The 71,755-nt window shown below is 45.7% G+C and overlaps 3 protein-coding genes across 4 annotated transcripts in view; 1 reads left to right on the top strand and 2 right to left on the bottom strand.

Annotated features, from left to right (window-relative positions):
* Positions 1-3,937: 3,937 nt before the first annotated feature.
* On the top strand, positions 3,938-12,621 carry LOC142302294 (myelin protein zero-like protein 3). The gene is made up of 5 exons (XM_075343362.1): positions 3,938-3,944; positions 7,345-7,683; positions 9,535-9,855; positions 10,571-10,663; positions 12,088-12,621. The coding sequence occupies exons 1-5, from the start codon at positions 3,938-3,940 to the stop codon at positions 12,099-12,101; spliced, it is 774 nt and encodes a 257-aa protein (XP_075199477.1). The 3' UTR covers positions 12,102-12,621.
* A 2,325-nt stretch (positions 12,622-14,946) lies between these two features.
* On the bottom strand, positions 14,947-28,948 carry LOC142301148 (hepatitis A virus cellular receptor 1 homolog). 2 transcript variants are annotated; one of them, XM_075342173.1, is made up of 7 exons: positions 28,873-28,948; positions 25,882-26,214; positions 24,763-24,810; positions 24,035-24,114; positions 23,636-23,747; positions 23,216-23,252; positions 14,947-15,085 (listed from the first exon to the last, which is right to left on the bottom strand). In XM_075342173.1, exons 1-7 carry the CDS (start codon positions 28,919-28,921, stop codon positions 15,007-15,009), a joined length of 738 nt encoding a protein of 245 aa, XP_075198288.1. In that variant the 5' UTR covers positions 28,922-28,948; the 3' UTR covers positions 14,947-15,006. The 2 variants fall into 2 exon arrangements, with proteins under 2 accessions (XP_075198288.1, XP_075198287.1); XM_075342172.1 differs by having other exon boundaries at positions 24,763-24,813.
* Positions 28,949-52,246: 23,298 nt separating this feature from the next.
* Positions 52,247-71,755, bottom strand: part of LOC142302295 (uncharacterized) — a 72,150-nt gene continuing 52,641 nt past the window's right edge. Inside the window, exons 11-16 of the mRNA XM_075343363.1 lie at positions 70,753-70,813; positions 68,791-69,135; positions 67,086-67,159; positions 58,549-58,657; positions 55,343-55,373; positions 52,247-53,325 (exon numbers count right to left, since the gene is read on the bottom strand). Coding sequence (XP_075199478.1) covers positions 53,247-53,325; positions 55,343-55,373; positions 58,549-58,657; positions 67,086-67,159; positions 68,791-69,135; positions 70,753-70,813 — 699 coding nt within the window. The 3' untranslated portion in view covers positions 52,247-53,246. The remainder of the gene's footprint in view (positions 53,326-55,342; positions 55,374-58,548; positions 58,658-67,085; positions 67,160-68,790; positions 69,136-70,752; positions 70,814-71,755) is intronic.

Consider the following 71,755-nt stretch of genomic DNA (forward strand, 5'->3'; position numbering starts at 1 on the left):
TCCAGCCTATATTACTGGGAGAGACACACAGACCTCTCATCCAACCTATATTACTGATAGAGACACACAGAGCTCACATCCAGCCTATATTACTGGGAGAGACACACAGACCTCTCATCCAACCTATATTACTGATAGAGACACACAGAGCTCACATCCAACCTGTATTACTGGGAGAGACACACAGCCCTCACATCCAGCCTATATTACTGGGAGAGACACACAGCCCTCACATCCAGCCTATATTACTGGGAGAGACACACAGCCCTCACATCCAGCCTATATTACTGGGAGAGACACACAGAGCTCACATCCAGCCTATATTACTCGGTGAGACACACAGAACTCACATCCAGCCTATATTACTGGGAGAGACATATAGACCTCTCATCCAGCCTATATTACTGGGAGAGACATACAGACCTCACATCCAGCCTATATTACTGGGAGAGACCCACAGACCTCACATCCAGCCTATTTTACTGGGAGAGACACACAGAGCTCACATCCAGCCTATATTACTCGGAGAGACACACAGACCTCTCATCCAACCTATATTACTGAGAGAGACACACAGCCCTCACATCCAGCCTATATTACTGGGAGAGACACACAGACCTCTCATCCAACCTATATTACTGATAGAGACACACAGAGCTCACATCCAGCCTATATTACTGGGAGAGACACACAGACCTCACATCCAGCCTGTATTACTGGGAGAGACACACAGACCTCACATCCAGCCTATATTACTGGGAGAGACACACAGACCTCTCATCCAACCTATATTACTGATAGAGACACACAGAGCTCACATCCAGCCTATATTACTGGGAGAGACACACAGACCTCACATCCAGCCTGTATTACTGGGAGAGACACACAGACCTCTCATCCAGCCTATATTACTGATAGAGACACACAGAGCTCACATCCAGCCTATATTACTGGGAGAGACACACAGACCTCACATCCAGCCTGTATTACTGGGAGAGACACACAGACCTCACATCCAGCCTATATTACTGGGAGAGACACACAGACCTCTCATCCAACCTATATTACTGATAGAGACACACAGAGCTCACATCCAGCCTATATTACTGGGAGAGACACACAGACCTCACATCCAGCCTGTATTACTGGGAGAGACACACAGACCTCTCATCCAGCCTATATTACTGATAGAGACACACAGAGCTCACATCCAGCCTATATTACTCGGTGAGACACACAGAGCTCACATCCAGCCTATATTACTGGGAGAGACATACAGACCTCTCATCCAGCCTATATTACTGAGAGACACACAGACCTCTCATCCAACCTATATTACTGAGAGAGACACTACAAATGTGTGAAAAGTCTTTAAATTACAATTTAAAAAAAAGTTCAGTTTATTCAGTTTATTTCTTGCAGTTGGAGCTCAGGGCAGCCAGAGCATTAACTAATGATGAAACTTCCTGTCAGTAATATGCTGCGATGTTAGATGTCCACTTTATTAATAGATTTAGGGAGAAGTGGAAAAAAAATATGAGCAGATAAATAAAAAAATCACTTTCACATTTTTCATTCTGCTCCGAAGCCGTTTAGGGTTTAGAGTTGGGGTTCCTTTTCTTTTTAGCCCCTGATCTCCATTAGTTTTGACGTTTTTTTCATGTTTTAGTTAGAAACGGCATTTTTATTACTTTTCTTGTGACTTATTAATTGGCTTTTATGCATTTGCCTATTTTTGCACACAGATGATACTGTTCACCTTGACTACATCTTTGATCATTCTCTGCTCCTCAGGTAAGAACATTTTCGTTCTTTACATCTGGTTCTAAAGGTTCTCCTAGTTATTGGACCTTTTGCGGGTGGACAAATTAGGAGAATTGTTAACAGTGAATCCCGAAAAAGACAGTCTCAGCAATCAGACCAATCATCTGTTTTCAGCTCCATATGTTAATATTTCAAGAATCGAAAGCACAGCTCTGTCAACTGTTTAGTGGTTGATGCCAGGTATTGTTGTAGCAACTAAACAGTTGACAGTTGGACTTTTCAGCTCTGCAACTGTTTACATCCGGTTGCCATTAGAGCTGAGAACAGCTGATTGGTGGGGTGCCTTGGGTACGTCCCCACTGATCTGATAATAATGACACATGTTAGGAATAGATATATAAAAAAACTGACCCACATATCCAAAAACTGTGAACACGTGCTAGCCAAAAATACATTATAACTACAAAACATATACGGCTGCACACTAAAATGTTAACAATGAATAAGGGAACTCTGGAATTGCATTACTGCTATAAGAATATTTGAAAAAAGTAAACATTTAGCTTATGTATTAACCAATGCATGCGAGCCCGAACACCACAGCAAGGTAATCTCTGTAAACCGGGAACCTAACTTGAAATGCTACTATCTAAATTAAAAACCTCCATGTCTGGGCAGCTAGACTCTAACTATAAAGGGGAGTTGTGGCGCCCCTGAGTGTCCAGTCACCACAGAGGTGTGGGATCTCATTCCCTGGTAAGGAGAAGGCCGCACACATACTCTTAGTATTGCTACACCACTACTGGCAGGTTATGGCGAGTTGCTCCTCAGGAAGAGCACAGTCGCAGAGCCAGTCTGGAGGTGGGGTTAGTGTGCCGCCTCCGCGACAGCCGACGGGCTGCTCAGACCCAGATTCGCAGTGGCTCGAGGGGTCTCCGGATCCGAGGCGGCGTCGCGCGGCACCCTCGGAAATAAAAGGGGGGATAGTTTGTGGTTTTGGGGTAATGTTTGTGACACCACCCAAGGTGTGTGGTAATGTGAGGGACCACCGCTGCCGTTTTGGGGAGCCCGGGGACGCTGGTGTGTGGCAGCTAAAGTTGTCAACCCCTCTGTGGGCAGGGGAGTGGTATCCCGGGGTGCTGTGATGGATGGAGTGGGGAGCCCGTCGGGTGCAAGGGGGATAACGTGTACTCACACAGTCCAAAGTCAATGACACTGACACCAGGTAAACCAAACTCTTGAGCACTCTGTAGTCCTTGGGCGAGCACACTGGGTCCGTGCCCTTTTGGTGTTGCCGGTTGACCTGAAGCCTTGTCCCTTGGCAATGTGTGTCCTACGTGTGGATCCCTTACACTTGAAGCGTTTCGGGTACCGCTCACCTGCGTGGCTAGCAGGGTGAGCTTGCTCTCAGGATTCACGCTTGGGATTTTCTGGATGGTTGTGGGAAGTCCTATCCCCCTCATTGCGCTAGTACCCCGATTCTGGAGCGGGTGGGGAACGGTTCCTGAAGATTCCGTTCCCGTCGGGTGAAGTACTGGGCTGCGTGAAGCTACTTCCCAGCCTAGGGTCCGCGTACCCCGTCGTGCCCTGGTCCCTGCCCGGTTGTAGCACAAGGCAGCCGGCCCGCTCTCTGTAGCAGCACCGTGCTCCCTGTCACAACCCCCTGCGACCGGGGTTCCAGCTCCTTCTAACCAGGCCAACGTGTGGCACCTGGGACGGGTACAGGAGCCCAGCTCCATAGCGTGACCTGGTCTGTCACCCCTGCTTCCTCCTCCACTTCTACTACTGACTACTACTGACTGACACTTCCGCCCTCCTTCTACCAGCCCCCCATCTGGGTGGCCCTATTCCCCTCAGGCTGCCCAATGGGTGTTTGGTGGGTGGGGTGCAGAGTGTTCCTCAGGATTTGTGTATACCTGTTGGTAGCAACACCAAAGTGACAGGACCCGTAACCAAGAAGGAGCGGGTACCATGCAGAAGGGCAGATTGCACGGCACCCTTGTGACAACCTGATAGGCCAGGGCGTCACATTAGTTAGTGGGTGGACACTTTAGAACGGAGTAGAAAAAGAAGAGGACGCGGAGGAGAAGGGTCCTAAGGGCTGGAGCTGCAGAAGCTCGTCCAAGGGACTTAGAGGGAAATTAGGAAGAAAGGAAGAAGGAGTCTTAGAGCCATGAGAAGTGAGAAACCCACCCGTGGGCTCGTATCCACAGCCGTTGTACCATTGTGGAGGGACTTGGCTGCAAAGGGGACCGGCCCCTAGACTAGTGGAGAACAATCAGGCTCAGCTAGCAAGCCGAAGGCTACGGTAACTTCATGTGCCGAAGCCACAACCACACGCAAATCAACTGAAAAGGTGACCCCAGAGAGCCAAGGGATAGGACAGAATAACCAACCCCAAAACAGGGCCCGCGGACACCAGCTCAGGGCACTGTGTGTGAGGGTGCAGGGCAGGAGGGCAAAGCCAGTGCAGGAAGATGACGAGGAAAGGGAGACAGAAAGGTGTAACACCGGTGTAAAAACCTCCAGATCATAGCTGGAATCTAGCTGCCCAGACATGGAGGTTTTTATTCTAGATAGTGGTATTTCAAGTTAGGTTCCCGGTTTACAGAGATTACCTTGCCGTGGTAATCGGGCTCACATAGACTGGCCAATACATAAGCTGAATATCACTTTTTTTCAAATATTCCTATAGCAGTAATGCAATACCAGAGTTCCTTTATTCATTGTTGGCATTTTAGTGTGTAGCCGTATATGTTTTGTAGCTATAACATGTTAGGAATAGCTCATCAATATCATGGAACACCCCCTTTAAAGAGTTATTTCTGGTTCTAGCAAGTAATCAACTATCCACATGGTAGATAACTACTAGATTTTTATGAGCTACTGAATACTGGGATCCGTACCAATTGCCAGAGCAAAAGTCCAGTGTTTGGCTAAAATGGAGGAGCCGGTGTGCAATGCCTGTTGTGATGACCGGAGAGAGCAGGGGACAGGGGCTCCTAGACTAGCCCTCAGACTAGGGAACCTTAGCTATTTCTCATCTCAGAGATACATCTGAAGGTGAGGATGTCTGAACCGCCTTCCTAGCCCTGCTCCTAACCAGCCCTGATCTTATTCCATCTCATCTCCAACCCCTGGGGAGGGCCGGGGCAACAGTGAGAAAGCCAACAGATATAGACAAACAGGGAAACCCAAAACTCTATCTCTTGGCACACACACACACACACACACACACACACACACACACACACACACACACACGTAGAGGAATGAGACAGTAAGACCTTAGGAGGAAAATAAGAGCAGGCAGGTACACCTCAGACCATAGACTAACACAGCAATAAGCTATAGTCAGCGTGGGAAGACAGATTCCATCATTTTAAAAAGGCAGGGAGTATATGTGATAGGTTTCCAACAACATGTGATCCCAAAGGTAACCAACAGGCTAGCAGAGGTTAACTCTTGCTAGATTGACCATTAATGAGCAGATGTGGAGCCCCGCAAACGCTGTGTCGGTGCATTACCTTCAGGGACTCCACGCAGCTGCGACCTGTCACCGGTAGGAAATCTTCTATTTGTCGTGACGCCACTCTCAGAATTGCGGTCAGTGGGGACCGCCACTGCAGATTAAGGGATGCCTGGGGCTGATGGTGGGTGCAGTCGGTTGTAGTAGCCTCCTGAGAGTGAGGCAAGCCCCAGGGCCCTGTGTAGGTGTGTAGAACCACAAGGCGCAGAATAACTCCACACAAGCAGAATGTCTTTCAGGGGTTTTACTCACTTCAGATGGCAGGGTGAGTAACCCGGGCGTAGCTGGGATTAACCAGGCTGGAACCAGGTGTCCTTCAGGCTGACTGGTGAGGGTGACTACCGACTCGCCTTCCTTAGCCCTTGGTGGTTTGGAGTAACCCCGACTTTTAGTCCCTATGGGGGTCACCCAGGGAAGATGCTGAAGCCTCTCTCCCCTTCGTTGGTTTGCCGTTTGCTTGTCGCCTGGACCAGATCACTCCAGCTGCTTGCCTCCTGTGAACTATGGGCCCTAACTGTGGCTACGTGGCTGCGGCTTTTGGGTGTTGTGGTGTGGGCTTTGAGGGCCCCACACCGGCAGGTTTAGCAAGGAAAGTTGGATCTATCCCCGCTCCGGGATCTGCCGCCCGTTTGGGCCTGGTACTCCCTAGCAGTCTCCTTACTTCCCACTCCGTGCTCTCTCTAGCTGAGATGGGTTTCGGGTAGCACCCCTAGGTGACCGTTCTCCCCCGTCGGTAGCCACTGCGCGGACGCTGTCAGACTGCAACAGCCCCAGGGGTCTGCTCTCCTCTGAGCTCCCTGGACTCTACACTGAACCGGCTCACTGCCCCTCCTCTCCTGTTCTTGCCTACGCCACCTAGCAACCAGACTCTCTTACCACACCCCTTGAGAGGAGATGGAGGCTTTTGGCCCCCTCCACTATTCCAGTGGAGGTGAAGGCTTTTCCCCCTCCTGGGATCCCCAGGGGTCCTCTCAAAGGTACATGTGTGAGACCTGATCACTATGCGCCTGTGTAGTCACACCTCGGTCAGCCTTCTGGATTACCTGTATTGTACTGTCCCCAGCATGGGTGCAGTACTCAGTGGTGCCTGACCAGGTCAGGGGCGCCACACACACAGCTGGTCAACGCCCAAGACTACCTGTGTAACTCAGACACAGCAGAGAAACCATAGGGTAAAGTGTCAGAATGACAGAATCTGTAGTGTGAACAGCATCTGATAACGCCTTGACACTCGGCGAGTTTTGAGAAAAATCTGTGTGACAATGTGACTGTCATGGGGTCCTTCCCCGATATAACACAATCAATAAAGCAAGAGATGATTGAACGATCCAAAGAATATTCATTCCATGCAATCCAGAATGTCCATCAAATAGTTGACCACACAGAGGGTAAAGATGAGGGTAAAGGGATAAATGTCCTAGGGATGAGTCACAATCCTCCAGCAGTCCTTTTCCAGGGAAATCAGGGTTTCTCAATGGCTCTCTGGGGTGCTGCCTGTAGCTGCAGCGTCTCCCCTAGAGGATCAATCTTCCTGCTTGTCTCTTGTCCTTCCCAGCCAGACCGAATTATCCCTCAGGTAAGCAGAGAGTTTAGGTGGATTCCAGGCCCCTTCCCTCACACCTAGGGATAGAAGCACTGCAGGGGGCTATAGCCCTGCAGACAGGACAAATAATACATAGAATGGACAGAGCACCATGTCTAAAATACGAACCTACACAAACTGATACACAACCCACAAAATCACACCATCACAGACTGCATTCAAGGTCTATGGGACTATCGGAGATAGATAGGTAGTCTTATTTCAGTCTTTCATTTCACTTGTAATGATGCGGCACTACGCATGTGTGATGCCTGCTTCATGTGGGACCTCTTTTCTTGTGATCAATTGGTGTCCCGCAATCACTCTGGATAAATGATAACTTGTTATACCCCTTTAAGTCCAGCCTTAATTTGAGCCGTGATCCAATTGACTTTTACTATGAAAGTTTAGATTTTTGGTAACTTGCGCTGTAGTACCAGATTCAATTTTCCTCTTTTGTAACGGTTAGGTTTCACCACAGATGGAGAAGATATAACCGCATTGGTGAATGACACGGTCACCTTACCTTGCACATATTCTGCCGGGAAGGAGGCCATTAAAGTGTGCTGGAGAAGAGACAACTGTTCTAGGCCTACATGTAGTTCTACGATCCTCAGCACCAACGGCAGCCAAGTGACCAAGAGGACATCTTCCAGATATCAGTTACTGGGGAACATCACATGGGGGGATGCGTCACTGACCATCACCAAGTTGACTATGAAAGATAAAGGAACTTTCTGCTGCAAAGTATTGATCCCAGGACCATCCAATGACGTGAAAAGAGGAATAAATTTGATGGTCATGGAAAGTAAGAGAAAGTTTTTTCATGTATGTTATACCAGCATAGAATTTAGAGAAAGTATCTTAAGCCTCAAGAACTCTCAATGGGTCACGTTTTGAGGACTTTCTTTTTATGACTCGGGTGACCTTGAGGCAGGACTTGAGAACAGAGGTCTTCAGCTGTTTTCAAGGTCTGAGTTAGGTTCTCTCTAGATTCCAGGGCAAAAACATGAGTGCGGGGGTAAGTTCATACTTTTTGGTCAAAGTTGACCATAGGCATCAGATGGTTGACGGTGAAGACTCTTTTTGCCGGTAGCCTGCTCTCTCGATTTCTCCATAGTCATGCACACTTCATTCAATTGAGAAAAGGCTAGTTCACCTACATTGGGGACTTATCTCCCCTGGGAATAATAGGATTGGGCATGTTAAAATCCATCTGCCTGATCTCTCTTTCCTCCATCATCATCTCTCAGGGTGGGAAATAGGCCCTCGTACACAATAGTCTTCTGGTTCCACTGAAATTGCCAGATTTGACTAGCATGTATGGCCAGACTAAGATTCCCTGTCATTCAATGAGGAAGTAGTGGAGGAGGTTACATTTTCTGGCATCAAGTGTAGAGCGGGGTGACATCAAATGAGCACCTTTGCCGCCAAAAAGTTCAAGATGTTAGGTGATTGGTAGTGTTTCACTCCATTGTCTATGTTGCTGTTTATGGTATAGCCAATAGATGGGGTAATCTTTTAATATTAATAGGAACTGTCCCATGTCAAAAGTGGCCAGTTTTGCCCTTGTTTTATTCCCAATACTCCCCTGTGTATTCTGTTTTTTTCCCTTTTTTAAATCTGCCATACAGTTGCAGAGATATGGACCTTTTAATTAATGCTTATTTTTATGGCTTTTACTAAAAGGGCGTGGATTACAGGCTCCTCAGGGGCGTGTCTTTAGGCTGCTTTGCAATTTTGCACTGTAAACCACACCCACTCAGTAAAGACCATAAAATTAGCACTAAATTCAAAGGCTCATATCTCTAGAACCGTATGGCGGATTAAAAGAAAACAAACGGAAAACTGAATCCTCAGGGGAGCAGAAGGAATAAATAAAGAGCAAAGATTGGACTCTTTTGACCTGGTAACAAGTCCTCATTATAGGCATATCCCAATAATTGGATAAACAATAAATGGGATGGTGTCGGTGGTCAAAAAAATGAGCTGCATGAAGAGTGAGAAAATCAGATGTTATGATTAGAATACCTGTCACGGGGGAGGTGACAGACAGTCCTTTGGTGTCCGGCAATAGAAGGTCGTGAAAAATTTTACATGACGTTCCATTATTCCTGCTGTAAGTATTCAGTGTACTGGGTATGTCCTCTGCTGAGTTTTGATCCTTTTCCCTTTTGGACCTAGCAGAGCTCTTCTTCTCTTCGCCTGCTAATCATCTGTATTTCCCCTTGAGTTTAAATACTCTCATTTTCCTTGAGCTTCTACGATATTCAGTTCTTTCACAAGCCCTAGATGCAAGCAGGTGGCTTGCACTCATCTGTAGGATTGTTGCTGTTCTTTGCTGAACTTCATGCACTTTCTCCATGTGTGTGCTCCCTGTGTCTTCCATAGCGTTTAGTAGGGCTGATGAAGAGCTCATTCCACCCATTCCCTATCTAGGGCTCAGCCCTAAGGTCATTCTAGGGTCAGGTATCTGGCTCAGCGCATAGGTGCGGAACCTATCTAGGGTGATGAGGGACCCCAGGGACCAGCGGTACGTTTGGTCAGGGGTCACCATCTCCCACTTCCCTCGAGGCAGGGTTTCCCTTCCCTTTCGCTTGGCACGACCCCTTTACCTCTGTTGTGAAATTATTTTTTTGGGTTTTTTTTTCACGGACAGCCTCAGATGTGATGGGATTCATAAACGAAACAGTGATGTTACCCTGCACGTATTCTGCCAGTAAAGGGGTGACTACAGTGTGCTGGGGAAGAGGCCGCTGTTCTACATTTAGGTGTCCTGATTCAATCCTCCGGAGTAACAGCAGCAGAGTGATCAGGAAATCTCACAGATATGAGTTTTTGGGAAAGATCCCGCAAGGCATCGCGTCCCTGACTATCAACAGATTGACTGCAGAAGATGAAGGAACGTACTGCTGCAAAGTGATTCTCCCGGGACCATCCAATGATGTGAAAAGAGAAATCAATCTGCAGATAATGACAAGTACGAATTTTTGCATGTATTATAGATCTTATATTTCACTAATCCTATTTGTATAATGTAAATATAGCAGCTGTACTGTATATTCCCATCAGAGCAAGATCTAGTCCCTAGTTTTGAGTCGATTGCATCTCCACTGCTTTTTTGTCTAATAGATTGGGTTCTTCAATGGCATTAAAGGGGAATTTCCAATTGATTTTTTTTACATTTAAACTGAACACCTTGCAATAGCCACACCTCCACTGATTCTGGAACAGTTTTTCTTTTTCTTTTGCGCCCCTCCATTCCAAAGTTATGATGCTTGGAAATAGTGATACAACATTTTCCTTCCTTTAACTGGGCGTGTACCACAGAATGTCTCTGGGGGCGTGGCCATCTTTTGATTGGCCAGCACCAGATGAGAAAAATCAAATGCCTACAGAGAACCTCTGTATTACACGCCCAGTTGAATGAAAGGAAATTGTGCACCATTATTACTAGAGGGCATAACTTTGGAACAAAGTGGGACAAAAGAAAAAGAAAAACTGTTCCAGAATCAGTGAAGCTGTGGCAATTAGAGGAGGTTCCTAGGTTAAATAAAAAAAATCAATTGAAATGTCCCCTTTAATAAGGTATAACATAGTTCCTAGGAAAGCAATTTTGTTTTGATGGTGTCAAAATATGACTTCATAATGGTAAACATCTGTATTCTTATTATAAATCTGATTTATATATGCAGATGATGAGAAGCACAGCTGGGGAACACTTGGAAATGTGATTAGAGGGATTATTGTTATCTTAGTACCTGCCATGGTCCTGCTGACCTACAAACGTAAGTATAATTTATTCAATAACTGTCTGCAGAATGTAATCATTTTGTGACAAGAGCCGTAGGTCAACTATGTGAAGGATATAATGATACAGAGCTCCAAACATCCTGTACAGACATAGATTTGGGTAAAAAATATGTAGATACTTCGGAATCTGATTGTGTGAAACATGACAAAACTAAGAGAAGGGTTAGTTAAATACTCTGTATTAACAAAATTAAAACAGTGTAAATATTAGAATAGCAGAGGCAACTACAAAGAAAATGAAAGTGCAACCGCACTAATATGTGAATGTTCAGACAGCATGTGCAGTATTGTGCACAGCAAATATGTGAAATATGTGAAAGTCCAAAATAAAATGCCAAAGTGCGCTCAGCAAGCTGGTGATGAATGTCCAGAATAATTTGCACAGCAAACAGGTGGTGAATGTCCAGAATAATATGCAGAGCAACAAGGGGTGAATGTCCAAAATAATGTGCACAGCAACAAGGGGTGAATTTCAGAATAATGTGCACAGCAAACAAGCAGTGAATGTCCAGAATAATATGTACAGCAACAAGGGATGAATGTCCATAATAATGTGTACAGCAAACAAGCAGTGAATGTCCAGAATAATATGCACAGCAAACAAACAGCTAATGTCCTTCCTAGGGCTAAACAAAGTCAGGCACAAGTCCAGCACACAGCTTGTATATATTGAGTCCAGGATAAGAACACTGATCACTAACCGAGAAGCTAGTTCTTACTGACCAAGGAAGTCCAGCAGTATGAGCACTTCTCCTAGAAGTCTTGATGGGAGGGAACCAAGCAAGGTTCAGGATAATGCTGTCGACTGCAGGCAGCTGAACAGTACTGAGGCAGAGCACAGGATAAATACATAGCAATAGGAAGTCCAGAGATGACTCAGGAGCCAGTAGCACAAAATACTCAGGCAAGGAATGGATCTCACACCAGAACTCATAATCAGGGCAGACAGGAAGTTCAAGGGCAAGACGAAGGGCTTGTCCTCATCCTATCTTGGATGATGACAAGAAGACACAACAAGTTCCATGGAAAACCCGTAAGCTTACAATTTATATGATATCATTCTGTCTACCTGGAGCCACCACCAGAGGGAGCTCTCTGCATACTATTATACATTGAACTCAATGCAGTTAGCTCTTGAGCTCCCTCTCGTGATGGCTCAAGAATACAGAATTTTACCCTAGTGAATTTATGTCCATGCAGGAATTTGGTGCTTTATATCATAATATTGGAACTATAAGTATTAGTTAAGGGAATAATTAACTTAGAATTTTGGACCTTAAGATACGTTGGTGATAAATGGAGGGGATTCACTTTATATATTTAGTATTGTTTCTCTAAGTAGTATTTCAGTATATATGGTGTCATCATTTTCACTCCATCTTTTGTTGTGCATTTGCAGGTTGTGACTTATAATGCTACTGACCAGAAGAAAATGGAGAACACAGTGAATGCAATAACTACTCATTGAATGGGCTGTCAATATTCCTTATGTTAATTCTCTGCTCCTCACTTCAAGGCAATTTTGTCCCTCCTTTAGTAGTCAAAATGGAGAGTTGCTAATTAAGAACTTTGAAAATCTCAGAAACTAAGTTTTTTTGAGGTATCTCAAATCAGTATTATGTAAAAATTTGAGTGAATAGGTATTTTTTGACATAATTAAGAACTTTGGCAAACTCCACTGTCGCGGGCGGGGAGGAGGGTGTCAACGCTGCACTCTCCCACTGCTCGGGTCCGGCCGCCGCTGCTCCGCGGCTACTGCTGCTCGGTGGCTCGAGCGATAGGCCGGATCCCGGGGACTCGAGCGGCGCTCCTCGCCCGTGAGTGAAAGGGGTGATTTGTTGGTGGGGGATTTGATTAATGTCCGTGACGCCACCCACGGTTGTGGTGATTGTGTGGACACCACCGCTGCTCTGTCTGGGGATCCCGGGAGTGGTGGTATGGAGCAGCTAGATGTTGGTTTGCCCCTCCGTGGGTAGGGGGTTTGGTGGTCCCGGGGCCCGATGACGGGGGGGTTAGGGTGGTGGACTGGCGGGTTATGGGGCCTGTGGAGGTGCAGGGACGCAGAGGCAGCGCTGTGCCGCACGGCACGGAGGTACTCACTCAGCCCAAGGATGATGACACTGTTCACGGTAAACAAACGGCTGGTTGGATGGGTCCCTCGGACGGCTGCGGTGTAGATGTTCCCTGCAAGTTAGCGGTGACTGTCTCTTCCCTGCACCTAGAAACGGTTATTGGTAGCGATGGATTCCCACCGGTAACCCGCTCCCCAGCTTGGATATGAGCCGGAGGAGCCCCTCTCTTGCCCGCAGGCGCTGGCCCTGGGAAACTGGTGCCTTGGCTGTGGCGGTGTCTCCCCTTCACGGTTGGACTGTTGCCTTCAATCGGGACTTTGCTGTTGGGAGACCCGGAGGTCCCCTTCACTGACGGATTTGGTAAATTACGGCGACTCCTAGCCTTGCCGGGATCCGAAAGGCCCCTGCCAATGGTGCTGGCCTCTCTTTCTATACCGCTCTGGTACCGCCGGGCCACCACCCGTCCACGGTCCTTTCGGCAACCTCCGATCACCCTCTCCTGCAGACGGTCACCGCCGTCTGCCAACCTTGCTGTCTCAGTCCGGGGCACACACCCGGACCAACTTCAGGCTCTGTTGCTGTCACTTTCCTTCACTTCCACTCCTGTCACTTGCTCCTCTACCACTTCCTTCTACTCTCCAACTCCACTCTTTACTCCTTCACTTCCCCTAGCTTACTGCTGGTTTTCCCGCCTCCAGGACTGTGAACTCCTCGGTGGGTGGAGCCAACCGCCTGGCCCACCCCCTGGTGTGAACATCAGCCCCTGGAGGAGGGCAACAAGGATTTGTGTTCTGACCTTGGTGTGCCTGCAGGGAATGTGGGGTGTGTGGTGGTGTCATGATCTGTGACCCCTGGCTTGCCCAGGGCGTCACACCACCATGTACTTGATGATCGCCAATTAGAGTCTTTGTGTTGGGTGCCGGACACTTGACAATCCGTTGATCAACCCAGGAGATTCTAAAAGGATCAGTCTGATGAAGGATTGAAATTATGTGTTACCCATTGACTATGTCCAACTTTGAGATAATTTTTGCTTCAATGTTATCTAAAATAAAAAAATTGAAGAAAATTTTAAAATCATAAAAAAACCCTACTGTTTTGTGTATACAGCTGTTAAGCAAATCTTTGTGTCTCTATGATTATTTACATGGAGCCTTATGATTGGCTGTAATTACATAATTCACATGAGCAGAAAGCTCATTATGTAAGAGGGAGACTGAGACTAAATAATGGCGGAGTAAGGGAGAAACAATGCTTCACCGGAAACACCCATTGAACTCTGAACTTGAAGCTCCGGAAGCAGCAAGGGCATATGAAGCAGGTACATTTCGGAAAACTATATCCCAACAGAGCAATGAAGTCACTGCCTTTTATAAAACATTCCTAATTTTAGCGTACATGTGTGTAACAGCCGGCTACACCCTAGTTTTGTCACACGGAGTTTTGCACAAACTTTGCCGATTGTCATGGCAGCATTGGAATGTTCAGATTGCAGATTCTGATACTACGCCTGATGGTTTCTCTAGTGTATGTAATCAACACAGGCAGACTCAGGCGTCAACCTGCTGTGTGCTGATTCATAGGTAGGCTAGCAAGAGTTAATCTCTACTAGTCCTGCTTGCTTCTTTAATCACATGTTGTGGGGAGACCTATCATATCTGCTCCCCTCCTGTTTATGCTGGTGGTATCTTTCTATCTATGCCAGCCATAGTTTATTCTATGTTGGTCTTTGAAGTGTGGTGTCGCAGACTCTCCAAGTTGTGCCTATTGCTTGGAGTGGTTGTGGAGTTTACCCTTCTTGTTTTGTAGCTTCTTTCCTGATCTCATTTTCCCTCCTGAATCTCTTATCGTCTTTACCTTTGTGTGTGTGTGCTGTGTGACAGAGTTTTGTTTTTCCCTTGTCTGTCTTTATCTCTGGTTTTCAACAGACTCCTATCCCATCCCTTCCTTGTGGAGGGTGAATCAAATCATGGCTAGTCAGGAGCAGGGCCAGGAAGGAGACTCAGGCATCTCCACCATCAGAAGTATCCTTGAGATTAGGGATAGAATAGGGTCACCTAGTTTGAGGAACAGCTTAGGAGCCCCGATTCCTCGCTATCCCAAAGTTATCGTGACAAGTATTGGCCAGTTGGACTGGAAAAGTCATGGAGGGTGTGTGGTCTACAAAAATAATTAGTGTGTCCAAAAATGCTCTGATTTATTAAGGATTTATAGACAATATTTACATAAATACAGATAAAAAAAAGTTAATTTATCATATAAATATTTTGTTCGGTTTGGTTCTCTGTTCTTTCCAGACCCTCCAGTGATATGGTAGCCGGATTCCTGCAAAAAAAAGTCAAATTAAACGGGCTGTATAAGTAATTATATACTGTATGTCATTATATGACCAAAACCTTAGTGTTTTCTTAAAGGGGTTGGATAAGATTAGAAAAACTTGCTCTACTTCCAGAAACAGCTCTCCACTTGTCCAGACGCTGCAATTGGTATTGCATTTAATTAAATAGGGCAGACCTGCAATACAACAGCGAACCATGTGCAAGAGTGGTGTTTTTTTAAGTGGGAAAATTGAATAAAAACAGTAATTTTGCAGGAATTAAGTGGGAAAAATTGGATAAAAAACCCCCAGCAATTTGGTATGTTTTAATTGGGAAAAAAAATAGATAAAAAAGAGCAATTTTATATGTTTTAATTTGGAAAAATTGGATAAAAAACCCAGCATTTTTTAATTGGGAAAAATTGGATAAAAAAACCCAGCAATTTTGTATATTTTAATTGGGAAAAATTGGATAAAAAAAGAGCAATTTTATGTTTTAATTGGTAAAAATTGGATAAAAAAAGAGCAATTTTATGTTTTAATTGGGAAAAATTGGATAAAAAAGAGAAATTTTATATGTTTTAATTGGTAAAAGGTGGCTAAAAAAGCAATTTTATATGTTTTAATTGGGAAAAAATGGATAAAAAGAGCAATTTTATATGTTTTAATTGGGAAAAATTGGATAAAAAAGAGCAATTTTATATGTTTTAATTGGGAAAATTGGATAAAAAAGAGCAACTTTATGTTTTAATTGGTAAAAAATGGATAAAAGAGCAATTTTATATGTTTTAATTGAGAAAAATTGGATAAAAGAAGAGCAATTTTATATGTTTTAATTGGGAAAAATTGGATAAAAAAAGAACAATTTGGCAGGTATTAAATTGGAAAAATTGAATGCAAAAACATGAATTTTGCCAGAAGCAGTAAGTGGTATTACATTCAATTAAATGAGGCTGCAATACAACAATGAACCAATGTACACGAGTGGGGACATTTATAATTTATTGTTTGACTTTTATTAAACCTTTCTGAGAGAATCTGGATGTTGCAGGTATTGAATGGAAATAATTTAATTAATTTAAAAAAATAAATAAAATATTTTTTGGAGGTATTGAATGAAAGAACTAGATAAATAAAAGCATCTTTTCTGGCATTGAATGGAAAAAACCCTGGATAATAAACTATTTTGCATGCTTCGAATGGGAAACAATTGAATAAGTAACAGCAATTTTGTATGTATTCAATGGGAATATTTGGATGAAAACAGCAATTTTGCAGGTATTGAATGGGAAAAATATGCTAAAAAAACATTTTGCAGGTATTAAATTGGAAAAATTGGATAAATAATAGCAATTTTGCAAGTCCTGAATGGGAAGAATTGGATAAAAAACTGAGGTTTTACAATTACTTTTGTATTATTTTTCTTCATTCCATATGTGATACAGTTGAAATGTGTTAACTTTTTTTTCTACAGTTGAATAACATTTATCTATATATATTTTTAGTGAAATAATTTATTTTTTTTCTGTTATTATTTTATTACATTTTTGTATTCTTATTTCTTTTTTTGAATTTATTTATTTATTTCTTTATAATGCTAGAGCACTAGATGCTGCTAATAAGGTTGGCTGACAAGTCCACCACTGTTACATGGCTCAGGGTGGTAGCCGTGGGCGAGGTACTCGCTTTCCGCGTACAGGCATGCTACAAAAATATAGGGGTTCTTGGCTTCCTGAGTGTGTGTGCTGTGGTGTTTCGGTTGAGGACATCTCTTTGCTTAGTCAAGCCACGTTTTGTGCCGCATCGGCTCCCTTGGACCCCACGATGAGGATACCACACCAGTTCTTTCTAAATTCTGAACACATTTAATTACACAGAGTTACAGTAGATGAGCTTTCCATTCTCTTCTACACAGTACAAAGGCAACAGGGGTGACTCCATTCTTTAAGAAAACTGACTTAGGGGAGTTCTTGCTAGCTACCACCTTACTAAATGCACTGCTGGTCTGACCGAATCCACCTTCTCTTCAAGGTTGTTCCCCAGAGTTCAGTACACTACTGCTGTATTACAGCTGTTAAGTCACACAGTACCCCCCTCTCCTGCTTTAGAGAAACTGCAGCCACCATAGATTCCTAGTTGTCGCTTGCTCCCTGATCTTCCTCACACACACCCAAGTCTCTTTTTTTCACTCTGATGTGTCTTTACTCTCTCACACCAACAATTCACTCACTTTGAATCATAAACGGACTCACACTGTTTATCACTCCTCCTTAGCCCAGGCTGACTAGTTATTAAGAAAAACCAACTAAGAGAAATACTCCTAAAAATAATATTTATTCGAAAAAATTAAAAATGCTCAAAGATACAGAGCATAATAACTCTTATATATACAACAGTCGTTTAGTGGTCACATAAAGTGAGTGGGAGGTCAGAAAAGTACAAAACCTGCTGGTGAGGAAGGGGGACTAGTTATCTCATCAAGAATGGGTGAGCCCCAGGTAGCAAGACTCTTAATATATAATAGAGTAACCTATAGCCTAAGGGATAAATAGGGGATGATCTCTCCCTCTCTCGTAGCTACCTACCAGCGGAGGTGCACCTTAAAGTGTTGGGTGCCTCCCGCTCCACGTCGGCTGTCCCTAAGCTGTCCCTTTGACCCGCAAGTCGCAAAAGGACCCACCACCAGAAAGTAGAAGTGCAAAACTAGTCAACAGGTCATTATGAAATGTTGATAACCTAGGAGACTGGTCACAATACTATATCTTATCCTTGAATAAGGCAAGAAAGAAACAACAAGAAAACTACTATGTAGTGAATTTCTTTTGTATCAAAATTGGGAATCCATATATAGTTCTTACAGATACTACTAGCGCAATACTAGCCAATTCTAGATGATATACCGAAACAAATATACCATGATGTATAGAAAAATCAACTTATAATCCCAGCAGGGAACTTATCTGCTGGGGTCACTGCTGGCAATCCAACATCCCGTTACTTTAGCTTTCTGAATGTAAACAGACCGACATCAAGCTCTCTTGTCCCAGGCTACCACGGTCACTGCACCTTGAGCATTTATTGGGATTATCAGCCAGACGACCTGCCTTCCATCTTAGGCCACTGATGTCGGTCTGTTTACATTCAGAAAGCTAAAGTCATTAAGATATAAAAAACTTATAAAATTTGATGTATTTGGATATGGTGAAAATCCTTGGTCTTCCCCTGATGAACCCCTGAAAATAATTCTTCAGGGGGGAAACGCGTCGGGATGTTGGATTACCAGCAGTAACGGGATGTTGGATTGCCAGCAGTGACCCCAGCAGATAAGTTCCCTGCTGGGATTATAAGTTGATTTTTCTATACATCATGGTATATTTGTTTCGGTATATCATCTAGAATTGGCTAGTATTGCGCTAGTAGTATCTGTAAGAACTATATATGGATTCCCAATTTTGATACAAAAGAAATTCACTACATAGTAGTTTTCTTGTTGTTTCTTTCTTGCCTTATTCAAGGATAAGATATAGTATTCTGACCAGTCTCCTAGGTTATCAACATTTCATAATGACCTGTTGACTAGTTTTGCACTTCTACTTTCTGGTGGTGGGTCCTTTTGCGACTTGCGGGTCAAAGGGACAGCTTAGGGACAGCCGACGTGGAGCGGGGGGCACCCAACACTTTAAGGTGCACCTCCGCTGGTAGGTAGCTACGAGAGAGGGAGAGATCATACCCTATTTATCCCTTAGGCTATAGGTTACTCTATTATATATTAAGAGTCTTGCTACCTGGGGCTCACCCATTCTTGATGAGATAACTAGTCCCCCTTCCTCACCAGCAGGTTTTGTACTTTTCTGACCTCCCACTCACTTTATGTGACCACTAAACGACTGTTGTATATATAAGAGTTATTATGCTCTGTATCTTTGAGCATTTTTAATTTTTTCGAATAAATATTATTTTTAGGAGTATTTCTCTTAGTTGGTTTTTCTGCACGAACACTCCTAGTTTATTGTGTTTGGTTATGAAATGACTAGTTATTAACCCTTTCCTTTCATATAAGAGTAAAAAGAAAAACATATCAGGTACATACACTATTCATGAAGCTGAAAGACACAATTCACATTACACTAGTAGTGATTGGGTGTTTTCAGGGGGAATGCAGTACCCAGTCCACCTCCTTATATTTATAGTGGTCAGCAGGATGCAAATTCCTCTCAAGGAGAAAAAGGGGTTGAGTATCTACATACTCGTATTGACCTGGAGAATCATTCCGGAAGGTCAGTTTATCATATAGTAAATGTGATCATTAACAATTCCAAAACACAATTGTGGAATTGCACTGTTTTTGCAATTTCACTGTGCTTTGTAATTTTTTTCCCATTTTCAAGTACAATATATAGTAAAATGAATGGTGTCATCCAAATGTACAACTTGTCCTGCAGAAAACAAGCCATACTACAGCTATTTTGATGGAAAAATAAAAATAGTTATGTCTCTTGGAAGAAGAGGAGAAAAAAAACAAAAGCGCAAGTTTGCAAAGTCCTGAAGGGGTGAAAGGCACTGGCGTGATTGAAGGACTTCACCCCCATGCAAGAACTTTGCCGCATATAACCCTGGTCTTTGCCCATTATGAACTGTATCTCTATCCTAAGAACTATTGTTGGGAGTGGGGGTTATGGGTAACCTAATGGCCGTGTCGGGTTGAAGTAAAAGGACTTGTAGAGCTACTTGTTGTGCTGGCCTAAGAGCCTCTTGTTTTAAGAACTTGAACTCTTTGATTCTGGGGTAAAAATCTAGTAGGACCGGGTTCGTTTTGTTAAAAAAAAAAGAAAAACATCCCTCATATTCCGGAGAAGAAAAGACTGTTGTTATAAGTGTTTATATGTGATGTGCATTGGTGCTTTGCAGGTTTTCCAGGTGGCCGAGGACGACCATGATTAGAAAGGGGAGTAATGTAAGGAGATGGATGGGATGTCGCATTCCCCTTGAAGACACCAATCACATTGTTGTAATGTAATGTGAATTGTCTTACGCCTTTTCAAATATTGAATGTACCTGATATATTTTCCTGTGGTAACAAATGTTAATTTCCCTGTGGGCTGCAGTACTAACCACCAGCCAAAATAGGGCACTGTCTTTCCTTTTACTCTTATATAGACTTTTGTTTCAAAAGGACAGGGTTAATACCTAGTCAGCCAGGGAGAGGAAGCAGTGATAGAGACCAGTGTGAGGGAATTCCTTTTTCAAAGTGAGTAAATTGTTGGTGAGCCATGAGAGAATAAAGACACCATCGGAGAAAGTGTGTGTGTGTGTGTGTGTGTGTGTGTGCGCATGTGTGAGGAAGATCAGGGAGTAAGCAACAACTGGCAATTTACAGTGACGGCAGTTTCTCTTAAGCAAGTGAGTGAGGTACTCTGGGACATACAGTTAGGTCCAGAAATATTTGGACAGTGACACAAGTTTTGTTATTTTAGCTGTTTACAAAAACATGTTCAGAAATACAATTATATATATAATATGGGCTGAAAGTGCACACTCACAGCTGCAATATGAGAGTTTTCACATCCAAATCGGAGAAAGGGTTTAGGAATCATAGCTCTGTAATGTCTAGCCTCCTCTTTTTCAAGGGACCAAAAGTAATTGGACAAGGGACTCTAAGGGCTGCAATTAACTCTGAAGGCGTCTCCCTCGTTAACCTGTAATCAATGAAGTAGTTAAAAGGTCTGGGGTTGATTACAGATGTGTGGTTTTGCATTTGGAAGCTGTTGCTGTGACCAGACAACATGCGGTCTAAGGAACTCTCAATTGAGGTGAAGCAGAACATCCTGAGGCTGAAAAAAAAGAAAAAATCTATCAGAGAGATAGCAGACATGCTTGGAGTAGCAAAATCAACAGTCGGGTACATTCTGAGAAAAAAGGAATTGACTGGTGAGCTTGGGAACTCAAAAAGGCCTGGGCGTCCACGGATGACAACAGTGGTGGATGATCGCCGCATACTTTCTTTGGTGAAGAAGAACCCGTTCACAACATCAACTGAAGTCCAGAACACTCTCAGTGAAGTAGGTGTATCTGTCTCTAAGTCAACAGTAAAGAGAAGACTCCATGAAAGTAAATACAAAGGGTTCACATCTAGATGCAAACCATTCATCAATTCCAAAAATAGACAGGCCAGAGTTACATTTGCTGAAAAACACCTCATGAAGCCAGCTCAGTTCTGGAAAAGTATTCTATGGACAGATGAGACAAAGATCAACCTGTACCAGAATGATGGGAAGAAAAAAGTTTGGAGAAGAAAGGGAACGGCACATGATCCAAGGCACACCACATCCTCTGTAAAACATGGTGGAGGCAACGTGATGGCATGGGCATGCATGGCTTTCAATGGCACTGGGTCACTTGTGTTTATTGATGACATAACAGCAGACAAGAGTAGCCGGATGAATTCTGAAGTGTACCGGGATATACTTTCAGCCCAGATTCAGCCAAATGCCGCAAAGTTGATCGGACGGTGCTTCATAGTACAGATGGACAATGACCCCAAGCATACAGCCAAAGCTACCCAGGAGTTCATGAGTGCAAAAAAGTGGAACATTCTGCAATGGCCAAGTCAATCACCAGATCTTAACCCAATTGAGCATGCATTTCACTTGCTCAAATCCAGACTTAAGACGGAAAGACCCACAAACAAGCAAGACCTGAAGGCTGCGGCTGTAAAGGCCTGGCAAAGCATTAAGAAGGAGGAAACCCAGCGCTTGGTGATGTCCATGGGTTCCAGACTTAAGGCAGTGATTGCCTCCAAAGGATTCGCAACAAAATATTGAAAATAAAAATATTTTGTTTGGGTTTGGTTTATTTGTCCAATTACTTTTGACCTCCTAAAATGTGGAGTGTTTGTAAAGAAATGTGACAATTCCTACAATTTCTATCAGATATTTTTGTTCAAACCTTCAAATTAAACGTTACAATCTGCACTTGAATTCTGTTGTAGAGGTTTCATTTCAAATCCAATGTGGTGGCATGCAGAGCCCAACTCGCGAAAATTGTGTCACTGTCCAAATATTTCTGGACCTAACTGTAAACAGCTGTAATGTTAAGCTCGTCTCCTGTTATGCCCTGCACGTAAGTGTGGTTATACTTTGTTCTCAAAAGGTGGTGTGGTTTCCTTAATGTGTGTCATAGTTTTTCCAGGCATCACCAGCTGTCATGGCGGCGTCAGGATCTGTGGAAACTACAGATTCTGGCACTCTGCCTGCTAACTCCTTTGAGTTCAGTGCAGGGAGATGCAGGTGTTGACCCATAGGCTTAAGCAGGCTAGCAAGAGTTAATCTCTGCTGTGCTCCTTGTCAGTCTCTTTCATCACATGATGTGGAGGAGCCAATCACGTTTGCTCCCCTCCTATATATGCTGGCTGGACTATTCCTTTAGTGCCAGCTATAGTTTCTCTATACTGGTATAGTGAGGTGTTGGGATCCAGACTTACTGGTGGTTGTTGTGAATTATTGCTGTGAGCGGTTGTGGTGTTAACACTAGTTGTCTTTTTTGCTACCTTCCTGCTCTTGCTTTTCTCCTTAGTCTCTTACTCTTTGTTCCTATGAGTTTGCAGTGTGTCTGATTTTTTGTTTTCCCCTGCTTGTCATAATCTGCGTTACCATCACATTCCTGGTGATGGGATAACATTGGAGAACAGTAAGGTATGGGACTCCTGCATCTCCACCATCAGGGGTAATCTGGAGGTCAGGGATAGTTTAGGGCACTCTAGCTTTAGGAACAGATGTCCCTCGTTATCCTGCAGATACATAGTGACAACGTGGGGTCCAAGGGAGCCGGCGCTGCTCCATATATGGCTGAACTGAACATAGAGGCATCCGCAACTGAAACAACACAGCACATGCACACCCAGAAATCCAAGAACCCCTATATTTCATGGAAAGCAAGTACCTCACCCAAGGCTACCTCCCCGAGCTATGTTAGAGACTTATTTTTGCATTATAATACTGTTCTTGATGTCCTTTTAAAAAAGGGAACATAGAGAAGGGAGGGACAGGGGTAGCGAGCTTCCTCATCTTAAGACTTGTGGATCCGCAGACAGAAGTTGCAGCACAAACTCATTATGTTTGTTAATTAGGGTTAACACTGACCTTGACGATTCTTTATTTCTCCTTTTACAATATCTGTCTGAAAAGAAAAAAATGGGGATTAAATAGTGATGTGTCCGGCGATTGAGATCCTCAGCAATCAGCTACAATCATCAGTATTAAGTGTTCAATTTCCCACAGCGCCACTATAGGTGAAATGGAGCATTACACAATTCACATCATTGTCATTAATGGACTAGTTGGCCTCTCCAGACTTGTATATTGACCAGTTACGAGTGTCAGATTATCAGATATTTCCAATTCATCTCCTTTCGGTCTTTTGCTTCTGGCATTATGAAATTCCCACCACTTCCTTACAAAAGGTCTTTTTTGGATTATCAGACTTTCTGGATTATCAGATGTCGGATTAAAGGAATAAAAAGTCTGTTAGCAGTGTTTGAAGAATCTATAACAGTAACTTACAAGTAAATAATAATGCAGTCAATGAAATCAGGATGATGATAATGATGACGACACTAGCGATAATATGAGGAAGAGGATTATTTGCCATTGGCGTGCCTTCAATTAGGATATCCTGCCGAAATACATAAATTATATACATAAATAATATATAAAATATGATGCTGTCATCGGTCCACATTGATCTGATCAGAAATGTGTTTTTCATATATGACATCAAATGTCACCACTAGAGGGAGCTCAAACTCAGGCGAAACTGTAAACATTTGTGTAGCTGGAGCTCCCTCTGGTGGTGGATATAGGCAAATGCTGGTATAGAAGCAGTTCTGCAGCTTGTACCATGGGCTGTCCATTTACTGCACACATAAGTCATATTACCTCTTAAATTTTATAAAAAGCTACCTGGCTCACTCGCTTCACAATGGAGGGAACAGGGTCAGCAGAGGTTGTTATCTTTGGGGTAACATAAGAAGATTTATGGCCTGGGTTTAAAAGAAAGTTATTAAGAAATACACTCAAAGCACCTGTAGTGGGTACTATTCTGTTTTTGCTCAAAAAATCTTTGTGGATTAGTATAATAATATATCTGTACTGATTTGATGCTTTCTGACTTGATAAATGATTGAATTTTGGCTACATGCAGTCACCACTAGAGGGAGCTCACCACACAAGGATTTATATATCTGGTATTGAACTGAACACAGTGGGCGCTATAGAACTTTATATGTGGGGAGCTCCATCTAGTGGTGACTGTGGATAACTGCTATGACTTTGTTGGAATATATAGGAAAATGTCTACAGGACTACCCCAACTATGGCCCCATAGAAGTCAATGGCAGGTAAAAATTATTCTTAAAAACAAGTCTGAACACCAGAGGAAGCCTTTGGGATTGAACACATTTTTACTCTTTGCAATGACACATAGAGGGGAACTATGAGGCTCAGGACTCTCCAACTCCATAATATCCATGTACTCTAATAGGGAAATGGACCGGTTTAGTAGGAAAACTGCTTTAACGATGATTGGGACACCTGTCCCCTCTCAGCCGGATGGAAAACACAGGCGATGTTGAGACTCAGAAATTAATCCTTCGGTGGTGTGAGTGCCCACATCATCTTGTCAGACTTACCACGAGTAGTGTGAAATGACTTGGGAGTAGGTTCTGGAGTCTTTGGAGCTGCTGGAAAAAACAAATATTGAGAAGTTATTAAAACTATGTGACCCCTTGAGAAAAGAAAAGACCCTTGAAGCTAATGGAAATGTTGCGCATGCGCGCGGATTGTAAGTGCACTTCAGAAGCACACTTCCCGGCTTCATTAGGTGCACTGTGCATGCCTTGAAGTTCCAAAGATGGTTGACGTACATTTCTTCTGAACTTCTAGGTCATGCACAGTGCTAATCTAATGAATCTAATGAATCTAATCACATTTAATGAAGCTAGGAAGTGTACACCAGGCTTCTGAGGCACACTGATGCTGCGCAAATGAGCTGCGCGCATGCGCAAGATTTCCAGGAGCTAGTGGAAATCATGTTATCACGCCCACAGGGGCGTAATAACATGGAGTGAGGGCCAACTAGTCTGAGGAACAACACCCCTGCCACTAGTCAAGGCCTTAGTAAACATTGTGCCTTGTTTTGCAGCTCAGCCTTTTGGTTTACTAACACCCACCAATCAAATATTGTTGACCTATTCTAAGTCACGAAAATTTTGTACTTTTTTTCCTGGACACTTAGTGCTTTACTCGATGAAACAAGTCAGTGCAATAATGCTGCTATGTAGTCACATGGGGCCAATCATCCAATGCGAGACACTTATTTCACATAAAGGAGGCACTTAGACAAAGGTTTGAGGGGGGGATATTGAGTTTGTGTAGGAGAACTTGCTGTAGGCTTGTATTACTGGCCTATATGTTTTTTTCCCCCCAAAATCAGAACTCCTGATATTTGTGGGCTGTGGTTGGTATTGAAGATATGTCTCAATCAAATGTCTCAAGAACAACGATCCACAGAACGGGCCCTTTTGTCCGTTGCCTGTATGGCGTGGCTGTGCACATGCTCAACCACTGCGCCATTCATTCTCTAAAGGGCCAAGAGTGCCATGTAATACCACCTTTATCCTCTAGTGGCCAGTGCAGAAGAAATACTGTACATGGAAACAGGAGTCTCTGCAGCTGAGTCTTAAAGGTGAGGTCTGTGAACTATACTGTATATTCCCCTAGATTCAGGATGAAGATATGACATATCTCACCATCTTGTATCTTCAATTCCACCTCTGTCTTCTGATCATTGAAAGGCCCAATGATCTCCACCCGGCAGCAGTACGTTCCTTCATCCTCTTTGGTGGCCCCGGTGATGGTCAGGGACACGTCCCCCTGACTAATGTTCCCCAGAAGCTGATATCTATTAGATTTCTGCCAGGTCACTTTTCGGCCATCAGTCCAGATGATCTCATTATTACACTTAGAGTTTGGACATCCGCCTCGTCCCCAGCACATGGTGGTTTTCTCGGCGGTATATTGACAGGGTAATACAACGGTGCCATTCAATGATACAGTCACCTGCGCCCCTGGAGCCACCAGACCTGCAAATAGAGAAGACAATATCAAAATGAAATTCATCTTTAATGATCAATTAAAAGGGAGTGAAAACTCTTAATAAATAATTAAAGGGAACCTTATGGATGTATCTTTTTATTTATTTTTTATTTTTATTATTATTTTTATTATTATTGTTTTTATTTTGGATTTTTTTTTTGCTCCCAAACAGTCCCTGTTACCATCCAGTGCTCGAGCACCCACCTAACGTAGCAGAAAACAATAAAAAAAACTTCTATTTTATATCTTTATATCTTACAATCCTGCAAGATAAAGCAGAGACATCAGAAATCCCGATTTCAGGGGAAACATCCAAAATCCTGGAAACAAATCCCACCAAGGACAACATCTGTTCTCTTCGTGTTTGTGTGGGCTTCCTCTCAAGCCATAGTGATAGGGGATTTAGATTATAGGACCCAATGGGGAGAGTGAGGATCATGTCTGTAAAGCGCTGTGGAATTAATAACGCTATGTAAGAAAGGAAAATAAAAAATGAGGTGGGGAGACAGATGATGGATAGATAGATAGAAGGATGGATACATGATAAATGGATAGATAGAAAGATAGATAGTTAGAAATAGATAGATGGATGGATAGATAGAGGGATAGATAGATAGATAGATAGATAGATAGATAGAGGGAAAGAGGGATAGATAGATAGATAGATAGATAGATAGATAGATAGATAGATAGATAGATAGATAGATAGATAGATACAGTCATATGAAAAAGTTTGGGCACCCCTATTAATGTTAACCTTTTTTCTTCATAACAATTTGGGTTTTTGCTATTTTAGTGTCATATATCTAATAACTGATGGACTGAGTAATATTTCTGGATTGAAATGAGGTTTATTGTACTAACAGAAAATGTGCAATCCGCATTTAAACAAAATTTGACCGGTGCAAAACTATGGGCACCCTTATCAATTTCTTGATTTGAACACTCCTAACTACTTTTTACTGACTTACTAAAGCACTAAATTGGTTTTGTAACCTCTTGAGCTTTGCACTTCATAGGCAGGTGTATCCAATCATGAGAAAAGGTATTTAAGGTGGCCACTTGCAAGTTGTTCTCCTATTTGAATCTCCTATGAAGAGTGGCATCATGGGCTCCTCAAAACAACTCTCAAATGATCTGAAAACAAAGATTATTCAACATAGTTGTTCAGGGGAAGGTACAAAAAGTTGTCTCAGAGATTTAAACTGTCAGTTTCCACTGTGAGGACCATAGTAAGGAAATGGAAGAACACAGGTACAGTTCTTGTTAAGCCCAGAAGTGGCAGGACAAGAAAAATATCAGAAAGGCAGAGAAGAAGAATGGTGAGAACAGTCAAGGACAATCCACAGACCACCTCCAAAGACCTGCAGCTTCATCTTGCTGCAGATGGTGTCACTGTGCATCGGTCAACAATACAGCGCACATTGCACAAGGAGAAGCTGTATGGGAGAGTGATGCGAAAGAAGCCATTTCTGCAAGCACGCCACAAACAGTGTCGCCTGAGGTATGCAAAAGCACATTTGGACAAGCCAGTTACATTTTGGAAGAAGGTCCTGTGGACTGATGAAACAAAGATTGAGTTGTTTGGTCATACAAAAAGGCGTTATGCATGGGGGCAAAAAACACGGCATTCCAAGAAAAGCACTTGCTACCCACAGTAAAATTTGGTGGAGGTTCCATCATGCTTTGGGGCTGTGTGGCCAATGCCGGCATCGGGAATCTTGTTAAAGTTGAGGGTTGCATGGATTCAACTCAGTATCAGCAGATTCTTGACAATAATGTGCAAGAATCAGTGACGAAGTTGAAGTTACACAGGGGATGGATATTTCAGCAAGACAATGATCCAAAACACCGCTCCAAATCTACTCAGGCTTTCATGCAGAGGAACAATTACAATGTTCTGGAATGTGCATCCCAGTCCCCAGACCTGAATATCATTGAACATCTGTGGGATGATGTGAAGCGGCTGTCCATGCTCGGCGACCATCAAACTTAACTGAACTGGAATTGTTTTGTAAACAGGAATGGTCAAATCTACCTTCATCCAGGATCCAGGAACTCATTAAAAGCTACAGGAAGCGACTAGAGGCTGTGATTTTTGCAAAAGGAGGATCTACAAAATATTAATGTCACTTTTATGTTGAGGTGCCCATACTTTTGCACCGGTCAAATTTTGTTTAAATGCGGATTGCACATTTTCTGTTCGTACAATAAACCTCATTTCAATCCAGAAATATTACTGAGTCCATCAGTTATTAGATATATGAAACTGAAATAGCAAAAACCCACATTGTTATAAAGAAAAAAGGTTAACATTAATAGGGGTGCCAAAACTTTTTCATATGACTGTAGATAGAGGGAAAGAGGGATAGATAGATAGATAGATAGATAAATAGATAGATAGAGGGATAGATAGATATAGATAGATAGATAGATAGATAGAGGGATAGATAGATAGATAGATAGATAGAGGGATAGATAGATAGATAGAGGGATGGATAGATAGATAGATAGAGGGATAGATAGATAGATAGATAGATAGATAGAGGGATAGATAGATAGAAGGATAGATAGAGGGATAGATAGATAGATAGATAGATGAATAAAATAAATATTAATACATTGTGCAGCCCGTGGTATCTTACCTGTGACCAGTAGCACCAGTATGCAGAGTGCTGTGCCCCGCGGTGTCATTTCTCTGTCTGCACACTCTCTGCGCTGTTCTCACACATTTGTGTTGCTGACACATTTTCTTGCTTCTGTATTTCTAGAAGGAAGCGAACGGCAGCTCCCTATGTGGTGATGACTCACACAGACCGTGAGCTTTACAGTGTGAAAAACATTGGACCTCACAGAAATGTCACTGAGAACCCGATAGTGGTGAGCAGAGAATACCTACTCCGCACGGCCGCCCCATGTATATATTGTATATATTGTGGGTGACTCAGATGTGCTGAGACGATGGTGAGATATAATTCTTTCTATGAAGCTGTAAACTTTGGTTAACACAAGAAGAACAACTCAGAAATAAGCCTGGTTGACATCAGACGTCTGCCATAGTAATATACCCAAAAACTGCCAATACAATGGGGTCATTGCCAGAGATGAGCAAACCCGTGGATATTCAGGTTTTGCTGAATCCGCAAACAAAGTTAAGTTCGAGAACTGAAGTTGACCCAAACTTAACCCCGGACAACAAACCCCATACAAGTCAATAGGGTGAGAAGTTCTGTGCTGTAAAATGGTTGTGGTAAGGGTTAGGGGGCTTCAAAAGAAATCTAAATGGGGGTAAGAATAGGACAGTTATACATACCATGTTTCCCAGAAGATAACACTGCTGTCAGACTCTTTTCTGGGCCTGCTCACTAAGCTTTATGAATATTCACTGCCTCCCCCGCCCACCCTCTGTGCCAGTGTCAGTGATTGGTTGCAGACTGCTATACACACCCCACACTATCTGTTTCGGCATCTGTGATTGATTAGTTTACTGTATGGTAGTGTAAAAAGAAATAAATCATTTAAAAAAATGGCGTGGGTTCCGACCATATTTTTTATAACCAGTGTGGGTAAAACAGACAGCTACAAGCTGCAACCCTCACTGGTCTACTTTACCATGGCTGGATATCAAAAATAGAGGGGAGCCCATTCAGGGTATTTTTTTAAAAAATTGTTTAAATAAATCATTTTTAAAGAATGGTGTGGGGCCCCCTGCTATTTTTAATAACCAGCAAAGGTAAATCTGACAGCTAAGGACTGATATTATCAGGATGGAAAGGGCCATGGATATTGGCCTTTCCTAGCCTGAAATAGCAGCCCACAGCCACTCAGAATTGGCCCATCCATTAGATGCGTCAATTCTGGCACTTTAGCTGGCTCTTTCTGATTGCGCTGGCAATCAAGGTAACATATGGGGCTGATGACAGCTGTGATTTTGTAAAAAATCACAGCTGCCATCAAGCCCTATGTTAGTAAGACACCCACATAACCTGTAAGTTAAAAGAAATAAACACAAATACAGGATAATCCTTTATTTGTAATAAAATACACACACCCTCTTTCACCCATTTATTAACCCCCCCAAACACCTCCACAGGTCCCACGTAATCCACACAACGTCCCATTATCTCGTCTCTGCTACATCCAGGGCCTGCAGTGACAGAAAACAGGACCACTTACTGAATCCTCTGGGACACACTGAGGTCAGCGAGGGGAGACCTGACTGTGAAAAGTGGTGACATCAGTGAGTTCACTGGAAGTCACAGCCGGGTTCCCACGGTACCAACTGTAACCGTCGGTGAACTCGCTGCTGGATTGCTAGACTGAGAGACATGGCGTCATAGCAGTCCAGCATTTCAGCAGTCAGGTCTCTGGAGTTTACACATGGGGGCTCCCCGCTGCCCTCAGTGAACTCTGTTGAACCCACTCTACTGTGTGGCCAAGGCCAAAAGTCCGGCAATCCAGTATTAAGCGTTGGATGCCGCACTTTAGTGTTCCTCTCACAGGTGTCTCCTGGTAATCTGTTCTGATGAAGGTCTAATTTCGACCGAAACGTCTATAATCTTGGATTGCAAATCAAAACTTTGAGTTTTTCTTCGCAACATTTGAGTGCCAAGTATTCCTGACTTGATGTGACATCGGGGTATGGCTGACCGGTAGTCGGTTACCAATGGCAATATATATAAATAACTGAAAAATCATACAAAAGGATTAAAGCAAATTTCCTCGACGTATTGTACTGAGTTGACTCAGTTGCATCCACCCATATGGATCTGCTTTCTATAAAGTTTACTAGATGCCTCCTAGAGCCGTGACCTTTCTGAAGAGCTGAACCTGACTTTTATCACCAGAGACCAGTCATCCACAATATAATGGTATTTTCTTGACCTTTTATAGTAGACCTATACATTACATCTCTGCTCAAGAAGGTTTTTTGTACTCTACAACAGATTACTCAGCCTATGATCTATTCTTACAGCGGACATGTTTAGTATCTATCATGTAGGCCTCGCTCCTACTAGTGTATAAACACAGTGAGTGTAATGAGAGAAAAAAAAAATCACATTACATTCGAACCAATGTTATTCAATGAGGCGGTGTTGATCGTCGAGTGTACCGCAGCTGGAATGGGGCTGAAAAAAAAATCACAGCATGCTGCATATGGCCGAGTATATAGGACGAGCCTCGCTAATGTCAATGAGTGTGAGAAAAAAAAAAAATCGGACGTCACACGGACTATCTGTATGGCGTCCAACATCTCAAAGGAAAAAATCTATTATAAACATATAGAAAGATAGATGATAGAATAGATAGATGTCCTGCAGATATGTTATATCATGTTACAATGCCCTACATATTTGAAACTTGTACCCTATAGTGTCTTTTATGTGGCACTAAATAAAAAAATAATTTAAAAAAATGTTGTGGGGTGCCCCCTATTTTTGATAGCCATTAAAGGTAAAGCAGACAGCTGGGGGATGAAAATATCAGGCTGGGAAGGTCCATGGTTATTTGGCCCTTCCCAGCCTAAAAATACCAGCCCATAGCTGGCTCAGAAGTGGCGCATCACATAAGATGCGCAACTCTGGCGATTCTGCTTGCCTTTTCCTATTTGCCCTGTTGTTCGGGCAATCTGTATAATGGTTTTTGGGGTTGACGTCAACTATGTAATGTCAGCTGGTTTCAAGCCGGTAGGTTTGTAATAGAGATGCGTTTAAAAAAAATTGTTTATTTGCAAAAAAACAAAAACATTCGCTGACTTTTTCCCTGGTTCATCAATTTGTTAAAAAAAAATAAATCCCAGGGTTCGCGGGGAGTGCAGCAGGCACCCGTGACCCGTTCCACGGCCCAGGATCTGGGGTGGAGGGAGAGCATTGAAAGGAGACTAACACCACGACCTCTGAAGTATCCGGGATCGGCTGGAGCCCATCACAGCGGAGATCGGCACTTTCCAACGGCTGAATGTGTGAGCAGTGAGTAAAGACACCTTGAACTGCACTGCTTGTGTTGTCCCGTTACTGCCGGACCCCATGCCATTGCGCCCCCAGCGCTATTGTAGCACCCAGGGATATGGGGTACTCGGTTCCAGGCAGTGTACGTCTTGGGAATGTCACATGGTGGCCGTTACCCTGTTCCGTGCCCTGGGCCCTTTTTGTAATGGGGATATTTATAGGGAATTGTTGAATAAAGTTTATTCGTGACGCTACTTGCGGTGATGCGGTTATATGTAGGGAGCCGCCGCTGCAGAATGTTTCTACTGGGGCTGGTGATATTGCAGCCTGGATACTAGTCCCTACGCTAGTAGGGTATTGCCCTAGCAGGTGTATGGTGCAGTGGGCGTCAGAAGAAGGAGTCCACAGAGGTATTCAGTGCAACTGGTTTACTCACTTTGGATATTAACTGGTTGCCCGAGGCCGGCTGGTTTCGCCTCCAGGTGCCCTTTGTCCCAGTGCCAGTCTGGTTCTCTGGTAGCTTCTTCCCCTGCACCTGCCTCTGGTGGGTCCCCCTGGTATGGAACACTGGGGGTCCCCTGTCTGTGGTTTGTCCACTTCTGTCCACCTGATGGAAGCGTGAACCCTGTGGGGTTGGAGTCTCTGGTCCTGTTCCCGGTTCTCCGTTTGCTACTGAGTCTTCGGATTCTTTAGGGTCAGCAAGGTCCTTGATGGTCCCCTTTGCTGTGCAGGTGTTAACAGGTCGGCTTGAAGCTCTTTCCTGTCATAGGGTCCTGTACCCTGTTGGTGCGTAGTTCCGGGAGTACTCCACCGTACTCTACCGGCAAGCACATCTCCTGGGTACCAGGTCACCGTTAACCCGAGTGAGGATGTTGCTCAGTCACACTTTTACACTTCCATTGTCAACTCTGTTCTGACTACTCTCCACAGTCTCCCCCTCTCATCTGGTCAACTAGTAGACTGGAGTGGCTCCACCTCTAGGCGGCCATCCATAGGTCTACCCTAGCTAAGTACCATTGTATGGGGGAATTGTTGGGGAAAACTGGGATTACCTGGGTTTTTGGTGGTACCGGCACTGGGGTTCTGGGCCTCTAAGGGGGTAGGCCCTGCATCCTGGTGGGGATGCAGAACCTTGTTGCACCCTGAGGGCTTCAGGGGCCCTACACATGTTTGACACAGTTCAAGGAATCTGACATAATCCACACATGAAATATGAAAAACATACAAAGAGAGAAATAAAACAATAGACTGTCCCTCATTCACCAAATTATTAGAAGGCAAAGTTCCCATGCAGATTTGACGTAGCCCAGCGCTTCCCACGATGTTCCATGACTCTTAGGATCAAAGGCTTTGGAGCCTCAGAATGAAGTTCCATAGGCTTTAGGCAGCAGCTTACACTGTGCTCCTTGAGATCCGGTGATTGTGAAGAGCGGTGACGTCAGGAACGTTTCTGCTCATCACTCTGACAAGATATTAGCATGATGAGTGATAATTAGTGATGGGTGAACTCGGACTGTAAAAGTCCAGATCCGTGCGGTTTCAAAAGTATCCCGGTGCCAGGCCCAGAGTTCTCAGGGAACAGGGAACGTCGGCTTATGATCCGGCAACTCGTACATTTTTTTTAAATAAATATAGAACACTCTGTCACACTGTCTGGGGGTGCTGTCTGCCTGCAACCAATCACAGACGCCAGTACTGCCAGTGGGCGGGGGAAGCAGTGAATATGTATGAAGCTAATGAGTAGCCCCGGAAGTAGAGTGAGTGGCCCGGAAGCAGTTACAGCAGTGCCGGAGACTTGGTAAGTATCTCCCTATCCTTTATTTACCACCATTTTTAAGCACTGGATTCTGGTCCCTATTGACTTATATTGGAACCAGCATCCGGCCAGATATCCAGGATCAATCCTGGGCCTCAACTATTCATTTTTAAAATCCGGATAGACATGCCGATCCCGAATATCTGCAAATTCACCCATCACTAACGATAATGAAACGCCCGCGCCGGGGCTTGCAGTGCTCGGTCACCGGGCCGGTGGTATTCGGGGTAAGGCTGTGAGTGGCCCGGCCCGGTTTCCGTAACCTCGGTGGGTTTCAATAAAAGGGAAAGTCCGACAGTCAGTCCTGTATGACAAGGGGGATGGAAGGAGGGTAACAGGGTTCCTGGGGAGCTTGCCATCGCTCACAGCGGCCACTGAGGTTTCGGTCTCCTCTGCCGCCACTCTCCCCTAGGAAACAGTACGGGACGGGGATGGGGGATGCTAGCAGCACCACCCGTGGTATGCGGCCAGGTGTTCAGCCGCCGCTGCACAGTCTCTCTCCTGGGCAGATGTTATAAGCAGCCAGATGGAATCGCTTCCCACGGGTGGAGCGGGGGATCCCCAGGAGGTTAATGAGACCCAGGGCAACAGTCCTCAGGGACACCGGAAGCACAGGGCGGCGGCATTACTCACACCAGTCACGGAGTCCAGTTTCTCTTTATTTAAAGTCCGTTCCACATCGCACCCAGGTGCTGGTCCTCGCCGCCTGTAGTGTGTCGCCCTGGGCAAGCCAGGGGACACAGGTCAAACACCACCACACCCCACACTCCAGGTAGGCACATCACAGCTAACCACAAATCCTTGTTGCCTTCCTCCAGAGGTTGATGATGCACACCAGGGGGTGGGCCAGGCGGTTGGCCCCACCCACCGAGGAGCTCACAACACTGGAGGCAGGAAGAAACCAGGCAGTCCAGCTAGGGACATGAAAGAGTGAACAGCAGATTAGCCCAGGCAGGGCAAGAGTAAACAACAGAGAAGAGCTCAGGGAGAGCTTGAGAGAGGAGTCCAGGAGGAGTTAAGGAAGGAAAGTAGAAAAGGAGAAAAAGCAAGTAAAGTGACAGAAGAGAAAGAAAGCCTGAAGGGTCCAGCTTTGTGAGGGCCAGAACAGCAAGGTCAGCAACGGCGGTGACTGTCTGGAGGGGGACCGTTTGGAAGTTCCTGGAAGGACCCCGTTGGCTGTGTGCCCGGTGGTCTGGAGCAGTGTTCCGAAGGACAGTCAGCACCAGGGCAGGGGCCTCTCGGACCCCGGCAAGGCTAGGAGTCGCCAGATTTGCCAAATCCGTCAGTGACGGGGACGCAGCTCCCCCAACAACCAAGTCCCGAGTGAAGGCAACAGCCCAACCTGAACCGGGGAGACACCGCCACCGCCAGGGCACCAGTTTCCCCAGGGCCAGCGCCTGTGGGCAAAGTGTAGAGCTCCTCCGGCCCAGATTGCAGCCGGGGAGCGGGTAACCGGAGGGAATCCACCGCTACCATCAGTCAACACAGGTGCAAGGAAGAGAGACATCACCGTCACCTACCGGGAGTGCAGGTGCAGCCGTCTGTGGGACCGTCCTACCAGCCGTTGGTTTACCGTACAAACTGTGTCCGTGTGTCAGGCTGAGTGAGTACCATAGTGCCGCAAGGCACAGCGCTGCCCCCGCGTCCCTGCGCCCTCCAGGCCCTACACTTTACATCTCATCACCGGGCCCCGGGATCACCAACCCCTACCCACGGAGGGGCAACACAACACCTGGCTGCTCCGCATCACCATCCCCGGGACCCCCACACTGAGCAGCGGTGGTGCAATCACCACAACCGTGGGTGGCGTCACGAACTATAACAATCCCCACACCCAACAAACATCCCCTTTCACTCACGGGCGAGGAGTGTCGCTCGAGAAACCCCGGGATCCGGCCCACGGCTCGAGCCACCAGGAGCAGCTGCCGGACCCGAGCAGAAGGGGTGAGCGCGGTGTGCTGACACCCTCCTCCCCGCCCGCGACAACTTGGCGTCACGAACAGGATCTTACCGCTCTGCCGTCAGGTAGAGGTGCGCCTTGTTACCGCCGGAGGCATCCGGCAGAAAAATTTCAGAAGCCGCCATCTTTGGCGCGAAAAGTTCCCGCTCGAGCGTCTTCTCGAGCAGTAGAGGCGCGAAGGCCAAAACCCCGCCCCGAGAGAGGAGGGGCCGGAAAGAGCTAAGGGGGACGGAAACAAGATATCTGCGCCCGACGGAGCCGCTGGAGGAGCGGTGGTCGCAGCCGCAGCGGCACCCGCGGATGGGAATGGGCCTGCCCAGGTCCCGGTCGTACCGGCGGGAGGTGCCGCGGCCCCCGCGCTTGCTCCGGTCATGCCGTTTTCCTTGCCCTATGCGCCCGGAGCTGCCTGGCTACCGCAGTATGACGGGAAACCGGATGCCCTACAGGCCTTCCGGAAAAAGCTTAACCCGTTGCTCGAGCTGTACCCCCTGACCGATAAGCAACGAGCAGCGATAGTGCTAGGCCAGCTAACCGGCGCGGCGGAGAAGGAAGCGGAGACCTGGACTGAGGGGGACCGGCTCTCTGTAGCCACCATCTTCGAGAAGCTCCAGACTGCCTTCGAGACCCGGACTGAAGCGGAGCTGAGGATGCAGTTTTACCAGTGCCGGCAACGAGCTGGGGATAGCATTCGGGACTATGCTCTACGTCTGCAGACCGCCCTCCGCACGCTGAAGCGGGTGAACTCTATTAATGAGGCGGATAGCAACAAGATGTTAGTGGAGCAATTTGCGCAGGGGATGAGGTCCCCTGAGGATCGTAAACAACTCCGGTTGTGGGCCCTGGAACACCCTGATGTGGACTTTGCTGTGTTAAAGGAGCGGGCTATCAAGGCACTACAGCCCCCAGCTGCTGAAGTCCTGGAACCCGTCCCGTGGCCCGTCGAGACAGCTCCCGTTGCGGCGGCCTCCGCCAAACCAACCTCCTTAATACCTGCAGCCCCGAGCAGCACCGTGGAAGAACTGGCAGCCCAGGTCCGTCGCCTGGACGGAGACCTTGCCAAGATCCTTGCTGCGCTACCACCTCTGACCAGATCTCAGCCTCCAGCGCAGATACAGCTTGCTGACAGTCCCGAAGATGTTCCCTGGATGCAGCGGAGAAGCGCTAACAACCCGCGGAGCAGACCCCCAATCTGCTACAAGTGCCGTAAGCCGGGCCATATTTACCGACAGTGCCCGTTAAACGAGCAACCCCTGGGGCCCCGGGCCAATCCTCAGGAGTAGAACACCGTGGCCCCCCGGACTGGAGAGACCGATATGTCGGGGCCCGCCCTATCATCCCCGTGGCTGTGGACGGCATACCGGTGATGGCTCTCTTGGACACTGGATCACAGGTAACCACCATACCGTACACGTTGTATCGGCAGTATTGGGCCACAGACGAGCTGGCGCCTCCAGACAATAGTATAAATTTGATTGCCGCTAATGGACTTCCATTGACCCAGGTGGGGTATAAACAAGTGGCTATGACAGTGGGGCAAGCTGAACTGCAACACCAGGGTATGATTGTGATCATGAATGAACCCAGTGATCATAACCCGAAAATAGTGCTGGGAACCAATGTGATGGAACACTGCATGGCTGATGTGTTGAACCTATTGCAACAGCTAGCCGCCACAGCGGCGGGGAGCCGGCAGAGGGCTGTGCAGCGTGAGATCCGCGCCCTGATGTACCGCCAGCATGTAAGCTCAACAGGAGGGGAGATTGGTGGAGTGAGAGTGATGGATGTTGCTCCGTTGACTGTGCCCCCTAGGAGTGAGATGATGATCTGGTGTAGGGCAGCAGTAGGGCCTCAGGGGCGTGACTACCCTGCGATGATGGAGCCCATGCCCTCCGAACACTGGCCCACTGTAGTGGCCGCCCGAGGGGTGGTAGATGTGAAGAAAGGGAGAGTGCCCGTGAGAGTGTTGAATTGTGGGGAGGAAGAAGTCAGGCTCCCCCGGTATGCCACCATTGCCAAGCTGCTCACCCTGGACCCTCACACTATCCATGAAGCCAGTCCATCCACACTCCCACCTACCCCCAGCACTTCCCCACCCCAGGGGGACACAAAGGAGTGGCACCAACAGCTACATGTAGACACTGATGATACCCCTACACATCACAGGGCCGGGGTACACAGGGTGGTGCAAGAGTACGAACAGGTTTTCAGTAAGCACCCCCTAGACTTTGGGCGGATCAAGGGGGTCCAACACCACATTCCCACAGGTGAACATCCCCCTATCAAAGAGAGGTATAGACCTATTCCCCCTGCACATTACCAGTGTGCCAAGGATATGTTGAGGAATATGAAGGAGGCAGGGGTTATTCGGGACAGCTGTAGTCCCTGGGCCGCTCCGTTGGTACTGGTTAAGAAGAAGGATGGTACCATGCGGATGTGTGTGGACTACCGGAAGATCAACCAGATAACCCATAAAGATGCCTATCCATTACCTCGTATTGAAGAGTCTTTGGCTGCACTGAGAACTGCAAACTACTTCTCGACCCTTGACCTCACCAGCGGTTACTGGCAAGTGGCCGTGGCCCCAGAGGACCGGGAGAAGACCGCCTTCACCACCCCGATGGGACTCTGCGAATTCAATAGCATGCCGTTTGGGCTGTGCAATGCCCCTGGGACCTTCCAACGGTTGATGGAGTGCTGTCTGGGACATTTAAACTTCGAGACCGTCCTGCTGTATTTGGATGATGTGATTGTTTATTCCCAGACGTATGAAGCCCATCTGGAGCACCTGGCCGAGGTGTTCGCGTCCCTTGCTCAGTACGGGATGAAGTTGAAGCCCTCAAAATGCCACCTGCTGAAACCCAGAGTGCAGTATCTAGGGCATGTGGTGAGTGCGGATGGTGTCGCCCCCGACCCTGAGAAGATTACTGCCATCCAGAGCTGGCCGAGACCAACTACAGTGAGGGAAGTAAGGCAGTTCCTGGGTCTGGTGGGGTACTATCGGCGCTTTATAAAGGGATACACGAAGATGGCTGCCCCCATGCAAGATCTCCTCGTGGGACAGACCAAAGGTGGTAGACCCATTGGGGCCCCACTGTCGTGGGAGGACAAGCATGAGGAGTCCTTTTGCCAGTTGAAGGCGGCCTTGACCGGAGAAGAGGTCCTGGCGTACCCTGACTATGGGAGCCCGTTCATCTTCCACACGGACGCCAGTAATGTGGGGCTAGGAGCGGTCCTATCCCAGGTCCAGGATGGAAAGGAGAAGGTGATTGCCTACGCTAGCCGAAAACTCCGGCCGACCGAAAGGAACCCTGAGAACTATAGCTCCTTCAAGCTTGAGCTATTGGCGTTGGTGTGGGCTGTCACGGAGCGGTTCCGCCACTACTTGGCAGCAGCCAAATTCACAGCGTTTACGGACAACAACCCGCTGACTCACCTGAACACGGCCAAGTTGGGCGCGCTGGAGCAGCGGTGGGTAGCCCGGCTAGCCAACTATGATTTCACCATAAAGTACCGAGCTGGTCGTGTCAACATAAATGCTGATGCACTCTCCCGGATGCCCCATTTGTCAGAAGAGGGGTGCGAGGATGACGACCTCGAGGAGATCGAGTTGCCTGCGTTTCACCAGCTGCCTACTGAGAGGGTACAAGTCTGTCAGCAAAGGGTGGATCTGGACCCGCGGCCCAGTCAAGAGTGGCAGGACGTCCAGGACCGAGCGCCGGCTGTCCGCCTTGTCAAGACTCTGGTGGAACAAGGTGCTATGGGAATAGACCCTGCCGCTCCAGCCGAAGCTCAACGCTTGTGGAAAGAACGGAAACGGCTTTACCTACACCAAGGGAGGCTGTACCGTGAGTTGATCAACCCGAAGACCCATGAGAAGATATGCCAGTTGATCGTTCCTCAAGCTGAGGTCGCTACTGTCCTGCGGGCATACCATGATGGTGCTGGCCACTTCGGGTGGAAGAAGCTGGAGATGCTGTTGAGGGAGCGGTTCTATTGGAGTGGGATGCGTGAATCGGTGGAAGCCTGGTGTCGAGAGTGTGGTCCTTGTACACTGAGGAGAAAGGACGAGACCAGCCAGAGGGCACCGTTACATCCCATAGTCACCCATCAGCCGCTGGAGTTGGTCGCCCTGGACCATGTCAAGCTCACCCCTAGCCGAAGTGGGTACACCTACGCATTGACCATGGTAGACCACTACTCAAGATTCATGGTGGTAGTCCCCGTTAAGGACCTAACTGGTCGAACCGCTGCTCGAGCGTTCCAGGCTTATGTCTGCCGACCCCATGGGTACCCCGAGAAGGTGCTGACTGACCAAGGCCCGGCTTTTGAAGCAGAGGTGTTTCACGAATTCTGCCAATTGTACGGCTGCAAGAAGATCCGGACCACTCCGTACCACGCCCAAACCAACGGCATGTGCGAGAAAATGAATCACTTGGTCCTGGGGCTCCTCAGGACGCTACCGCTGGAAGAACGGAACATGTGGCCGGAAAAGCTACCTGACTTGGTCGACATGTATAATAATATCCCGTCCAGCTCGACGAAGTGCACCCCAGCGTATCTGATGAGAGCTCGGCCTGGCCGCCTGCCGGTGGATCTGGAGATGGGGTTGGAAGCCCCGGAAACACTCCCCTCAACGGCAGAGTGGGAAAGTCGGAGGAGGGCACAGTACCGGCAAATCCAGGAGTATGTGGAGAAAAACCTCAGCCGAAGTCGGGAGCAGCAAGAGCACCGGTTCAACCAGAAGGCGCCTGCAGGTCCTTTCCAGCCAGGAGATGTGGTGTTGAAACGGAAGAGAAAAACCCACAAGCTGGATGATCAGTGGGAGCAAGTCCCTTATGTCATACAGCCCACAGAATGGGGAGATGGGAAGACCTACCAGATCAGTCGTGACCAAGGGGGCACCCTAGCCACAGTTTCCCGGGACCATCTAAAGAAATGCCCCCCAGCGCTGAAGGCAGAGGCTGAAGTACCGGTTCCTCCACCAGTGGAGAGGACAGCAGAGGTAATCCACACTGTAATGGGTGACTTCCCAGCAGACTGGCCTACACAGAACGGCGCGGTGATTCTTCCAGTGATACTGTTCCCACAACCCGTGGATGAAGAAGTAGTGGAAGCGGTCAACCGTGAGCCAGAACCAGTGCCGGTGCCCAGGGATGAACCTGTACCCAGCCCCCCTGCACCTCCGCCTGCTCCACACTATAGCAGGGAGGAGGAACCGATTGTTCCCTCTACCCCACTGTCTAGCACCACTGACACCGGGCCCCGAAGGTCCACCCGTTCCAACCTAGGTAGACCCCCACTTAGGTACAGGGAGACCGTTCTATGAATGAAAGGGGTCCGCAAATGTAAGAGTGTTGCAGTTTGTTTGAAAAAGTTTTGAAAAAGTTCTGAAATGATAAGGAAAATGAAAATGATACCGAGTACTTTACCTGATTTGCTTTTGTGATTGAACCGGCAGGAGCCGGCACCGTTGTCCCCGTGGGGACCGTTTAAGCTTATTGGCATGGGAACTATCCATGGACAAGCCCGTGAACTAGCAGGGCACCACAAACGTTAAGTGGCTTCTAAATATGTTGGGTACCGTTACCGTTTCCGCAATGCCGCCTCCGGAGAGGCAGGTTGGAGGGAGGGCCCTGAGCAGAGCAGGCTAGGGCCCAGCCACCAAAGGAACCGGTGGCCACCCTCTGGAGGGCAAGGACAGATCCCGCTCGGGTAACTTGTGCTGGACTGTGGGTCAAGGGGTGCTGCCTGGGTTTTAGGGGCAGCATCAGGGCCAGGTTGCTTGGGTGGGAGAGAGCGGAAACCGTGACCGTACACCGTTGCAACGTTTAAGTAAATGTGCCTCCCGTCTTGGGAAGAGTTTTGATTAAAAAATGTTATTTATGTTTTGCTTAACCCTTGTTACCCCTTTTTACAGAAAAATAAAACCGGTGTAGGACGGCAGCCCGCGGACGGTCTGCATTTTGCTAAGGGGGAATGTGTCGCCCTGGCCAAGCCAGGGGACACAGGTCAAACACCACCACACCCCACACTCCAGGTAGGCACATCACAGCTAACCACAAATCCTTGTTGCCTTCCTCCAGAGGTTGATGATGCACACCAGGGGGTGGGCCAGGCGGTTGGCCCCGCCCACCGAGGAGCTCACAACACTGGAGGCAGGAAGAAACCAGGCAGTCCAGCTAGGGACATGAAAGAGTGAACAGCAGATTAGCCCAGGCAGGGCAAGAGTAAACAACAGAGAAGAGCTCAGGGAGAGCTTGAGAGAGGAGTCCAGGAGGAGTTAAGGAAGGAAAGTAGAAAAGGAGAAAAAGCAAGTAAAGTGACAGAAGAGAAAGAAAGCCTGAAGGGTCCAGCTTTGTGAGGGCCAGAACAGCAAGGTCAGCAACGGCGGTGACTGTCTGGAGGGGGACCGTTTGGAAGTTCCTGGAAGGACCCCGTTGGCTGTGTGCCCGGTGGTCTGGAGCAGTGTTCCGAAGGACAGTCAGCACCAGGGCAGGGGCCTCTCGGACCCCGGCAAGGCTAGGAGTCGCCAGATTTGCCAAATCCGTCAGTGACGGGGACGCAGCTCCCCCAACAACCAAGTCCCGAGTGAAGGCAACAGCCCAACCTGAACCGGGGAGACACCGCCACCGCCAGGGCACCAGTTTCCCCAGGGCCAGCGCCTGCGGGCAAAGTGTAGAGCTCCTCCGGCCCAGATTGCAGCCAGGGAGCGGGTAACCGGAGGGAATCCACCGCTACCATCAGTCAACACAGGTGCAAGGAAGAGAGACATCACCGTCACCTACCGGGAGTGCAGGTGCAGCCGTCTGTGGGACCGTCCTACCAGCCGTTGGTTTACCGTACAAACTGTGTCCGTGTCTCAGGCTGAGTGAGTACCATAGTGCCGCAAGGCACAGCGCTGCCCCCGCGTCCCTGCGCCCTCCAGGCCCTACACTTTACATCTCATCACCGGGCCCCGGGATCACCAACCCCTACCCACGGAGGGGCAACACAACACCTGGCTGCTCCGCATCACCATCCCCGGGACCCCCACACTGAGCAGCGGTGGTGCAATCACCACAACCGTGGGTGGCGTCACGAACTATAACAATCCCCACACCCAACAAACATCCCCTTTCACTCACGGGCGAGGAGTGTCGCTCGAGAAACCCCGGGATCCGGCCCACGGCTCGAGCCACCAGGAGCAGCTGCCGGACCCGAGCAGAAGGGGTGAGCGCGGTGTGCTGACACCCTCCTCCCTGCCCGTGACAGTAGCCTCTGGTCGGTCCCAGGCAGGTAGGAGGAAGGGGTCTGGTGAGGTGATCTGGGGGTCCCTCTCTTTCGGTGCGTTAATGCTATCCCCGTGGCATGGAGCATCTTGGGGACCCGCCCCCATTCTGTCTCTCTCTCTTCCGGTAGCGCACAACACCAACCGCTACCGGGTACAACACTCTCCAAAGATTCCCAGTCCTCAGCTCCATTCCCTTCCTCAGATGTTATCAGCCCTGGTCTCGTGTAATCTCCTCAGCAGGGTGCTGTTCTTTAGAGGTCTGCACTCTCTTGCAGCCTTTGACATTCTGACTAAAACTTCAGTCTGCTCTGCACTAAACTCAAACATTTAGGGCCCCCCTCCCCTTGGGTTGTCATGGGGACCTGCACACCTGCTCATGAAGGAGACAGGATGAGTCATGCAGGCTCAAACTACATGCTGAAGAATTTTTAACTCCTTCCTGCCAGTGTGTGTGTATGTGTGTGGACTCTTCTCCTCCTGCCTGGGAAAAACGACCCGGTTGCAGGGGCATTACAATAACGTTCATGACGTGACCGCTCATCAGAGTCGCCGGGGGTCGCAGAGCACAGCTTGGCACTGCTTGGTAATCGATCAAACATCGGGGTTCTCTGGTACTCCCGATGAGTATTGCTCAGATGGGTCGTTCATGAAACGTTGAAAAAAAAGGGCTGGCTTCTTTCACTGAATGATGGGAGCCGTCACCCCAGTGAGAGCCACTGGCAGTCTTTAAATGGCTCTTAGTGGGGATAAAACAACGTTCTTGGATGTAGTGTGCCCAAAAAAAACCCAAACCAACCTTACCTCCCCTAGAAATGCTCTGTGAATGGCTGGCTATATGTGGGCAAAAAGTTGAACTGCCCAATCATTGACTTCCATATTACTCGCTACTAGAGATGAGCCCGTCTGAGTGTTGAGTAACGATCATTATAGAGTTCATTTCGAGCACCGAGCTTTGTACTGCTCGCCCATCATTAAAAATTACCAAAATTTTCCAATACGTTCTCAGTTTTACCAATCATCAGTAATCGCTGTGTAATTAGTCATCTTATCTCACCTCCTATCTACCAGAAGATAGAAAACTGGTGACAAAGTGATTCGGAAAAAGAAAAGGTCACTTAAAAAAGCAATGATAAAAATTTCCAAAACCTGTAGTGCGTGTGTGACGCCCTGGCCTATCAGGTCATCACAGGCTATTGTGCAATCTGCCCTTCTGCACAGTATCCACCCTCCTTGGTTACGGATCTTGGTCCTTTGGTGTTGTTAATAGCATGGCCAATTAAAATCCTAGGAACACTTCCCACTTGAACCTACCAGACACACCATTAGGGGGCCTGAAGGGAATAGGGCCGCCCACATGGGGGGTTGGTGAGGAGAAAGTGAGGACAGTGACGGTTGAGAGGCGAGAGTGAAGGAGGTGAAGTGGCTCTCGTGAGGAGAGGCCACAGAGGAGAGCTCCTGTGTACTAAGTGGCAGACAGTCTGGGCCTGGTGGGAGCTGGAACCCCGGTTGTAGGGGACAGTGTCAAGGGCACGGACTGCCGAGGAGGGCAGCCGGTGGCCTTGAGCTATCACCGGGCAGGGGCCAGGGCACAACGGGGTACATTGACCCCAGGCCGGAAAGTAGCTTCACGCGTTTCAGTAATTTACCCGACGGGGGTGAAGACTTCAAGTGTCATCCCCAACCTGCTCCAAAATTGGGGTACTAGCGCACCGATGGGATAGGACTTTCCCACTACAGTCCAAAGAAATCCTACACGTGAACCCTGAGAGCAAGCTCACTCCGTTAGCCATATGAGTGAGCGGGACCCGGAGAGTTTCAAACCAACGGGTCCAATTGAGACTAAGGTGCCAGGGAGAGGGCAACAGACCAACAACAACACCAAGGTCACGGATCCAGGTGTGCTCCCCACAGGCTACAGAGGTGTTCAGAATTCTGGTTTACAAGCTGTCAGTGTGATTATTCTGGGACTGAGTGAGTACCTTGGAAATCCCTGTTCCTATCCCCCCATGGCACCCGAACACCATCCCAACCATCAACGGGCCCCGGGACACGAACCCCCTACCCACAGAGGGGTTGAACATCAGGCTGCCGCACCATCGTCACCAGGCTCCCCAACGGCAGCGGTGGTCCCTCACAATACCACGCACCGTGGGTGGCATCACGAACTTTACAAAAACTCCCCTGTACATATCTCCCCCCCCACACTTCTTGTTACCGAGTGGCCGCGTGACCCCCGGGTCCGGAGACCCCTCAAGCCACCGCGGATCCGGATCCGAGCGGGAGCAGCCCGGCTGCTTGCACGGGGGCGTTATACGTGTAAATCCAAACATACATATCGGGTGACTGATCCTCACCATGCCAGCCATTTTGGCTGTCTCTCCCATACACAGGAGCACTTGCTTGACTGTGTGCTTCATATTGTCTATGAGAAATCACTTTGATCGGTAGCATGCAGTTGGCACTCGGAAATCGGACATACCCAATCGACATCTCTCCCGATCATCAGTTGGCACGGTAGAGAATTGCTGTGGAAGAGAGAGCGCAATAGGGTCTTAACCGATAAGGATATGGGATATAAAGGGATCGCGATACACTCACCTTTTCAGGTTGTGCAAGTCACAACCCCTATGTAGCAGATTCAGTAGTGGTATCAGGTATATACCGCGCTGATACTCAATAGTATATTAATATAATCTCTTCATTGTTCGTACAGGTCAACGTGTTTCAGAGACATCCGTCTCCTTCCTCAAGACATCAAAAAAACAAACCCTGTTCTCTTGATGTCCCGAGGAAGGAGACGGATGTCTCTGAAACGCGTAGACCTGTACGAATAATAAAGAGATTTTATTAATATACTATTGAGTATCAGCGCAGTATATGCCCGATTTCTACTTACGTCCTAGATCATCAGTTCGCCGGCACTTCCATAGGGTGTCAGCCGAACCCACAACGATGATGGTCTACTAATCAGAAGAGGCCTGCAGGTAGGAGGTTCACAAGTGTTTGGTTTCGGTGGCCACAGGCTACCAGAGGGTCTTGCAAATCTTTTTGATCATCTCATAACCGGTTAGTCCATTGATTTCAAAGAGCTTGGTGTAATACCTTTTTCTGCCTCTGGAGGTGCTGTGGGGAGATATTGCACTTGTTGCCAGGTTTTCCTTTCTATCACCACTGAGTGCTGGCGGTTACAGTAGTTGAATTTTCTAGGATCAGCCTATTGTCGGGGAATCTTCTAATAAACCAAGATCCAAGACTAGAAAACCTTGGAACAGGGCTGCCACTAGGAATTTCAGGGCCCCTGACTAGCATAATTTTGGGGCCCCCTTGAGACTCCAGCCCAGCACCGCCCCTGGTTTGTAAACCAATAAAAGAAGCATAAAGGGGCCCCCTTCTGATGGGGCCCCGGACTAGAGTCCTGTTTGTCCCCCATCTGGTGGCGGCTCTGCTTAGAAATAGGTCATGTGAACCCACAGGAAAATGCAGAGGTGGCATAACCGGCTCCACTCACCTCCCGGTGTGGATTTGAGTGGATACAGAAGACTCCTTTAAGTGTGATATACAGTATGTGCATACAGGTAAGAAATCAGAAGGTGCTGGGAGGGGCGCAAATACTTTTTCACTCCTTACATACACATTACAGATAGAGATGTTCTTCATTTTGAAAATGGTGTTGCGTAAGCGTTTTATTTTAGCTAATTAGGGAAACTATTGAGAAAAATTGCTGACGATGGAAAGAAGAAGAAGGGGATTTTTGTGCGAGGACGAAAAACTTATTTGCTTGTTTTGTCCCTTTTCAGATTTGCGTCAAAATCTTAATGGTTAAAAAGTTTAACCCCATCATGACCAAACAATTTTTTTTCGCATTAATTTTATCCTCCCCTACTAAATGACAATTTTGCTGTGTTTACATCAGACTTTTTGACATGGTTATATCAAACATGATTGTTTTTTAATAAATTAGGAGCCCTCAATTTAATTGGTAACCCATTGGCACCCCGTGATTACATCGAAGGGGAATGATGGACACTCACACAGTCGAAAACCATTTAAAGTAGAATGGTTGTTTTAATTTTTATTTCATACATTTTGTCATCCTGCCCTTCAGCTATATTTACCCGCTCCTGGCTTTACTCCATGCTGGTGATCGAATCTCTATACTGACCACTTTATGAAGGAGCCTAAATCTGGAGAAGCAGAGGTGTTGTTTTAGTTGAAGCTGAGAAGTTTTTATTTTATATATTTTGTCATCCTGCCCTTCAGCTATATTTACCCATTCCTGGCTTCACTCCAAGCCAGTGATAGAATCACTATACTGACCACTTCATAAAGGAGTCTCTGGTGAAGGTAAAGTGTTGTTTTAGTTGAAGCTAAGACTTTTTTTGTTATAAATTTTGTCATCCCACCCTTCAGCTATATTTACCCACTTCTGTCTTTACACCATGTCGGTGATAGAAGTTATACTGACCACTTTAAAGGAGCTTGTCTCTGAAGAAGTTGAGGTGTTGTTTTAGCTAAAGCTGAAAACGTTTTATTTTATAAATGTTGTTATCCTGCCCTTCAGCTATATTTACCCACTCCTGGCTTCACTCCTTGCCGGTAATAGAATCTCTATACTGACCACTTCAAGAAGGAGCCTGTCTCTGGAGAAGCTAAGCTGTTGTTTTAGTTGCAGCTGAGAAGTTTCCAGTTGGAGAAACATTAGGTTGCTATGCGTTGTGTCTTTCCCCAGTTTGTCTTGTTGAAATTGTGGGACTGGTGTCTTGCTGGCTTTCTCACTAGTCAGGGTCAGGTAAGGGTCAGGTGAGGGTCTAGTCCTCTGATGGAACGCGGGCGGGAGGGACCTGTCTGACGATATTAGGAAAGTTTAAGAAAAAGAAAACTGCATCAGAAACTATGCCAAAAAACTCTTCAGCGGCAACCTTCATAGATGACTTTTCTCTCTGCTTAGCCTCCATATCTTCCAATATTTATAAGAGGTCGCCCTCTCCTCTGTGACAACCAGAATATGTTCAGTCAAGGAGCCAACGCATTTTGGGTTGTCACCACTGTCAGAGGTGTTTTTTATTTTTTGCTGGTTTAAATTCCTGGAATCCTTATTTTTGACATATTCTTTAAATCTAAAACCTCAATAATTTCCTTGTAGGAAAGTTGCAGAAGATTTGGGGATCTCAAAAGGTCCGAACCCCCTAGAGCTTACTGAAATGAAGAGGTCACGGCTCTCTCACCCTCATTTTTGAAAACTCAGAAGATGTAGTAAATAAAACTCTTGTCTCATGTCCTTTGCATGCGGAAGAGATGATGGGTGCAATGCTCTCGGTGATACTTGCTGTGTCTGATATTTACCGCAGGAGCAAATTAGAGGAAACTTCTGCTTTTACATAAAGTTCTTTAAGAGAATCTTGTGACTTGTAGAATAAGACGTCCTTAAATAACACCACAGACATAGGAACCAACTCAGAACATGGCTTGAGACTAGTGACGCCTTGAAATACGCACAAGTTGTCACATCTTTAATATTTGGTACAAAGTACAAATAATCTCCTAGAACAAGATAGACACCATCAGGGACAATTTTTTTTAATTGAATGCAAAAAATTTGAGCTCAAAATCATTATTGTAATTCGGTTTCACAAAATGTTTTGCAACATATAGCTTTTACTGTTATGACTCAGTGACCAGGGAATATCAGAAAAGGGACAAAAATGCGGAAACCCAAAAAGCAACCAGAGTGGCTGGTACCTTAACGCTCTGCAGACCTAACACTGACACGCAACTAGAAGTAGCCGTGGGACAAGCCTACGAAGACCTAGATGCCTCGGCAAATCAGGAGAACTAAATATTCTTACAGAGAGAAATATTAGAAAAGCTAATCTGCCTCGGAGCAGTCCCCAAAGATATAGATAGCCCCCCACATATAAAGATTACGGTGATAAAAGAAAACACAACACACAGCTAGAGAACAGATTCAGCAAAGATGAGACCCAAGCAATCTGCATAGGAAAGGATAGGAAGAGCACTGTCTGTAGCCGTAAAAACCCTAAAAAATCTCAGCACGCCTGATATGAAACAATGCCCTGAGCCCACACAGGCTCTCTCCCACTAAATCAGGACTCTGGTGTTACTGGGATCCAAAAAACACTAATATAGTTGAGGGACTAAATTTAATACCAAGCATGACAAAACACAATGCATAGCAGAACATGGAGCTAAGTATACAGACACTCCCAGCAGGGAATGATCCAACTCCATCAAGAACTCCACACAGGAAAAATCTGGAATCAAGCATTAGTATCAAAACAGAAAAAACTACAAGAAAGTTAAAACAATAGGCAGAGGTACCAAGACCGACTTATCTGAGAGGAGTTCTGGTAGAGAGCAGGGCTGGTTACAGAATATCCTTAGCACACAGGAGATCCATTGAGCACCGACAAGCAACAGGAGAAAACTACTGAGTTATATAGGCCCAATCTGAATGACCTGATTGCCAGTCCTCCACAGGTGTCTGGCTCTCATTCCACAAATCAACTGCACCGCCAGCACTGACCACAAGAGGGAGCTCCAAACTGGAAAATGTATTCGCAACATTTACAGGCTTATTACACAGAATGAGTTAACTGGGAATCTGTCAATGAGTTTGTTCTGGTAGGGAGTTTATATGTGTCTTTCCGGTCTTTTTTATGAACTCCTTTGTGCTAATTTAAGATCACAGAAACTCAATGTACTTTGATGTGGTCACAAATCTGGCTCACTGATGGTTTCTTAGTTAAATCATTCTGCAACCTTTAATGTGCAAAAAGCCTGTAAAAGCAAAACGATGCAACATTTTTAATGAAACTCAAATGTAAAAATAACTGTTAGCCTGAAATTCATGCATTAAAGTAAAATAAATTACCAAATCCTTTAATTTTATAAAATGGTTGCAGGAGCCCAACCCGACATGTGCATTGAGACAAGTATACGTTCCAAGACACATGCACAACTATTTCTTAAAATCACACCATAAATTATCTTCTTGAACAGTAAGTAAAACTGTAATCAACATTTAATGGTAAAACAATAAATAAAAAAGGCTATAAACAAAATATATACAGGATCAGCAATTAGAAAAAGGGTATAGTGGGAGACATTTTTTAGTTTACAAATTTATGCAAAATTCATATATTTTCTATCATTACATAATCTTTAAAATTTGTAATTTTATTTTTTTACTCCATTTTGTATATAATAACTTGAAATGCGGCTCTGCAAACTAAAGTTTATAGAGGTGGATTTAAAGTTTTATTCTATTTCTATATGCCGAGGCGCAGCGCTTCCAAGCTCCAAATGGCCGAATCCTTTCCTTATTTTTTTTATATAACTATTACTTTAGACTCAACCTTAACCTTAGATCTAAACATAGCCCTAACCTTAATCCTAACCTTAGCCCTAACCCTATTCCTAACCATAGTCCTAATCTTAGCCGTAACCTTAGAACAACCCTAGTCCTAACCTGAGCTCTAACCCTAGCTCTAGCCCTGGTCCTAACCATAGCCCTAACCTAGCCCTATCCCTAACCTTAGCCCTAACCTTAGCCCTAACCATAGCCCTATCCCTAGTCCTAATCTTAGCCCTAACCTTAGCCCAACCTTAGTCCTAACCTGAGCCCTAACCCTAGCTCTAACCCTGGTCCTAACCGTAGCCCTATCCCTAACCTTAGCCCTATCCCTAACCCTAGTCCTAATCTTAGCCCCAACCTTAGCCCAACCCTAGTCCTAACCTGAGCCCTAACCCTAGCTCTAACCCTGGTCCTAACCGTAGCCCTAACCTATCCCTATCCCTAACCTTAGCCCTAACCCTAGCCCTAACCCTAGCCCTAACCCTAGCCCTAACCCTAGCCCTAACCCTAGTCCTAACCTGAGCCCTAACCCTAGCTCTAACCCTGGTCCTAACTGTAGCCCTAACCTAGCCCTATCCCTAACCTTAGCCCTAAGCCTAGCCCTAACCCTAACCCTAGCCCTAACCCTAACCCTAGTCCTAATCTTAGCCCTAACCTTAGCCCAACCCTAGTCCTAATCTTAGCACTAACCCTAGCTCTAACCCCAGTCCTAACCATAGCCACTAACCTAGCTCTATCCCTAACCTTAGCCCTAACCCTAGCTCTAACCCTAGTTAGGGCTAAGGTAAGGGTTAGTGTTAGGACTAGGGTTAAGGCTAAGGTTAGGGATGGGATTAAGGCTGGGGCACTGTGCTGCGCTCTCCCTCATATTTTTCCTCTCCTCTTGTTAGTTATTTTGTGAGATAAACATGAGAGCTCTGCCCCAATAAAATGTCCCTGTAAAAAAAGCAAAACACTACTTTTATAATAAATTTATATTTTACACACTTTCCAAACCTAACACTAACCCTAACCTTAGCCTTAACCCTAGTCCTAACACAAACCCTAACCTTAGCCCTAACCTTAGCCTTAATACTAACCCTAACCCTATCTCTAGCCATAATGTTAGCCCCAACCTTAACCCTATCTCTGCCACTAACCTTAGCCCTAACCCAGTGGCGTAACAAGAGTTCGATAGGCCCTGGTTTAAAATTTGGACCTGGGCTCCCGTATAGCAATACTCGAGGTAAGGGATAATTACACCAATACTTGAGGTATGGGATGATTACACCGACACTCAGGGTATGGGATAATGACGCCAACACTCGGCTCTCTCAGCACCTAGCTTTCCCATGCTCTGAAATTTCTCTTTCTATCAGCATCCAGCTTTCCTATGTTTTGATACCCATCTTGTTCTCGGCACCCTGCTTTCCCAATCTTTGCTATACATATTTCGCTCAGCGTGCAGCTTTCCCATGCTCTGCTATACATCTTTACCTCAGCACCAAGCTTTCCCATGCTCTGCTATACATCTTTATCTCAGCACCCAGCTTTCCCATGTTCTGCTATACATCTTTCACTCAGCTTCCAACTTTCCCTTGATATCAGCGCATGGAAAAGCTGGATGCTGATGGAAAGATGTATAACAAAGCATGGAAAAGCTGGGTGCTGAGATAAAGATGTTATAGATTATATGCCAGCTTATATACACTATATACTACCCACAGATACACTATATACTACCTACATACATACTCATACACACTATATACTACTCACATACACACTGATATACACTATATACTACATACATACACACTCATACACACTATATAATACTTACACACTGATATACACTATATACTACCCACATACACTGTTATACACTATATACTACCCACATACACACTGTTATACACCATATACTACCCACATACACACTCATATACTACCCACATACACACTCATATACACCATATACTACCCACACACACACACCATATACTATCCCCATACACACTGATATACCTTATATACTACCCACATACACACTGATTTACACTATATACTACCCACATACACACGGATATACACTATATACTACCCACATACACACTGATATTGTTTTTTTAAGGGGGAAACCTTATTGGGGCAAAGTGCTCTTGTTCCACTCACAAAATGGCAAATAATAGGAGAGGCAAAGAGATGAGAGGAGAGCACAGTACACATGATTCAATACTGAATTGCTGGGGTCAGGGAGGGCCAAAACGTCATAACATCATAAAATTTGGTAACTTTGTACCCCCCATATGCTACGTCACTGGGGTGGAGTGAACCAGACTTCAAAAGGAGCCCCATTTCTATTTTTACTACTGGTCTCTTCTCTATATTTGACCCTACAATTTTAACTTATTGAGTCTTCATAAATAGTCCTGGGAATTGTGAGAATTACTTTTTCACCTTGAAGGAACCTAGTTGCTGTGGTTTTCTTGGACTGAGAGACATTATGGTAGTTTTGGGGGTTGTTAGGTGTCAGGTTTACCAGTGTAGAGCAATAATTTGGGTCATCAGTGATATTCTAGGCTGATAAAGTGTTTTGGGGGCCACAATTAGCGCTTCCAGAAGAAAAAGAGCTTTTGTGTTATCCAATATTGTGTAACGGTAAATAATATTAGTCCATGATATAAAAATTTTCCACCGTCTGATTGACAGGATGGCTTAATGTATTCAACTCTGTTGCGTGTCCAGCCCTATAACAAAATAAATTGTTAACATTTTTTAAAGACAAAATAATAAAAAAATATTTGAAATGTACAATTATATTTATGGAACGGAAAGAACATTTCAACTTTACATACAAAAAGGTAAAAATATAGGGTAAAACTGATATAAAAGTGGACAGGAAAGTGAAGTGTAGCAACGAGTGCCAGGCAGCTGCTGCTAAAGCAAACAATAAATGTGCCATAAAGGAAGACTATTTTGGGATATAGAAAAAAAGCAAGAAGGTAAAAATCCCCAATTATTGTCTATGGCTGCTGAAGATACCAAATCCGATGACTCCATCCAGAAGGGACATTTCAAAGCCTCATTTTTAGGATCATTGATTGTCCAAGTGATCTTGCAGATGAGCCAATAAGAATCAGAGAGGGAGAAGTATTTGCTCATTCCCTCTGGATGCATAAGGTGGATGTCCTAAGAAGTTAGAAGAACACCAGGTGGCGCCAAACTCATTCATGGGAATAGGAAATGTGTATTTCTATATTCACCAGTAGAGGAAATAAGGAAATACCACTTTAGATTCCTATGTGTGCCAACAAAAAAGAAGTACAACAGGGTTTTTTTTGCCCTTTTTGGAAACTTCGCTGACTGTCATGTCAACGCTGGGTTCTGTTCAGACTACAGCTTCAGACACTCCGCCTGATAGGTTTTCTGGTGTTGATGATCTACGCAGGTGTCAACCTGCTAAGTGCTAATTCACAGGCAGGTTAGCAGGAGTTAATCTCTGCTAGTCTGCTTGTTAGTCTCCTTTGATCACATGTTGTGGGGGAGCCAATCACATCTGCTCCCCTCCTATATATGCTGGATTGATCCTTCTACCTATGCCAGCTATAGTTTATCTTAGATGGTCTGGGGAGGTGTGGTGATCCAGACTATCTGGTGTGATAACTGTTGTTGTGTTCAGTTGTGGAGTTCACCAATTGTTGTCTTTTTGTTGCTATCCTCCCGCTCTTGTTTTTTTCCTTAGTCTCTCTGTTGGATCCTTCCACCTATGCCAGCTATAGTTTATCTTAGTTGGTCTTGGGGAGGTGTGGTGATCCCGATTATCTAGTGTGATACCTGTTGCTTTATGTAGTTGTGGAGTTAACCCTTTTTGTTGCTATCCTCCTGCTCTTGTTTTTCTTCTTGGTAGCTCTGTTGGATCCTTCCACCTTTGCCAGCTATATATATAGTTTATCTTGGTTGGTCTTGGGGAGGTGTGGTGATCCAGACTATCTAGTGTGATACCTGGTGCAGTTGTGGAGTTTAGCCTTGTTGCTTTTTTGTTGCTATCCTCCCGCTCTTGTTTTTTTCCTTAGTCTCTCTGTTGGATCATTACACCTATGCCAACTATAGTTTATCTTAGTTGGTCTTGGGGAGGTGTGTTGATCCAGACTATCTAGTGTGATACCTGGTGCAGTTGTGGAGTTTAGCCTTGTTGCCTTTTTGTTGTTGCTATCCTCCTGCTCTTGTTTTTTTCCCTTAGTCTCTGTTGGTTCCTTCCACCTATAGTTTATCTTAGTTGGTCTTGGGGAGGTGTGGTGATTCAGACTATCTAGTGTGATACCTGTTGCTGTGTGCAGTTGTGGAGTTTAGCCTTGTTGCCTTTTTGTTGCTATCCTCCTGCTCTTGTTTTTCTCCTTAGTCTCTGTCTATTCCTGTGTGTGCAGTGAGTCAGAGTTTGTTTTCCTTGTCTGTCCTTATCTTTTTACCATCTTGCACCTGCCCTGTCCCTCCCTGTGGGGAGGGGGTTTATTAGAGTAGTATTTCTCAGGAGCATAAAAAGGCATGGGACTCCGGTATCTCCACCATTAGGAGTAATCCGGAAGTGAGGGATAGCCTAGGGTCCCCTAGCCCCCTGTCCTTCGCTATCCTAAAGTGATATCATTGCACCTTTGTTGCAAAGATATAACATATTCATATATATATAATATAATTCGTAAAAAGAGCAAGACATCCTTTCTAAGGGCAAAAGGACAGAAATAATTCCTTTAATATTATGTTACTTACCCAGTAGATGCTTTCCTCTTTATGAATTTATCTGAAAAAACATGAAAAAATAATTAAATAAAAAAATGAAAAAAAACCCTGCAATGCAAGACAAAGTATCGGGCCTAGAGTGGCGCTGTTTTGTTTTCTTTTTTAAATTAAACATACTTTATGAGTGCTTGTGACTCTCAGCTTTATAGAAACTCCAGCAATCTGACTCATATCACCTCTAGTATGGATTACACAGACACTTTTCATTAAAATGTGACCATCATTTTAATTTTATAAATCAATAGTACACAGGAAAATAAGGAACTTTGTAATATACCGTATTTTTCGGATTATAAGACGCACTTTTCCTCCCAAAAATTTGGGAGAAAAATGAGGGGTGCGTCTTAAAATCCGAATATAGCTTACTGGGGGAGGGTAGTGTAGAGGGGTCACTGGAGGCAGGACAATATTGTGCTCCTGTGTGCGGTGCCCGGCGCGGCTCTGTGCGGTGGCTGACACGGCTCTGTGGGGCGGCCGGCGCGGCTCTGTGCAGTGGCTGACACGGCTCTGTGGGGCGGCCGGCATAGCTCTGTACGGTGGCCGTCCCGGCTCTATGTGGTGGCAGCCAGCGCGTCTCCGCGTGCGGCGGCGGCCGGCGCGGCTCCCCAGGCGGTGGCGGCCGGCCGGTGCTGCCCGGAAAGGCTCTGTGCAGCAGCCTGCGCTGCTGTGTGCTGGTGCTCAAGATATCAGCGGTAAGTTCTTCAAATAATGACGCCCATAGTCGGCGCATGGGCAGATAGAGCTCTCGGCTCAAGCTACCATCTGCGCAAGCGCCAACTGCGGCCGCCATTTCTTTGAAGTCCGCACCGCCGACATCTTCAGAATGGCCAGTGCCCGCAGCGAGCACTAGCACACAGCAGCACCGGCCGCCCCAGCACAGCAGCGCAACAGCAGCGCAACAGCAGCGCATCAGCACACAGCAGCGCCGGCCACCCCAGCACAGCTCCGCAGTGAGTATCTAGGTTCCCCTCTGCACTGTCCGTAGTATGGACCGGCTCCACCACCGCCGCTGCCTTCTGTGACCCCCGACTCTACCACTGCTCTTCTTTCTCTTCTTAGACTGATCTTTTACTGTCAATTCAGGGGTAAAATCTGTAAAGTCTTCATTCAATGAAAACAGATTTTCCCACTACTGAGATAGGAGATGACAGTTGGTGCCTATAAAATTCTTTGGGGGAGGGGAGGATCTAGAGGCCGACAGACATTCTGCTGCAAGTTCTCCTGAATTAACTGTTACAGTTCTCCATATAGCAAGAGGTAGAAATAGACCTTCTGCTGCAAGTTCTCCTGAAATGACAGTTACAGTTCGCCATAGGAGCTGAGGACAGAAACATTCTGCTGCAAGTTCTCCTGAAACAACAATTACAGTGCTCCATAGGCGCTAGTGGCAGAAACATTCAGCTGCAAGTTTTCCTGAAATTAGAGTTACAGTTCTCCATAGGAGTTAGAGGTAGAAACAGCCATTCTGCTGCAAGTTTTCCTGAAATGACAGTTACAGATCTCTATAGCAGGTAAAGGCAGAAACAGACATTCTGCTGCAAGTTCTTCTGAAACTAAAATTACAGCTCTCCATAGGAGATATAGAAAGAAGCAGACATTCTGCTGCAAGTTCTCCTGAAACTACAGTTACAGTTCTCCATAGGAGATAGAGACAGAAACAGACATTCTGCTCAAAGTTCTACTGAAACTACAGTTGCAAGTCTCCATAAGAGCTAGAGGCAGAAACAGACATTCTGCTGCAAGTTTTCCTGAAATAACAGTTACAGTTCTCCACAGGAGCTAGAGGCAGAAACAGACATCCTGTTGAACGTTCTCCTGAAATTACAGTTACAAGTCTCCATAGGAGATAGAGACAAACACAGACATTCTGCTGCAAGTTCTCCTGAAACTAAAGTTACAGTTCTCCATAGGAGATAGAGGTAGAAACAGACATGCTGCTGCAAGTTCTCTTGAAACTACAGTTGTGAGTCTCCATAGGAGCTAGAGGCAGAAACAGACATTCTGCTGCAAGTTCTCCTGAAATTACAGTTACAAGTCTCCATCGGAGATAGAGGCAAACACAGACATTCTGCTGCAAGTTCTCCTGAAACTAAAGTTACAGTTCTCCATAGGAGATAGAGGTAGAAAGAGACATGCTGCTGCAAGCTCTCATGAAACTACAGTTGCGAGTCTCCATAGGAGCTAGAGGCAGAAACAGACATTCTGCTGCAAGTTTTCCTGAAATTACAGTTACAGTTCTCCATAGGAGCTAGAAGCACAAACAGACATTCTGCTGCAAGTTCTTCTGAAACGATGGCAACAGTTCTCCATAAGAGGTAGAAGCAGAAATAGACAGATTCTGCTGCAAGTTCTCCTGAAATGAAAATTATCATTCTTCATAGGAGCTAGAGGTAGACATTGACATTCTGCTGCAAGTTCTCCTAAAACGACAGTTACAGTTCTCCATAGGATCTATAGGCAGAAACAAACATTCTGCTGCAAGTTCTTCTGAATGACAGTTCCAGATCTCCATAACAGCTAGAGGCAGAAACATTCCGCTGCAAGTTCTCCTGAAAAGACAGTTACAGTTCTCCATAGAAGCTAGAGGCACACACATACATTCTGCTGCAAGTTTTCCTGAAACTACAGTTACAGTTCTCCATAGGAGCTAGAGGCAGAAACAGATATTCTGCTGAAAGTTCTCCATACAACTTTATGAGCACCAACTGTCATATCCTGTCTCAGTAATGAGAATTATGAGAAGAAAAGATCAGTCCAGGAGGAGAAAGAAGAAGATTTCTCTAATAAGATATATTACGTTTCTTATTTTCAGGTGTATTATTGATTTATGGAAAAATAAAGAAATTAAATGACAATTACTGTCAAGATCCACATGTGATCTGCAACACTAGAAAGAAGGCCTAAATTGGGGAATCTTCTTCTATTAGAGCCTGGGAATTGGGATGGTCGAAAATAACAATATATAAATATAATCTATTGGAAAGATGCTTTAAAGCAGCACATGGATGACGGGGGACCCCAATACTATATATCTAACAGGGTTCCCCATCTACCATGTGCCACTTATAATAATGAAATTTTGAGACCCCTCAGATGGCATAGCCTAGACATGACTATCATCTCTACACCTGTAAATGCTGCGTCCTGTCCCCTTAAACATAGCAAATAATACTTACATATGCATAACACAACTGTAGTAAGCAGTATGGCCGCCAGTATAGAAAATACCAAATAAAAATAGGTCTTAGTTTTCCAAACCTGGAGATCAGAACTTGGTAACGACACCTAAAAAAAAATAAAATAAATATATATATATATATATATATATATATATCTTTGTATATATATATATATATATATATATAAAAGAATAGAATGTAAATATATTATATCTACATAGTTTATAATGCAATATGAACTAGAAATAATATGTAAATATAAATTAAAATAATACAGTAAATATAGATCCCTCAGATGATAAACGCTGCCAATGTCCAATTAGGTTTGAATTGGACTCTTCTATACTAGTGAAAAAGATATGCTTCACATCTACTATGCCACTAGATGGCGATACTTCTTGGCTTCTACTTATGCTAGATCCATGAGTTTCAGTCTTCATGCAGGAAACAGAAGGGCACAAACTATTCAAACTTATTTTAATGAATACTAATGTGTTGGTTTTTTTTTATAGAATAACCATAGTTTTAAGTTTTATTTTATAATTCAGTAGTAGACATGATGTTTTGTCCCAGCTGAGAATTCGGCTACTGTTAGCCTGTGTTCGCATGTTGCTTTTTCGCTGCTTTTTTTTCCAATAGCAAACCTACTCTCTTGGCAGTAAAAAAACAAGCTGCCTTCAAAAAGCAGGTTTTGCTGCAGTTTTTGCTTTCTTTTTGCTGCTTTTTTGTTGTGTTTCTCCTGTGGGTTTTTTGCAGGTTTTTCTGGTGTGTTGTTGCTACATCTTTTGCTGTTTTTGTTGCTTTTTTGTTGAGTTTTTTTTCTGCCTTTTTTGCTGTGTTTTTGCTGGCTGCATTTTTTTCTGTGTTTTTATACATTTTTGCTGCTTTTTTAATGTGTTGTTTTTGCTGTTCATTTTCTGCATTTTTACTGCTTTTTTGCTGAGTTTTTTTGCTGTGTTTTATGCATTTTTGCTGTTTGTTGTGTTAAGTTTTGCTGCCTTTTTAATGTGTTTTTTTGTTGTTTACTTTCTGCATTTTACTACTTTTTTTGTTGAGATTTTGCTGCGTTTTTTATGTTTTTTCTGCATTTTGTCCTGCGTTTTTGCTACATCTTTAATGCATTGTTTGCTGTGTTTTTTAGCTGTGTTTTTGGTGTGTAATTTTCCTACAGTGCATGCTTAATAAAGTAAATTTCATTGACTACAAATACTGAAAGAACGGATATTCTGCTTTTTTTGATGAATTTTTGCTGCTTTTTTTCTGTCTTTTTGCTGCTTTTTTCTGCATTTTTTTGCTGTGTTTTTATGCTTATTTGTTTCTTTCTTTTGTTACGTTTTGCTGCCTTTTTTATTGTGTTTTTTTGTTGTTTACTTTCTGCATTTTTACTACTTTTTTGTTGAGTTTTTGCTGCGTGTTTGCTACATTTTTATTGCATTTTTTGCTGTTTTTAGTTGTATTTTTGGTGTGTCATTTTTCTACAGTACATGTTAAATAAAGGAAGTCTCATTGGCCACAAAAGCAGCAAAAAACACAGTTGCTTTTTTTCCACTCTCTGCTTTCAATGGCAAAAAAACGCTGCAAAAACTTTGAAAGAACAAAATTCTGCTTTTTTGTAGAGTTTTTGCTGCCTTTTTGCAGTTTATTTTTTTGCATTTTGGTTAAGTTTTTGCTGCTTTTTTTCAGTTTGTTTTCTGCATTTTTTTTGCTGTGTTTTTGCTACATTTTTACTGCATTTTTAGCTGTGTTTTTGGTGTGTCATTTTCCTACAGTACATGCTTACTTAAGTAAGTTTCATTGACCACAAATGCAGCAAAAAAAACACAATTGCACTTTTGCACTCTCATTCCTTTCAATAGCATAAAAAAGCTGCAGAAACACTGAAAGAACGGACATTCTGCTTTTTTGAAAAATGCAGCAATTTTCCATTTCAGTCAGGGAAAAAAGCTTTCTGGACTCTCATAGCGTTTGCTGGTACTTTAGAAATAAGCTTTTAATTTGCATAAAACTCATGAAAAAAAAGTGCAAAAAAGCAGCAAAAAAGCAACATGGGAACATAACCTAAGGCTAGTTTCACACTTGCGTTCAGCGGAGTCCGTCACTATGGAGAATAGCGCAGTCCGTTAACGCACTGCGCTATTCTCCATAGACTTGTATGGATGACGCACTGTAACGCAAGTGTCAGCGTTGCATCCGCCGGATGATGCAGCATCGTTATTTTGACGCTGCGTCGGGCGGAAGGAACGCAGCATGTAACTTTTTTTTGAGCAGCGGAATCCTTTGGATTTCACTGCGCATGCTCTCTCTGGCTCCCTCCACCCGTAACCAGGGTACACATCGGGTAACCAAGGAACCCTGGTTACGTGTGCCGGGAGCCCGACACTTCCCCGCTCGGCTACACACACACACACACCTGTCCCCCAGCGATGCAGTCCCCGCGGCACTGACGTCCTCAGTCATGGGCCCGCTCGGCTCCACCCACTTCGCACTCCGCCCCTGCCCCCCGCACACATTGTCGGCGACCGAACGATCAGCTGATCACTCACAGTAGCCGGCCGCCGGGTGATCAGCCGATCACTCACAGTAGCCGGCCGCCGGCTACTGTGAGTGATCGGCTGATCACCCGGCGGCGGACTACTCGATCAGCTGATCGTTCACAATAGTCTGCCGACGGTAAAACCGTAAAAAAACAAAACAAAACATCCGTTGCATCCGTCACACAACGCAATGCAACGGATACCGTTCAACGCAAGTGTGAAGCTAGCCTAAGACATAGCCAGAAGTGATTGTGATATTGCAGTTGCTCGTTTTTGTGGTCATTGTATTATTATTAGTAACTGCGCCACCTGCTGGTGTTTTATATATTTGTTCTGGTTGAATAGTGAGGTATTATGGGAAGGTGCAGGATGCATTGTGGTTTGTTTGTCCCACGGTCAGCAGCTATCTTCGCCTTTGGTGAGAAGACATGTTAAAAGCTCATCTGTTACTTGTTGCCCATTGTTCTCCAGCATAGTCGGTAAGCGATCTATTTGTATTATCGCATGCGATGCATCACGCATAAGGCTAGGTTCACATTTACGTTGTTTTAAATCCGTCAGCTACGGATCAGTTGTTTTTTAGATGTCAGCTGACGCAACGGATGTGTTTTTCACAGGATTCCTTTCACAGGAGTCCTGTGAAAAAACTGATCCGTTGCGTCTGTTACATCCGCTATGCGTCCGTTTTTTGATGGATCAGTCATGATCAGTTTGTGTTTGGGACAGCCCAGTGGGTGTGCCAAACATGCTGGGCATGCTCAGTAGAGCATGACGGAATCCAGCGCTGGATTCCGTTGTAAGACGGATTACAACGGAATCCAGCACCATAGACATCCATTACAAGCTTGACGGATGGCGACGGATTCCTGCGCGGCTCGTTAATTTTGACGGCCAGAAAAATGTTACATTCTGCATTGCTCCCGCCCGGCGGTCAGTCAAGAAACGACTGACCGCGGCGCAGCGGATGCAACGCAAATTCACCAGTCGCAATCTGCCACTAATACAAGTCTATGGGACACAACGGAATCCGCTAAACGGATGCCGTTATTTACCATAGCCGCGGATTGTGACTGATATATTTTAATGGAAATGTGAACCTAGCCCTAACTGTATTTTGTGTATTGTGTAGTTACATAGTTTGAAATACTGTTATATCGTCCCATACTTTCACCCTTTCCCGTCATATCTACTATGAATAAAGAAGCTTACAGCATAACAGCCTCATTCTTAAATAGAAGACGGGGGCGTTGGCGGCATGTCTCACTACGCACCACGCTAACATGAAAATGAGCAACTAAATGACTTCACCTGAGGTCACTACTGGAGGTTCCCACAGTACCCCAGCTTTGACCTCAGGTGAACTTGGAGCACCCACGGGGCAGGGGTTAAATTACTCATCGCCGGGACGGTGTTGTCGGGTCTGGGATGTCACGGGTGGCCCTGCCCGGCTTCGTGGCCCCGAGGTGTACACCAAAAGGGGAATTGAAGGATGGGATGAGGATGTTGGGGATTGGAGATGTTGGGGGTAGTAGTTGTCTCGTGATTCTACCTGCGGTATGTGGCCAGGGATTAGCCGCCGCTGCAGTCGCTGTCCTCTGGGGCGGATGGTGTCTCAAATAGGATAGTTCAGCTTCCCGCAGGTGAAGCTAGGCCCCAGGGAGGATGATGGAGGTAGTAGTGGCCGTTGACGCCGAAGCGCGGGGTGACGGCGCCAGCAGTGAAGGGCTGATGTGACGCCCTGGGCAAGCCAGGGGTCACAGGTCATAACACCACACACACCCCACATTCCCTGCAGGAACACCAAGGTCAGACCAGAAACCCTTGTTGCCTTCCTCCAGGGGCTGATGTTCACACCAGGGGGTGGGCCAGGCGGTTGGCTCCACCCACCGAGGAGTTCACAGCCCTGGAGGCGGGAAAACCAGGCAGTTGAGTTTTAGAGTTGAAAGTGTGAGGAGTAAATAGTGGAGTTGTAGTGAGAGAAGGAGAAAGAGAAAAGTGACAGCAAGAAGCCTGAAGTTGGTCCGGGTGTGTGCCCCGGACTGAGACGGCAAGGTTGACAGACGGCGTTGACCGTCTGCAGGAGAGATTGCTCGGAGGTTGCCGAAAGGACCGTGGATGGGTGGTGACCCGGCGGTACCGGAGCGGTATACGAAGAACAGTCAGCACCAGGGCAGGGGCCTTTCGGATCCCGGCAAGGCTAGGAGTCGCCATAATTTGCCAAATCCGTCAGTGAAGGGGACCACTGGGTCTCCCAACAACCAAGTCCCGATTGAAGGCAACAGTCCGACCGTTAAGGGGAGACACCGCCACCGCCAAGGCACCAGTTTCCCAGGGCCAGCACCTGCGGGCAAGAGAGGAGCTCCTCCGGCTCGTATCCAGGTCGGGGAGCGGGTTACCGGTAGGAATCCATCGCTACCACAGGACTATACATAGGTGCAGGAAAGAGACCGTCACCGCTAACTGCAGGGAACATTAGCACCGTAGCCGTCCGAGGGACCCGTCCAACCAGCCGCTTGTTTACCGAGAACTTTGTCATCATCCTTTGGCTGAGTGAGTACCTCCGTGCCGTGCGGCACAGTGCTGCCCCTGCGCCCCTGCACCTCCACAGGCCCCATAACCCGCCTGTCCACCATCCCAACCCCATCACTGGGCCCCGGGATCACCAAACCCCCTACCCACAGAGGGGCACATCAACAACTGGCTGCTCCATACCACCACTCCCGGGATCCCCAGACAGAGCAGCGGTGGTGTCCACACAATCACCACAACCGTGGGTGGCGTCACGGACAATAAACTATCCCAACCACCAAACCCCTTTCACTCACGGGCGAGAAGCGCCGCTGGAGTCCCCGGGATCCGGCCCATCGCTCGAGCCACCGAGCGGCAGCAGGCCGCAGCGGCAGCCGGACCCGAGCAGTGGGAGAGCGCAGCGTCCCCTCCTCCGCCCGCGACACTGACACAGTAGTTGTGGTTCCAGGTCTTTTACTCACAGTTCAGTTGTCACCCTTGGAGTGCCGGTCTCCACCGCGATGGGCCTAAGCCGATCCAGGGTACCTCAGATGCCACCACTGGTTTTGTGGAGTGTGAGACCTTCCTTCCTTGTGCTTTCTGTGTGGATCCTCGTGACCTGAAGTACTTGGGGACCCCTGATCTGTGTTAAAGTTCCTGTCCCATTCGCAATCAGCGTGAACCAAATGTGGTCCTGACTCCTGACTCTTTGTGCTGCTGTGCCCCGGGATCTTTGGTTGCCTGAGAGACATGAAATCCCCCTGTCCTGCCCAATCTGGTGGCGCAGCGTGGAGTGTACGCCACCCTAGGGCCCTGCACCCTGAACTGCGCCGGTGCTGAGGGAACTATTGAGCTCTGCCTCTAGCTACCCTGTTGCTCCTGTGTCCCACAGCTCCACTGGTTGTCTCCTGCTCCTTCTAGTCTGCCCGGTCCTAACTGTGGAAGCTCTGAAGCACTCTCCACAGCGACCGTGTTGTTCTGAGTCTCAGACTATTCTGAGGTAAAAACTGTGTGTGCTCTCACTTCCCCTGTGCTGCCCCCACCTTCCTGATGACTCACTGGTGGCTAGGAATAACCCATTGTTATGGTGACCACCTTTAGCCTAGTTTCAGTGGGAAAGCACCTGAGCTGTGTGTGTTGTGTAAGTGAAAACCAGTGGTTAACCTCTTCCTTACCTAGGATGAGTATTGCACCTTAAGTCAGATGCAATACCCTATGGCGACTGAGCCTCAGGGGCACCACAAACTCACCTGAACTCCTACACCATTGAACTCAGTGACCTCACCTCAGATGAAGTCATTGATCTCAAAATATGGGTTCCCTACGCCATTTTTTCCAATTATGTATTTATTTTTACACTCCACTTCCAGGACCTAGACAGCTACTATGAGGACAACCAATCTCAGACACCAGCAGTCTGACTGCAACCAATCACAGATGCTGTCCCAGAGTGTGGGTGGGGGAGGCAGTGAATATTCATGAAACTTAATGAGCAGACCTGGAAACAGTGTGCAGCTGCGTGGGAAACTCGATAAATATAATTGTTCTGCTTTATTCCCGTTTTGTTTTCTTTTGCAGCCTCCAGTCCTAACTTACACCATTTTAGAACACTGAAGTTCGGGTCCCCATAGACTTATATGGCGTTTGGCATCCGGGGTAAAGTTTGGAGTCAAGTCCAGTCTGAAACCATACAGTCCAGCCGGACTCGCTGAACCCGTATTTATGCAAGTTCGCCCATCTCTAATCATTGACTCTCCAATTCATGGAAAAAAATTAGCAAAATCTGTATTCTGTGAAGAACAATTTTCCCTTTTACTGAGATTGGAGATGACAGTTGGTGCTTATAATAGTCTATGGAGAGGGGAGGATCTAGAGGCCGACACTGACATTACTGAGATTGGAGATGACAGTTGGTGCTTGTAATATTCTATGGAGAGGGGGAAGAGCTAGAGGCAGACACAGACATTACTGAGATAGGAGATGGTAATTGATGGTTATAAGAGTCTATGGAGAGGGGAGGACGTAGAGGCCGAAACAGACATTACTCAGATAGGAGAGGACAGTTGGTGCTTGTAAGATTCTATGGAAAAGGGAGGAGCTAGAGGCCGACACAGACATTACTGAGATAGGAGAGGACAGTTGGTGCTTATAAGATTCTATGGAGAGGGAAGGAGCTAGAGGCTGACACAGACATTACTGAGATAGGTGATGACAGTTGGTGCTTGTAAGATTCTATGGAAAAGGGAGGAGCTAGAGGCCGACACAGACATTACTGAGATAGGAGAGGACAGTTGGTGCTTATAAGATTCTATGGAGAGGGAAGGTGCTAGAGGCTGACACAGACATTACTGAGATAGGTGATAACAGTTGGTGCTTGTAAGATTCTATGGAAAAGGGAGGAGCTAGAGGCTGACAGACATTACTCAGGTGATGACAGTTGGTGCTTGTAAGATTCTATGGAAAAGGGAGGAGCTAGAGGCTGACACAGATATTACTGAGATAGGAGATGGTAATTGATGCTTATAAGATTCTATGGAGAGGGGAGGAGCTAGAGGCTGACAGACATTACTGAGATAGAAGACGACAGTTGGTGCTTATAAGAGTCTATGGAGAGGGGGAGGAGCTAGAGGCCGACACAGACATTACTGAGATAGGTGATAACAGTTGGTGCTTGTAAGATTCTATGGAAAAGGGAGGAGCTAGAGGCTGACAGACATTACTCAGGTGATGACAGTTGGTGCTTGTAAGATTCTATGGAAAAGGGAGGAGCTAGAGGCTGACACAGATATTACTGAGATAGGAGATGGTAATTGATGCTTATAAGATTCTATGGAGAGGGGAGGAGCTAGAGGCTGACAGACATTACTGAGATAGAAGACGACAGTTGGTGCTTATAAGAGTCTATGGAGAGGGGGAGGAGCTAGACACACAGTTACAGTTCTACATAGAACTTTTTTTTATAAGCACCAACTGCCATCTCTTATCTCAGTAAAAGGGAAAATCTGTCTTTACTGATGAGGAATTTTACCCATAAATTAAAAATTTTGAGAATAAATGATCAGTCCAGGAGGAAAAAGAAGCAGATTTCTCTAATAAGATATATTACAAAATATATTACAAGTGTTCTATTAATTTATGAAAAATTGAAATGAAACGACCTTTAGGAGTGTGAATGTTGGGCTTTTTTTAATTCCTTTGAAAATGATGAAACCTGGATGGAATCTCCTAATTGATGTTCAAATGTAGGTGTGAACGAAGCCTTAGAATCACGCATTCACAGAAATGATAATCAGTGCTATAAGAAGTCGTGGTATATCATGTAACCAATATTCACAGTGAAAGTGACAATTCTGAAGAAAGAGGAACTATGTCTGGAGGTTCTGCACTAATTTAGCTCATTAGCACTGACTGTCTGCGCTTGTTTGGAGGCAGGAGTCCTGGCTGTAAAGTAAAAGTACCAGTCACATAAATCTTAACCAGTCAAGTAAGAACCTGCGTTGAGTTGGTGAAGGTCTTGGGGATAGGTGGACTGGTTTGTAGTGTCTCATCATCTTCATCATCTTTCTCTGGAAAAATACAAGCAACATTTTTAGAAAGATATTTAAAAGGGAATCTGTCAGCAGGCTTTTTCTATGTAATCTGAGAGCAGCATAATGTAGGGGCTGAGACGCTGATTCCAGTGATGTATGATTTATTAGGCTTTGAGTTGGCATTTCAGTAAAATCAGTGTTTTATCAGCAGGACATCATCACTACAGCACTCTGTCTCATGCCTCCTAGTCCAACCACACCTCCACCACTGATTACCAGCATGCTGTCAATATACAGCCTACACAGAAAGTAGCCAATCAGTGGTGTGTGTGTGTGTGTGTGTGTGTGTGTGTGGGGGGGGGGGGGGGGGGGGGGGTTATACAGCTAAGCATTCTGAGCTCTTCTGGATCTGCAGTAGAGAAAACTGTGATTCTATCATAACTGCTGCATCCAGTTAACCATTGTCCCAAACTCCAGTCCTCATGGCCCCCAACAAGTCAGGTTTTCAGGATTTCCTTGCTATTGAACAGGTGATGGAATCATTATCAAGGCATCACCTGTGCTATATTAAGGAAATCCTGAAACATGACCTGTTGGGAGTCATGAGGACTGGAGTTTGGGAATCACTGCAGTAAACTAAGTGACACATCGCTGGAATCAGGGTCTTTCTCAATATGTCATACTGCTTTAAGATAGTATTGGAAAAGCCAGGTGAGAAATTCTCTATATCTTTTTTTTTGGGTGCATTCACAAGATAATCCAGTACCAAGTGTCTTGAGCACCCAGATGCTCGACTGAGTATTGAGCAGTGCTGGCAAGCCCTCTCATCACTAATCACTTTTCATCAGCCACATTGACACAGGTGGCAATATACAACCTCTGACATAGATCTCAAAAGGAGATTGTTTTTTACATTATCTTATTCAGGCAAAGGTAAGTGTGAAGGGAGGGGTAGGAAGTGAGCTGTGACATGAACTATAAGTAACTTTCTGATAACATTATCTTTAAACAAGCACTCCCTTCAAAGTTTTTATCCTCTTAATATATTGCAGTCATCATATTATCTAGCACTGTGTATTTAAAATTACTCTTTTTGCCTTTCTACCCAGTTAATTCTTCTGTTTTCCATTAGTTCTATGACATAGCTGAATCCTTCCACGCTCTATGTAGAAATTGGAAGTAATTTTGCCTTGCATGATTTACTGCAAAGTCCTTGGCAGGGGGGACAATTGGAGCAGCTGGGTCAGGATTTGAAGAGGGCACTGATTCATGCAGGGACAAGAGACATCCTGTTTCTACATAGAGCAGAGAAAGGAGAAGAATTTATTGGCTAGAAAGGCAAAAAGAGCAATTATAAGTACACAATGCTGTATAATATTACAAATGCAATATATTAAGATGATAAATCTTTGATGGGAGTGCTTCTTTAAAGGAGTACGGTCAGACACATCCATTACACAGTACATAGCAGAGGCACATATATAAGATTATCTCAGCACAGGAACATTTTTTTAAAACACATCCAATTGTGGAAATTATTAATATTCCGAGATCTATTCATTAACATCAACTTTAAAATTAACTTTTGCTTGTGGGAAAACTCCTTTAAGGAAGAAATGATTCCTTTTGGGGGGTATTATTTGTCATTAGCATGACAGAACATTTACCTTTTTTGATTTGCAGAGAAACATGTTTCTTCTCATCATTGAATAGTCCAGGGACCTCCACCCGGCAGCAGTACGTTCCTTCATCTTCTTTGGTGGTCCTAGAAATGGTCAGGGACAGTTTGCCCTGGCTAATACTCCCCAATAGTTGGTATCTGTCAGATTTCCTCGAAACCACATTTCTGCCATCAGTTTCAATAATTGTACTTTTACAATAATATTTAGAACAGCTGCCTCGTCCCCAGCACATGGTGTAGGTCCCTTCGCTGGTGGAATAATTGCAGGGTAATGTTGCTGTTCCATCGATTGATCCAATCACGGTCACATGATTTGCCAAAACCGACATAGCTGCACATTAAAGAAACTGGTAAGAATTTAGACATAAAATAAAGCTAAACATGATGTTCTGTGCTTGCTGTTCTAAGGACATCAAAGGTGAACACGCTTTCCCTTGGCACCTTCTTTACTGGTTGGCCCCTGTAGTCGGGTCCCGCTCACCCGTATGGCTAACGGCGTGAGCTTGCTCTCAGGGTTCGTGCTTGAGATTTTCCGGACTATGTATTGGGAAAGTCCTATCCCCCTCGTTGCGCTAGTACCCCGATTTTGGAGCGGGTGGAGGACGATTCTTGAAGACTTCGCCCTCGTCGGGTGAATTACCAGGACGCTTGAAGCTACTTCCCAGCCTAAGGTCCATGTACCCCGTCGTGCACTGGCCCCTGCCCAGAGATGGCACAAGGCCGCCGGCTGCCCTCCTCGGTAGTTCCGTGGCCCTTGACACGATCCCCTGCGACCGGGGTTCCAGTTCCTACTAGGCCCAGACCAACGTCTGCCACCTAGTAGTAACAAGTAGCCCAGCTCCTAACCTCCTCCGACTGACTTGTGACCTCTCCTCATGAGAGTCACCACACAACTGACTGCGCCTAACACTCCTGACCCTCCCTAACCAACCCCCCCAAGTGGGCGGCTCTATTCCCTTCAGGCCCCCCATTGGTGTGTCTGGTGGGTGTGGTGCAGAGTGTTTCTAGGATTTTGATTAGCTTGTTCTTAGCAACACCAAAGACCAGGGACATGTAACCAAGGAGGATGTGGACATCATGCAGAAGGGCAGATTGCACAATATCCTGTGACGACCTGATAGGCCAGGCCGTCACAGATATGATGTTCAGGGGGCATATGTCTTAAGTATGCTCTTCTGTGGCATCCTAGATGGACATGGTATACTTGGAGAAACTTTGGTTGGCATACTCTTCTACAAGCATCTGAGCTGGCTATCCTGTTCTGAGAGCACATCTGTTCGCCATTCTCTTGTTGATAGTAGACATGATGTTCTGGGTTAGCTTTTTTAGGGGCAGCAAAGGTGAGCATACTGTTTTAGGGAAAATGTGGTAGGCATGCTCTTCTAGAGGCATCTAAGATGCACATGATGTTCTCTGGTTGACGTGCTGTTCCAGGGCATCTGAAATTGACATGCTGCTTTGGGAGCATTTATGGTGGGCATGCTCTTATAGAGACATTTATGTTAGATAGGATGTTCTGGGGTCATATGTGGTACGTATGTTCTTCTAGTCTCATGTTAGGTGCTCATGATGTTCTGGGTCATCTGAGATAAGAATCCTCTTCTAGAGGCATGTATGGTGGACATGATCTAGGCATCTGTGAGGGACATGCTGCCTTGGTAGCATCAGAACATGCAGTATCAGGATAAACATAGTAGTTATCAATTCAGGGGCACTGCCCCTAGTGAGAGGCACATCTACAAATGAGAGTCCCAGTCTACGCAGAGGGTTGGTGGTCTACACAACTTTAGGTGGCGCCAACCCTGCATAGTTTTAGTGAACGATCTTGGTAGTTTTTTGGTTAACTCGATATGATATGATCATACAACATGAAAATTTAGGTAATAATACATTGGCACACACTAAACCATAAGAAACATCAATGATAAAGAGGACAATGAATACTCACCGGAGAAAGAACCGAGAAGACCAGATATGGACACAACCAAGAAGATCATCTTGTGGACTGCCTAACAGAAAGCAAAGCTTATTTTGGAGTGTTTCTACAGTACAGGAAATTAATGAAAGGAAGTTCCCAAGATAAACTTTACTTGGTGGTTTTAGTTTAGTTTAGTTGCTTATGTGCCACGCAGCAGCATGTCACAGGCCACGTGCAGACATTCGAGATGCAACTTTTCAAATAACCACAAATATAGAACTAGATAATTTGTTGAATAGGGACCAGGTATAGCTTCATTAAAGGCATTGTCTGGGACTAAAATATTAAAGACCTATCCGTAGGTCATCAAGTGAATTGGAGATGAAGCGCACTACTTAGTAGTGGTCACCAGTACATATATCTGGCTAGAGCAGCTATCAACTGACCAGTGTCCGACTCCAACAATCTCATATTAATGACCTATACTTCGGTCCTGGACAACCTCTTTAACGATAAATCCATGAAACCAGAGTTTAGTTTAATTCCTTTTATACATTTTACCTTAAAATTGTTATACAGGATTTCAAAATTGATGGAATGTCCAATATTAGATTGTGTGTAGAGATGAGAAAAAAGATGTGCAGTACCGTGGACCAGAGTCCAGCTTGGTAGGCGGTGGTCGCCAAACCAGAGCCCTGCAAACCTCCTCCTATATGTCAGCATGCCTGGCTCTTCTGGTTAGTAGGCCTGTTGCGATGTGACGTTTATATTGCCCCACAAAGATGACATCACGCTGGGTCATTAAGTCAGAAAAGGAAGGTAGTAGGAGGTCCGCAGGGCTATGGTCTGATGGCCACGGAATACTGATGAGGCCACTGAATCAGTCTTGCTCACCATTTTAATTATCCCTTATCGTGGGTTCCAATTCACATCAGCCCTGAAGATCTGGCAGTACCGCCAATGACAGCAGACCACGTAGCTGCTATGGCGTCTGTGGTCTGTGGTCCGGGGGGTCCGATACAGCAGGCCTGCT

This window comes from Anomaloglossus baeobatrachus, chromosome 4 (genome assembly GCF_048569485.1).
Source record: "Anomaloglossus baeobatrachus isolate aAnoBae1 chromosome 4, aAnoBae1.hap1, whole genome shotgun sequence".
Lineage (NCBI taxonomy): Eukaryota > Metazoa > Chordata > Amphibia > Anura > Aromobatidae > Anomaloglossus > Anomaloglossus baeobatrachus.

Coding starts and splice junctions, on each gene's coding strand:
- LOC142301148 (XM_075342172.1), bottom strand. CDS start 28,921: ATGACACCGCGGGGCACAGCACTCTGCATACTGGTGCTACTGGTCACA. Junction 24,814..25,881: donor GGAATTGAAGATACAAGATG/GTGAGATATGTC, acceptor TGTTTTTTCCAG/CAGCTCCAAAGACTCCAGAA. Junction 23,748..24,034: donor TTGTGAAGCGAGTGAGCCAG/GTAGCTTTTTAT, acceptor GTATTTCGGCAG/GATATCCTAATTGAAGGCAC.
- LOC142302294 (XM_075343362.1), top strand. Junction 7,684..9,534: donor AAATTTGATGGTCATGGAAA/GTAAGAGAAAGT, acceptor TTTCACGGACAG/CCTCAGATGTGATGGGATTC. Junction 9,856..10,570: donor CAATCTGCAGATAATGACAA/GTACGAATTTTT, acceptor TTATATATGCAG/ATGATGAGAAGCACAGCTGG.